This window comes from Abramis brama (assembly GCF_963993115.1).
Source record: "Abramis brama genome assembly, chromosome: 7".
NCBI lineage: Eukaryota > Metazoa > Chordata > Actinopteri > Cypriniformes > Leuciscidae > Abramis > Abramis brama.
The window spans coordinates 43,056,205-43,128,293 of NC_139969.1; the positions used below are offsets into that span (position 1 = coordinate 43,056,205).

The window sequence follows — 72,089 nt, forward strand, 5'->3', positions numbered from 1 at the left end:
TTATGAATGCAGGAGTTATGAATGCAGGAGCTGTTATGAATGCAGGAGTTATGAATGCAGGAGCTGTTATGAATGCAGGAGCTGTTATGAACGCAGGAGTTATGAATGCAGGAGCTGTTATGAATGCAGGAGCTGTTATGAATGCATGAGTTATGAATGCAGGAGTTATGAATGCAGGAGCTGTTATGAATGCAGGAGTTATGAATGCAGGAGCTGTTATGAATGCAGGAGTTATGAATGCATGAGCTGTTATGAATGCAGGAGCTGTTATGAATGCATGAGTTATGAACGCAGGAGTTATGAACGCAGGAGCTGTTATGAACGCAGGAGCTGTTATGAACGCAGGAGCTGTTATGAATGCAGGAGCTGTTATGAATGCAGGAGTTATGAATGCAGGAGCTGTTATGACTGCTGACCTCCAGAGCACACAGCAGGCTGCTGACGGCGTCCTCGCTCACGTTGTCCAGGCCCATCTCGAAGGCGCTGACCATCATGCGCGCCTCCATCTGTCCTCTAGTGGGCAGCAGCAGCGTCTGTGCGCTGAGCCGTAGCTCATCGTCCTCCGCCTCCCGAGGGCTGAACGCCTGCGCCGCCTGCAGGGGGTTCTGGGGCTGGAAGCGGTGCTGCGACACACACACACACACACACACACACACACACACACACACAGACCACGTTTACTACGACAACACTACTCTAGACCAGCAACAATTCTCGTCCTCATGACTATAACTAGAGATGCACCGATTACAGTTTTCTAGGCCGATACCGATTTTAGCCGATTCCGATTTCATTTTTTTCTAACCACTTTACAGCACACACAAATATTTATTTTCGATCTTTACTTTAACCCTTTCAAGTTTAAAATATTCTAACTGACACCCCCACCCCCAGAGTGAGTTTTTTCAAGGCCAACGTTCCCTTTAATGTTTCCATGGCGACGCGTCACGCGATACACCGCAGCCACAATAATACTGTATGACAGATGTGTCGCTTTTATTTCGCTTTTCCTTTTTTATTCAAAATATTCGCAAACTTACTTACCATGTCATCAACTAGCCTGTCTGATATTCCGAATCTCAAATTACGTTACGTGTAAGTGAGTGTGTTTGGTCGTTAAAAACCGGCGCCGCAACGTTGTCCTGTCAGTCGGATTAACAGCACATGAATTCATCAGTTTCTCCCGAAATAAATGCACGAAAGTGGCCGGTGAACTGAGAAGAATAGAGTAAACTTTATAGTTACTTCCTTCCACTATGTTTGTCTGATATGAATAACACATGTCGGCAAATTATATTTGAATAGACTGTTATTGCTGCTTCCACAGACATTAGTGTGTATTTTACAAACTCCTAATGTATTGTTTTAATCGTGTTTATGTGTATTTAAATATCTGAAACCTAAAATAAACATTATGAGGCTGAAAACACTGCTTAGTTGTGATATATGACAGTGCTGAACGCGTCCGACTCTGGCTCAGCGCCAGCCAACGCGCGAAAGCACAGTTTGAATCTGGCAGTGATGCGACGTCACTGAACACTCTAGATGTGGCGCCGTACTCTCAGGGACACAGCAGGAATAAAAATCCCATGAGACCGTACCGCTCAAAATGTGAATCATGCGGCGCCCGAGTGCATTTGACCGGCATACAATCGGCATATGTCAGACTGACCGGCCGGTCGCCGCTCCTGGCCGATCACGTGAAAATCGGCCAATTCTGGTCACCAGCCGATCAATCGGTGCATCTCTAACTATAACGCCAAAGCTCATCATGATACGTGTACAGTACAGTAATACACCACTGTAATAACACCTGCTGCTTTAAGACACACTTCAGTAATATCAGTTTGACTGCATCATCAAGAATCATCGAAAATAGGAGGAAATAAAAAGCCACATTACGTTCAGGCAGAAATTGGAGTAAATATGAGCTTAACTGTCATGAGAATAAACTCACATTGCACCAGATCATGAGGGTTCAACTCCTTTATGCACAATATCATTTCTTTAACTAAGTGAGAGCTATATGTGTGAATATGGTAATGATGTGACGTGAGTGAGAAAACAGGACTAACATCGAATTTCTGCCGAACGGAGGGAAACTTCTTCTTGCCTCGGTTGGGTTTGCCTGGTTTAGATGCGGATCCGCCAGTCCACTGCAGCGCCCCCGCGCCCTCTGCACACACACACACACACACACATCAGCCACACACACACACAGTAAACCCCTGCTGAGCCAGCAGACGAGCGAGTGCTGGAGTACCTGAGGTGGAGACGATGATCTGGCAGCGCGTGAGAATGGCCAGGAGGAAGTCATTGTGCACATGGACTGTGGAGGGAAACACACGAGCGTGAGCTGCGGTCGATGAGGTCAGCACGAGCCCTGCAGGCGTGACACACGCGTGACCTTACCGTGGTCCTGCGTGACCTTACCGTGGTCCTGGGCCAGCAGACGCCGGGCCTCCGTGTCAAACTCCTCCTTGCTGATCTTCTGCTTGAACCACAGCTTCAGATTGGCCCAGTAACTGTGAACGAGAGCAGCTCATGAACACACACACACGGAGAAACATCAGTGTGAACGGACGAACACACACACACACACACACACACACACACACACACATCAGCAGCAGCTGAACGCACATGATCACCACATGAGAAAATAACCAGGCTTCTATAATTCATAACTGTGACACGCGTCAAAAATATGACATTGTGGACAGTCATTTCGATATTTCAATCTCATAACTTTGCATGTCAATTTGAAATTTAGCATATTTCAACACTTTATCTCATAATTATGACTTGGACTATCATAATTTTAACTTTTTGTCAATTATGACATAGTGTGTCAATTTAAACTCTTTATCTCATAATCATTACTAGGAATTATTGTGTCTGTTTCTCTCATAATTATGACCTAAAAGTATATCATAAATTCAGCTTTTTCTCAATTATGACTGTCAAAACTTGTTTTAGCTTATAATTATGACTTGGTTAGAATATCATGATTTTCTCTTTTTATCTCATAATTTTGACTAGTATATTAAAAATTCAACTAGTCATAATTGAGTTAAGTCGCAATTTCAATGTGTTATATCTACATTTTTAATTAATTACTATTTGCCAAAGCATGATTTATTTATTGAACACATTAATAAAAGAATATACGTGAGGTATTGATGTTTTGATTGTATTATCCTGTGTGCTGTGACTCAAAGCCAGCTCTGCAATCACAGTCAGCGTGAAAGACTCAGAACTGATGATAATGAACATGTTTTTTTAAAAACGTTTTCAACTAGATTACCATCCAGTAAGCAGTGAAATTACATTTCCATTTAAGTTATATTAAAACCCAAACAATATACAGTCAAAGTGAGATTTACAGATTTTTTTTATTTGAAATGTCATAAAAGTGCTAAAATTATCTTCAAAACAAAGTTTGCAGCTCAATATTCTGCAAAAAATATAGCAGAAAAGCTCATTTTCTCCAAATATTCAAACGCTGTCATTAAAATAACTGTGAAGCATCTGAAGACACAAAAGAAAAGTGTTGTTATTAAAACTTAACAGTTACTCGATCAGTGTTTACAGTCATCGCTCCTTTTGAACAGCACACATGTCAGTATTGCTGAGCCAGTGACTGGAGGTTTGACCGCTCACAAACACTCACTGTTTGACATTATTTACCGCTCATAAACACTCACTGTTTGACATTATCTCCGATAGCATCGGTTAAATTCTTCTTGGCGATCTCTAGTTCACTCGCATGAGCGGCCATTGTTGCACCGGAAGCTGCGATGACGCGTTCTTCTTCTTCTGCTGTTCGTGTCTTGGCGCGTTACAGACCATCGCATGGTTCACACCGCCACCCACTGTATTCATGTGTGTAAAAGCATGGCTTTATTAATCCCATAGCTTTATTCTCCAGTTTCATGTAAACATTCAACGTAATGCCCTAATAACTTCCGACTGATTTCTTGTTTCTAGTATCTAGTCTTTAAAATCCCATTTCCTTCCAGTTTTGATAAACCACCCTTTAAGTTATTTTCTTTCTTCCCTAAATTTCCCCACGATTTATTAGTACATTTATAAATAGCATTATGTGTTTCTCCCATAGACGGTTTCTCCCCCTTCTCAGATTGATGGCATCGCTCATCTGTGCCAGCGGAGGGCGCACTGCACCTGACTGACTGGGCCGTGATGAGGGCTGTCTGAACAGAAATATCAACATGGTTGTTAATTAAAAATGAGTGTATCTGTGCACATATCTATCATTTCGGAAAGCAGAATGTGGGGTAAATCTGAGCTGTTCAGTATTGAAGCTCTAGTGCTGTAAAAACTGTGCTCAGTGGCCTCAGCTGAAGCATCTTTTAGGATTTTGTGATCTGGTGAAGTCTGTGTTAAAGAAGCTTCTGTGAGGTGAGCTAATCCTGAAGTTAATTTGCTGTGACACAGGAGCGTCGTTAGACATGGGCATCCGGGGCTTCAGCCCCGGATGTTTTTTTTATAGCCCCGGATCTCAAAAAATTGAATTTATTGATAATTATTATTATTTTTTAATAATTTTGTATTCATTTAAAAAAATTGACCGGGTCTTTTAATATATCCTTCGGAATCAATCATGTATTAAAGACGATTAAAATGTGTTCAAGCAGATCAAAGTTACTATGGTTACTCTCACACAGAGACGCACCACGTGAGCGATTTAGCTATCCAAGTTCATCTCCAGGATTTGCGCGCAGCAAACAATCTCACAGCAATTAAAATAAAATAAAAAAATAACGCAGTCAGCACCGCCGCACAGTCTTCTGTCAGACCAGATGTTGTCAGGCTATATGTCAGTAAAACTCAGAAAAACTAACTTACTGTCGTATCAGCCGTTTGCTCGCGGCGCGCACTCTTCAATCACTCGCAAATGCGGCGCGCCCTGTATCACGCAAAATAAACTACTAGCATGTAACGTCGTGTTCTGTCGTCAATTCAGTATTGAAATAACCAAAAGGGAGATTAAAGCTGCGTCAAAACTCTATGTCGGGGCTTTTGTATTCCTTTGTAGGCTACATAAGTTACACAGCAATATTCAATTTGAAATGTAATATGCAAAATGACAATGCATTTCTGATTTTAAATTTTAATTTCCCCATACATTTGTGCAATGTTTGGTGCGAAATGAAAATGAAAATTCAATTATATAATTTACATTTGCCATTTCATACACTAGTTTTAATATGTAAATTGAATACATTTTAACGCTTTATAAGTTGCAAAATTAAAATTAAAATGTATTACAGAAATGATTAGATATGTTTAACATGTTCAAGCAAAAACTGTGGCAAAATTGTAATTTAAATGTAATTTTTTCTTAATTGCATTTACACTCACAGTTAAGACACTTGCGATTGCATTTCCATTAAGTGTCACGCAATGAATGTAGCAAAATTGAATGTGCATTTTGAAAATGCATTCTGAGCCGATCACGTGCCCGTTACCTCGGCAACAGGTAAACACGCCGCTATGGTGCGTATTTAGAGGTGTTGGAAGGCAACAGGGCGGCGGCAGAGCTGATACGAGCGTTAAATTCACTAGCAGATGAAGTGGAGCATGGACAGAGAATGGTAGTGTTTCCGAAGATTATTACGCGTCTGCAGGTGATAGAACCAGTAGCCTACGATGTTGGACCGTCTGGGTCTGGGAGAGTGTTCTGCCTATCAAGCGTCGTCGACACCCATGTCAACATGCTGCGCTGCTGTTGTCTAAATCTGATGCTGGACTGTGTTGATGGTTTCGTTTTGTATAAAATATTGTAATTGTCTGATACATGCTTATCTTTATTCTTATTAGCCTACTATTAACTGTAATACCCAATAATGTTGGAGATCCTATAGTTTTTCCTTACAAATGCATAGGCCTATTACCCTGTGATCACATAATATGACAAAGCTCCATTGGTATTCGGTATTAATAGCTACCGAAAAATAAATGTGACCGCTCTTTATTTATTTATAACTGACTGTAATGTTCAATAAAGTGGCGAATGTGATGTGTGACCATCTCTGATTATTCAGCTGTATAATCATAAAGTATAAGGGCAGACATATGCGAGTCCCTTTCCATTTTATAAAGCATATTAATAAGGTACACATGGTCACGGAATCTGACGGGTCAAATTCATCGACCTATAGCCTTTTTTTGGGTGAATGTGGAGCAGGTTAAACAGCGAAGCAGCACACGAAACTTTAACCGGCACAAACAAGACTATTTTGGGTCAATGTGGAGCAGGTAGGGGGGCTGAGTGACCTCAGAATGACCAATAAATAATATTTTAATATTTAAGAAACCGAAGCAGCACAAAATAAACGTTTATCGGCGCAAATTAGAACAAACATGAGTCTATTTGGGGTGAATGTGGACTATTTTGCCGACGTTTTGCATTGGGTTGGGGGTGGGGCCAACTTCACGCAGTGATTGACAGGGCGGGGCGGGCACGTGATTGGCTCAGAATGCATTTTCAAATTGCACATTGAATTTTGCTACATTCATTGCGTGACACTTAATGGAAATGCAATCGCAAGTGTCTTAACTGAGTGTAAATGCAATTAAGAAAAAATTACATTTAAATTACAATTTTGCCACAGTTTTTGCTTGAACATGTTAAACATATCTAATCATTTCTGTAATACATTTTAATTTTAATTTTGCAACTTATAAAGCGTTAAATTATGTATTCAATTTACATATTAAAACTAGTGTATGAAATGGCAAATGTAAATTTTATAATTGAATTTTCATTTTCATTTTGCACCAAACGTTGCACAAATGATGGGAAAATTTAAATTTAAATACAGAAATGCATTGCCATTTTACATATTGCATTGTCATTTTGCATATTACATTTCAAATTGAATATTGCTACACATAAGCTTCGATACTACTCATTTTTCATTATTAATATTCTAATATTTTATCAATATTGCAAAGTCATCAAAACTGACTAAATATTTTGTGACCAAAAATGTGAAAAATAGGCCTACATCTAGCCTAAATGATCGTTCATGACATTCTTTTAACTATAAGCAACCCAATTTGTCTAGATCTGTATTATTTCATTTGTATAATGAGCTTAAATATAGCTGCGCAGTCATGTGATTTAGTCTGCTTGATTAACATTATTACAATGTATTCCTATTTAACTCTGATATGTAGCCTATATACTGTATAAGGTCCTCGAATGTGTTTGAATATTTCACCAGCATCAGCCTTTTCACAGTTTCTATCACTCCGCTTGTATGTGTTTGCGCAACTTGCATCATTAAGCCAGTAGGTGGTGACAAGTGACTGTCTTTATGAGTGAACAATTGAAATTTAATTGAACTGATTTAATAGTGCCAAAAACATTGATTAACTCAAGAAAGAAACAAGTTGCTGAAACCAATCTTTAATGCTAAAAAGTTTACATCTATGCAAAATAATCCTTGAAAGATTTCTCATTTCAGGCCATTCCTGTTTGGAATATGTGATTGTGTATTGTCAACTATAAGCAGAAACATTTTGCATTTCCATTTTCTAGTGTGGATCATTAATTTCAACATTTATCCTCATTCTCATGTTTAAGAATCTGTTATCTGCTTGACAAATAATTTCTGCTACTGCCCACTGACATGCTTTTAAAGCTATTGTTATCAAAAAATGTTGGCCTTCAAACACCTTAAAATGCACATATGTAGGTCCGAGAAATCCAAATTTTCTCGGGGGAGCATGACCCGAACCCCCCTAACTACCTCACATTTTAATGTGTGTGTCTGTCTGGTAATATGGGCTGGTGTGGCAACAGTGCCAGGACTGAATTTTTTAACCAGTCTGCCCCCTGCATATAGGCCTAAAATATACATTATTCTCTGTATCGAATTATGTTATCTTATTACCCACCCCAGCCCCTGATGTTTCAGGCTCAGCCCCTGATGTTTTTAAAACCTAGAAACGCCCCTGTGACATGAAGATTTTGTGGGAGGAATGATGCCAGACCAGGGTTATTATAGTTTTGCATTTTTCATTCGTTTTTATTTTGATTTCGTTTTGACTTTTTGTTTTCAAATTCAGTTTAGTTTTAATTAGTTTTTAAAGTGGGTTTGCTAGTTTAGTTTAGTTTTTATTTTTTGAAAATGTTTAGTTTAGTTTTTATTAGTTTTAGTGTTAGTTTTAGTCTTTTTTTGTAATTTGGGTTATTTGTCAGGGGAAAGATTCAAAAAGGTCAGAAAAAGTATTGTGTAATAATAACTCAACAAAAACATCATGCATTTTTAGAAAAAAAAATTCACACCCCATTGAAATTCCTTCACCTCTTAGAAAATCCACACGCCGTACCAAAAATCTACACATCTTCTATACAGAATTCACACCCTATACAAATACCACAGCTGTACAATTTCCACACCTTATACTAAATGTACCCTATACAGTCAATAGCCTACTCATCTGGATTGAAGCAGCAAACATTCAGTGTAAAAGTTAAAAAAAATGACATAACATTATTTAATATTTGAATCACAGCTTATATAGTGTTTTTACATCGACAACCACAACCAAAAAGTGCATTTTACCTCAAACTTGCGACTAGTTAACTTTCTAAAGAAGGCCCAATCGCTTCTCGGGTCGACATTAACACACTGACAAAATTATATTCAGAATTTAAAATATTTTTATACCACTTTTTAATGTGTGATTGTGTAAAGGTGTTCACGAGATAGAGATACCAACCTTTCGCGAACTTGCTTTCAACGTCGAACGAACACTCGTTCTCATGGAGACGCGGTGTGCACGGAGGGGAGGGGCTGGCTGTGTGTGTGTGTGTGTGTGTGTGAGAGACGCATGAGTGACAGAGAGACGGAGGGAGAGCAGGGAAAGGAAATGCAGCTGAACGAAAACGCTGCGTTAAAAAATGAAAGACCTTGACAAAGACGAAAACTAAGGATTTAGTCTATTATTTTATTTTATTTTAGTTAGTTTTGCCAAACACACATTATAGTTTTAGTTAGTTATCGTTTTTTTGTAATGCCTCGTTTTTATTTTTATTTCAGTTAACGACAATGTTTTTTCCCACCTAGTTTTCGTTTTTTCGTTCGTTTTCGTTAACGATTATAATTCCAGACACATGAGTTTGCAGAAAGTTCACTGTTTGCAGAAACCCACTAAGCACAATTATGTTCAAAAGACGTCTTTGTCACAAAAGCAGATGTCCACTGAGGAGCCAGAATGAACGTTTTTATGACATATTTTACGTGTTCTGCACGTCTGATATAGACGTTCATATGGAAGCTTGTTTCCGCCACAAAATAAAACATTTTAAAAGATAATTGCGACTTTTTATCTCACAATTGCGAGTTTACATCTCGCAATTCTGACTTTATTTCTCAGAATTGCGAGATATAAAGTCAGAATTGCGTGAAATAAAGTCAGAATTGCGAGATATAAAGTCAGAATTGCGTAAAATATAGTCAGAATTGCGTGAAATAAAGTCGCAATTGCGTATTATAAAGTCAGAATTGCGTGAAATAAAGTCGCAATTGCGTGTTATAAAGTCAGAATTGCGTGAAATAAAGTCGCAATTGCATGTTATAAAGTCAGAATTGCGAGATAAAGTCAGAATTGTGTGAAATAAAGTCGCAATTGCGAGATATAAAGTCAGAATTGCGTGAAATAAAGTCGCAATTGCGAGATATAAAGTCAGAATTGCGTGAAATAAAGTCGCAATTGCGAGATATAAAGTCAGAATTGCGTGAAATAAAGTCGCAATTGCATGTTATAAAGTCAGAATTGCGAGATAAAGTCAGAATTGCGTGAAATAAAGCCGCAATTGCGAGATATAAAGTCAGAATTGCGAGATAAAGTCAGAATTGTGTGAAATAAAGTCGCAATTGCGAGATATAAAGTCAGAATTGCGTGAAATAAAGTCGCAATTGCGAGATATAAAGTCAGAATTGCGTGAAATAAAGTCGCAATTGCGTGTTATAAAGTCAGAATTGCGTGAAATAAAGTCGCAATTGCATGTTATAAAGTCAGAATTGCGAGATAAAGTCAGAATTGCGTGAAATAAAGCCGCAATTGCGAGATATAAAGTCAGAATTGCGTGAAATAAAGTCGCAATTGCGTGTTATAAAGTCAGAATTGCGTGAAATAAAGTCGCAATTGCGAGATATAAAGTCAGAATTGCGTGAAATAAAGTCGCAATTGCGTGTTATAAAGTCAGAATTGCGTGAAATAAAGTCGCAATTGCATGTTATAAAGTCAGAATTGCGAGATAAAGTCAGAATTGCGTGAAATAAAGTCGCAATTGCGAGATATAAAGTCAGAATTGCGTGAAATAAAGTCGCAATTGCGTGTTATAAAGTCAGAATTGCGTGAAATAAAGTCGCAATTGCATGTTATAAAGTCAGAATTGCGAGATATAAAGTCAGAATTGCGTGAAATAAAGTCGCAATTGCGAGATATAAAGTCAGAATTGCGTGAAATAAAGCCGCAATTGCATATTATAAAGTCAGAATTGCGTGAAATAAAGTCGCAATTGCGTGATATAAAGTCAGAATTGCGTGAAATAAAGTTGCAATTGCGTGTTATAAAGTCAGAATTGCGTGAAATAAAGTCGCAATTGCGTGTTATAAAGTCAGAATTGCGTGAAATAAAGTCACAATTGCATGTTATAAAGTCAGAATTGCGAGATATAAAGTCAGAATTGCGTGAAATAAAGTTGCAATTGCATGATATAAAGTCAGAATTGCGTGAAATAAAGTTGCAATTGCGTGTTATAAAGTCAGAATTGCGTGTTATAAAGTCAGAATTGCGTGTTATAAAGTCAGAATTGCGTGTTAAGTCAGATTTGCGTGTTATAAAGTCAGATTTGCGTGTTATAAAGTCAGAATTCTGACTTTTTTTCTCGCAATTCTGACTTTATAACACATATTTGCGAGTTTATATCTCGCAATTCTTACATCTTTTCTCACAATTGTGAGATATAAAGTCCAATTCTAAAAAGTGAAAAGAAAGACAGACTTTTTTATTTATTTATTTATTTTTACCTCAGAATAGTTTATATCTCACAATTCTGACTTGATATATCGCAATTCTGAGAAAAAAAGTCAGAATTGTGAGATAAAAAGTCGCAATTATTATTATTTATTATTCAGTGGCGGAAACAAGCTTCCATACGTTCATGAAACCTCCATAGAAGGTTAAAAACTTTGGACAACTTAGCATCTGTTATTCACACATCTGTGGATCGTGAGAGAAACCAGATCTGAAGGAAAGACGTTCTGACTCAGACAGTGTTTCCCACTGAGCCACTCGTGCTGCTCTTAATCAAAGACATGAAATACAGATACTTTGACTATTTCAGTCAGATACAAAAGTTCTGTTGAGAATTAACAGAGGTTTAGATGTTGATCACCATTGTGGTGATCAGTGTTTGCTTTAGTTGGGATCTTGGTCCCTATACTTCTTGTGTTTGCTTTTCTTTGGCTGCTGTAACTGTGTGTTTGTAAAACACAATTGTTGTGGCAAAGAAAGCCAAGATCAAGTGAGATCAGGTGTTGTCAACTCTTTGTTGATGATGACGAAATCATCACAACAAGAGCATCAAATCTTGTGTTTTTATTTTTGTGATTATATTTGGAATTTATAGCTGCCAACCTTGTGAAACTGATCATTTTAATGCTATTAGTGCCAATACTGCACTTATCTGAAGGTGGATATAAAGTTTTGAGCAAGTGTACCATGTAGTCACACACAGACATCAAGATTTTGCATATAAATCACAACAACGGTGACAATCAAAACAGATGGGAAATACATTTAAATAAACGTGAGTTCTAATTTAACCCATCCTGAGAGTGTGTATTTGGTCCAGAAACAGTATAAATTGTCTAAATGAGACCTTAAATTACCCTGTAAATATGTCCACAATGACCACATTTGAACTAGTTTTTAACCTTGTATGGAGGCTCCATGAACGCCTATATTGACGTGCAGAACACGTCAAAAAAAAAGACTTCATAAAAACGTTCATTCTGGCCCCTCAGCGCACGCTTTTGTGACAAAGACAGTATTCGAAAAATATTGTAATTCCTAAGTGTACAAAATTGATTTAATAAAAAAAACACATTAATTCTCTAAATAAATGATCTAAATGGTCTGAAATATCAGGAAGAAAAAAAAAAGAAGCAGGATCATATTTAAGTTAATTGCAACTTTTTATCTCACAATTTGAGCGACTGAGGTGGAGCCAGTGGGAGTGAGGACTGAGGAGAAGCCGGAGAGACGACGATCCCCGGTGGAGCCGAAGGAGCGAGGAGCCAAAGTAGAGCCGACTGGAGGGGTAATGAGCTCTGAGGCGACGAAGGAGACTTGTAGGCCAGATAGAAGCAGTGGAGGAGGAAGGGTTTGGGAACAGGAGGAAATCAGAGAGTCCATTAATCTAGCTGGGGGAATACAGACCTCAGAGGTCAGAGGATGGTCCCACTGGGATGGACATTGGTACTGGCTCACACAGCTGTGGGCATTGACCCCGGGACGGACATGGCTTCAGGCTCTGGCTCTGTGTCTGCAGTCGGCTCATGCTCATGATCCATGGTGGGTTCAGGGAAGGGCTGGATTGGCACATGGGTAGACTGCAGACATTGGTGGATTTAGATCTTCCTCGCTCTCACCAATCTACGCTAATATTAGTCTCTCTGTTTATCCAGAGGATAACAGGTATGTAAAAACAAATAACAAAGTGTAATTGTCAAAACATTTGGTAACTAAATAGAATTTTATGAAGTTTAGTGACAACATGTTACAATGTTTACATTGTACAATGACTGGTATAGGATACAGTTTTTATTATTGCTTGACAAAAATTTCAAGATTTCAATGCCATTCTTGTGATTTGATTCCGATTTTGATTCAATATTGACTAATTTGGATACATGTTTATTTTAAATTTTATTTAAAAACATAATCTCACCTAATGCTGTAAACATAGAGGGCCTAATCTGCTGGTATTATTAAAAATAACATTAAATTAAATATAATGCAGTTTTTGTTATAATAACAATTATTTAATGACATAAGTAAAAATATAATAAATATATAATATAGTGCTCAGCAAAATCTCCTCTCTAGCTATTTTTTCTATTTAATTAACATGCTATGGTCATTAAATGGCTTTCCTGAGGTAAATGTAACGTTATGTGACATAATTGTTCTCCTGCTGTTATATTGACCTCTTTCCGTGGTTGAAAAACACTAATTGGTCGATATTATGTATACTTTCGGTAAGTTGTACTGCATCTTTAAATAAAAAAGTAACAGGTGATCGGTTCACGTGCACTTGAACTGAGGCGCTCAGCGATCTGTCACGTCACATTTACAAGCGCCAAACGTATTTTTGTCTGAATTTCGTAATAAAATTGACGGAATCTAAGAGCTGAGAATTAGTTTAATATTAAAAGTACCTCTTTGCTCCACAATTTTTCTGTGCGTGAGAAAATGGATGTGTGGCGTGAGAGCGTGTGAAAAGTGTCAATTGCGTGAGTCTCACGCTCAATGCGTGAGAGTTGGCAGCCCTGGACTGTCATTAATATCAGTCCGTCAGAAAAGCAGTTCTAGGCTTATTCTTGGCTGGATAACTCTTAGCTACAATAAGATACCGTTCATCAACAATACTTAATGCGTTATCTAACATCAACACATTGAGTGAACAATATATTTTTACAACATTAATTAATGTTTGTGAATGTTATTTAATACAAACACTTGATTGGTCATGTTTGTTCACTTCATTAATTGTGCATTAAATAATGTTAACAGAAATAATGTTAACTTTTGATTTTAAAAATGTATTTTTAAATTAACCCCAAGGAGAATAATTGCGACAGTATATAACTATTGTTTATTATTAGGTCATTTTATCTAATGTTATCTAACAAATGGAATCTTATTGTAAAGTGTTTTTAATACTACAGTTTCCATCTTTGTAACCGTGATATACACTTTAATATATGTAAATTTAATCTAAATTAAGCTTTGGTACCGAAACTGGTACCGAGAACCGTGGATTTTCACTGGTATTGGTACCGAATACTGAAATTGTGGTACCGTGACAACACTACCCTAAACCATACTCTGTGTCACGACTGGATCCATTTATTTAGTCTGAACTTTATTTCTTTACAGGTGACGTGATTGTGTTGACAAATGAATTCGGCTACAGGCCGCAGTTTGTGTTAAAAAAATAATCTTAAAGAGGAGTCGATTCCCCTTAATGGAATCGACTCTCAATTCCCAACACCTCGGAATAGATTCCCAGCCCTAATAGTACATCAGTTTCTTTCCCACTTTTGTGGGCAGGTTCTTGTCAGTGGTCTGATTTCACAGAGATGAGCCTCACACACACACACACACACACAATCACACACACACACACACACACACACACACAATCACACACACATACATCTATAGCAGGAGAGACTCCAGTAGTCGGAGGATCCTGACAGAAGGAACGCACAAACACACACACACACATAGAAAAACATGAACACACACACACACACACACACACACTCATCTACAGCAGGAGAGACTCCAGTAGACGGAGGATCCTGACAGAAGGAACGCACACACACACACACACACTCGTCTGCAGCAGGAGAGACTCCAGTAGACGGAGGATCCTGACAGAAGGAACGCACACACACACACACACACACACACACACACACACTCATCTACAGCAGGAGAGACTCCAGTAGACGGAGGATCCTGACAGAAGGAACGCACACACACACACACACACACACACACACTCGTCTGCAGCAGGAGAGACTCCAGTAGACGGAGGATCCTGACAGAAGGAACGCACACACACACACACACACACACACACACTCGTCTGCAGCAGGAGAGACTCCAGTAGACGGAGGATCCTGACAGAAGGAACGCACACACACACACACACACACACACACTCGTCTGCAGCAGGAGAGACTCCAGTAGACGGAGGATCCTGACAGAAGGAACGCACACACACACACACACACACACACACACACACTCGTCTGCAGCAGGAGAGACTCCAGTAGACGGAGGATCCTGACAGAAGGAACACACACACACACACACACACACACACACACACTCGTCTGCAGCAGGAGAGACTCCAGTAGACGGAGGATCCTGACAGAAGGAACGCACACACACACACACACACACACACACACACACTCGTCTGCAGCAGGAGAGACTCCAGTAGACGGAGGATCCTGAAAGAAGGAACACACACACACACACACACACACACTCGTCTGCAGCAGGAGAGACTCCAGTAGACGGAGGATCCTGACAGAAGGAACACACACACACACACACACACACTCGTCTGCAGCAGGAGAGACTCCAGTAGACGGAGAATCCTGAAAGAAGTAACACACACACACACACACACACACACACACACACTCGTCTGCAGCAGGAGAGACTCCAGTAGACGGAGGATCCTGAAAGAAGGAACACACACACACACACACACACACACACTCGTCTGCAGCAGGAGAGACTCCAGTAGACGGAGGATCCTGACAGAAGGAACACACACACACACACACACACACACACACTCGTCTGCAGCAGGAGAGACTCCAGTAGACGGAGGATCCTGACAGAAGGAACACACACACACACACACACACACTCGTCTGCAGCAGGAGAGACTCCAGTAGACGGAGGATCCTGACAGAAGGAACACACACACACACACACACACACACACTCGTCTGCAGCAGGAGAGACTCCAGTAGACGCAGGATCCTGACAGAAGGAACACACACACACACACACACACACACACACTCGTCTGCAGCAGGAGAGACTCCAGTAGACGGAGGATCCTGACAGAAGGAACGCACACACACACACACACACACACACACACACTCGTCTGCAGCAGGAGAGACTCCAGTAGACGGAGGATCCTGAAAGAAGGAACACACACACACACACACACACACACTCGTCTGCAGCAGGAGAGACTCCAGTAGACGGAGGATCCTGAAAGAAGGAACACACACACACACACACACTCGTCTGCAGCAGGAGAGACTCCAGTAGACGGAGGATCCTGACAGAAGGAACACACACACACACACACACACACACTCGTCTGCAGCAGGAGAGACTCCAGTAGACGGAGGATCCTGAAAGAAGTAACACACACACACACACACACACACACACACACACACACACACACACACTCGTCTGCAGCAGGAGAGACTCCAGTAGACGGAGGATCCTGAAAGAAGGAACACACACACACACACACACACACACACACACTCGTCTGCAGCAGGAGAGACTCCAGTAGATGGAGGATCCTGACAGAAGGAACACACACACACACACACACTCGTCTGCAGCAGGAGAGACTCCAGTAGACGGAGGATCCTGACAGAAGGAACACACACACACACACACACACACACACACTCGTCTGCAGCAGGAGAGACTCCAGTAGACGGAGGATCCTGACAGAAGGAACACACACACACACACACACACACTCGTCTGCAGCAGGAGAGACTCCAGTAGACGCAGGATCCTGACAGAAGGAACACACACACACACACACACACACACTCGTCTGCAGCAGGAGAGACTCCAGTAGACGCAGGATCCTGACAGAAGGAACACACACACACACACACACACACACACACACACTCGTCTGCAGCAGGAGAGACTCCAGTAGACGGAGGATCCTGACAGAAGGAACACACACACACACACACACACACACACACACACGTCTGCAGCAGGAGAGACTCCAGTAGACGCAGGATCCTGACAGAAGGAACACACACACACACACACACACACACACGTCTGCAGCAGGAGAGACTCCAGTAGACGGAGGATCCTGACAGAAGGAACACACACACACACACACACTCGTCTGCAGCAGGAGAGACTCCAGTAGACGCAGGATCCTGACAGAAGGAACACACACACACACACACACACACACACACTCGTCTGCAGCAGGAGAGACTCCAGTAGACGCAGGATCCTGACAGAAGGAACACACACACACACACACACTCGTCTGCAGCAGGAGAGACTCCAGTAGACGCAGGATCCTGACAGAAGGAACACACACACACACACACACACACACACTCGTCTGCAGCAGGAGAGACTCCAGTAGACGCAGGATCCTGACAGAAGGAACACACACACACACACACACACACTCGTCTGCAGCAGGAGAGACTCCAGTAGACGCAGGATCCTGACAGAAGGAACACACACACACACACACACACACACACTCGTCTGCAGCAGGAGAGACTCCAGTAGACGCAGGATCCTGACAGAAGGAACACACACACACACACACACACACACACACACACTCGTCTGCAGCAGGAGAGACTCCAGTAGACGGAGGATCCTGAAAGAAGGAACACACACACACACACACACACACACACTCGTCTGCAGCAGGAGAGACTCCAGTAGACGGAGGATCCTGACAGAAGGAACACACACACACACACACACACACACACACTCGTCTGCAGCAGGAGAGACTCCAGTAGACGGAGGATCCTGACAGAAGGAACACACACACACACACACACACACTCGTCTGCAGCAGGAGAGACTCCAGTAGACGGAGGATCCTGACAGAAGGAACACACACACACACACACACACACACACTCGTCTGCAGCAGGAGAGACTCCAGTAGACGCAGGATCCTGACAGAAGGAACACACACACACACACACACACACACACACTCGTCTGCAGCAGGAGAGACTCCAGTAGACGGAGGATCCTGACAGAAGGAACGCACACACACACACACACACACACACACACACTCGTCTGCAGCAGGAGAGACTCCAGTAGACGGAGGATCCTGAAAGAAGGAACACACACACACACACACACACACACTCGTCTGCAGCAGGAGAGACTCCAGTAGACGGAGGATCCTGAAAGAAGGAACACACACACACACACACACTCGTCTGCAGCAGGAGAGACTCCAGTAGACGGAGGATCCTGACAGAAGGAACACACACACACACACACACACACACTCGTCTGCAGCAGGAGAGACTCCAGTAGACGGAGGATCCTGAAAGAAGTAACACACACACACACACACACACACACACACACACACACACACACACACACACTCGTCTGCAGCAGGAGAGACTCCAGTAGACGGAGGATCCTGAAAGAAGGAACACACACACACACACACACACACACACACACTCGTCTGCAGCAGGAGAGACTCCAGTAGATGGAGGATCCTGACAGAAGGAACACACACACACACACACACTCGTCTGCAGCAGGAGAGACTCCAGTAGACGGAGGATCCTGACAGAAGGAACACACACACACACACACACACACACACACTCGTCTGCAGCAGGAGAGACTCCAGTAGACGGAGGATCCTGACAGAAGGAACACACACACACACACACACACACTCGTCTGCAGCAGGAGAGACTCCAGTAGACGCAGGATCCTGACAGAAGGAACACACACACACACACACACACACACTCGTCTGCAGCAGGAGAGACTCCAGTAGACGCAGGATCCTGACAGAAGGAACACACACACACACACACACACACACACACACACTCGTCTGCAGCAGGAGAGACTCCAGTAGACGGAGGATCCTGACAGAAGGAACACACACACACACACACACACACACACACACACGTCTGCAGCAGGAGAGACTCCAGTAGACGCAGGATCCTGACAGAAGGAACACACACACACACACACACACACACACGTCTGCAGCAGGAGAGACTCCAGTAGACGGAGGATCCTGACAGAAGGAACACACACACACACACACACTCGTCTGCAGCAGGAGAGACTCCAGTAGACGCAGGATCCTGACAGAAGGAACACACACACACACACACACACACACACTCGTCTGCAGCAGGAGAGACTCCAGTAGACGCAGGATCCTGACAGAAGGAACACACACACACACACACACACACTCGTCTGCAGCAGGAGAGACTCCAGTAGACGCAGGATCCTGACAGAAGGAACGCACACACACACACACACACACACACACTCGTCTGCAGCAGGAGAGACTCCAGTAGACGCAGGATCCTGACAGAAGGAACGCACACACACACACACACACACACACACTCGTCTGCAGCAGGAGAGACTCCAGTAGACGCAGGATCCTGACAGAAGGAACACACACACACACACACACACACACTCGTCTGCAGCAGGAGAGACTCCAGTAGACGCAGGATCCTGACAGAAGGAACACACACACACACACACACACACACACACTCGTCTGCAGCAGGAGAGACTCCAGTAGACGCAGGATCCTGACAGAAGGAACGCACACACACACACACACACACACACACTCGTCTGCAGCAGGAGAGACTCCAGTAGACGCAGGATCCTGACAGAAGGAACACACACACACACACACACACACACACACACACTCGTCTGCAGCAGGAGAGACTCCAGTAGACGGAGGATCCTGACAGAAGGAACGCACACACACACACACACACACACACACACTCGTCTGCAGCAGGAGAGACTCCAGTAGACGCAGGATCCTGACAGAAGGAACACACACACACACACACACACACACACACACTCGTCTGCAGCAGGAGAGACTCCAGTAGACGCAGGATCCTGACAGAAGGAACACACACACACACACACACACACACTCGTCTGCAGCAGGAGAGACTCCAGTAGACGGAGGATCCTGACAGAAGGAACGCACACACACACACACACACACACACACACTCGTCTGCAGCAGGAGAGACTCCAGTAGACGGAGGATCCTGACAGAAGGAACGCACACACACACACACACACACACACACACTCGTCTGCAGCAGGAGAGACTCCAGTAGACGCAGGATCATCTACACAGAGGTCAGTGACTGTGACTTGATTTCTGCTGCTTTACTCTCTAATCTTTACTCTGTTGATTCTTCTGTTGTCATAGACTAATAAATGGAAAACCTTATTACACACAGCTAAATATACACGCTTTTATTAATGTTGGATTGCATGACACAGTGAAGTCATGAATGATGGTTGATGACTGTAGTAACAGAATAACATTTATCTGCATAATAATCCACTGAATGCTCGATAATACACCCTATAAAGTCCAGTGTGTCTAGACTTGGAGGAGTGGATGTTGTGGAGCCGCCGTCATTCATCTCACGCCTCAGATATACATGTGAAGTGAAATGTTTGCACTGCTTGTCTATGGGTGTATCAGATGCATGTCAGCCTTTATGCAGAAGGACAAACTGTCCCTTCATCACGTGATCCTCAGAAACCAGAATGAAAGTCAGTATTAGTTCTTGTGTGAGTTTAAAGCAAGCCTTGATCCGGCTTCAGGCGGACGTAACTTCATCCGATCGGGGTTTTCCAGCGAGACCTCAAACACTGTTACTGTGAGTAACTTTTTCCACCCTGGTTTTGAGTCTGCTAGTGCATGAATACGCTTTACAGGTCGTACATGTTCATGTGCAGATGAAGATGCTTTATGGCTGTACATGTAGAGTAGCTCACTCCTGACAAATCTGCAAGTGTTTAAGCAGGATTTCAAGTGTTGTTGATGTTAACAAAAAGTGACATGCACAACTTCTGAATGTGTGTTTTTCTTGGTAAAATAACAGTTAATTTTCCATATTCTCCAGGTGTTTTTTATTATTATTCATACTCAACAAATGTAAACATACAAGTCTGAAAAGTGTCAGTGTTTTGCTCATTTCTGTGAATAATTGGGATCATAGTTTTATAATATCCAGCTGCACACAAGCCCAAACATCCCTTACGCTCCTCAAGTGCTTCTTTAATTCAGCAGCAATCGAGTTCCAGCGCATCTCAAAAAATGATTTATTATTTGACTTTTCCATCCCTATATGACAGGAGAGAGAACTACAAGTACTTTTTCTTTGACTTGGGATGAATCCTTCCCCTCCCTCGTTCTGTTTTCTGGACATTGTGAAAGAGCAGTGTTCGTGATGGAAAATCCTGAAGCAGCCAGTCCTGAGCGCCTCCACCAAACCGCTGGAATAATGTTCACATTACTGTGACTGAACTCATCGGCCGTGCCAGGCGCTATTTAAGGCTGCAGTTCTGCTCACAACAAACACATTTATATTTTCCTGTACAGACAATCCTTCAGACTCAATATGACAAACACACAGCCTACACTTACAGTAAAATCTCTTGTTTTAATGTCATGTTCTTCCTTTCTAAGTAAAGCTGCATTAAAGAAGCTAAAGCATCACTGACATTTAGAAAGCAAGTATAAATGAATCAGCACTGAAGCCTGAAGCCACTTTGAATGACAGCGATACGCTACCTATGCTGAAGGAGTCACTGGGTTTCTTATGAGAAACCAAACCTTTCATGAGCAGAGAAAAACTGGACCACTAATAAGATGGAAAGCAAACTCACCTGACCGTGAGCTGACGTGCGACGGCCAAACGCTCCTCACAGAAACTCAAACACTAATACTGCAGACTCACTGCCCCTGAATGTGTGATGCTGAAGGATTAGTTCACTTCGGAAGTAAAATCTCCTGATAATTTACTCTCCCCACGTCATCCAAGATGTTCATGTCTTTCTTTCTTCAGGCAAAAGGAAACTAAGGTTTTTAAGGAAAACATTCCAAATGTGAGTTTCAGTGCAGCTTCAAAGTCTCTAGATAAGACTCTTATTCCTCGGCTGGATCGTGTCGAGACTTTGAAGCTGCACTGAAACTCACATCTGGACCTTCGACCCGTTGGACCCCATTGAAGTCACTATATGGAGAAAAATCCTTAATTTGACTGAAGAAAGAAAGACATGAACATCTTGGATGACGTGGGGAGAGTAAATTATCAGGAGATTTTAATTCTGAAGTGAACTACTCCTTTAATCACGCTGATGCTTCTTATAACTGAATATGACACAGCAAATCTTTCATAGTGTTTCTGTTATTTCGGAAGTGTGTCACTGAATGGAAAACATGTTAACTGATGTGCAGCATCATCCAGTAAGTGCAGTGTGTGTGTCTCTGTGGTGTGTGTGTCTCAGGGTCGGTCTCCTGCTCCGCTGTGATGAGTCCTCATGCCTGGATCTTGTGCGCTGTTCTCTGGGTCCTCACCGGTGAACGGGGCCAGAGCGCTTCCAGGGGGCCCGTCCCGAGCCGAAAGAGGAGGCTCGCAGAAGACGGGGAGCCCAAAAAGTGCTCTTACACGTTCTTGGTCCCAGAGCAGAAGATCACAGGGCCAATCTGTGCCAGCCAGGGCCCGTCTCTGCCCGACGGAGAGCGCGTGACGCAGACGGACGTGGCCAACGTCCGCGAGATCTTGACCAAGCAGAGGCGTGAAATGGACACGCTGCGGTTGATCGTGGACGTGGATGGAAACATGGTCAACGAAATGAAGCTTTTGCGTAAAGAGTCGCGCAACATGAACTCGCGCGTCACCCAGCTGTACATGCAGCTGCTGCACGAGATCATCCGCAAGCGGGATAACTCCCTGGAGCTGGCGGCGCTGGAGGGCCGTGTCCTCAACGGCACGGCGGAGGCGCTGCGGGTGTCCGGCCTCTACCGGGAGCTGGAGCAGCGCTTCTCCACGCTGGCGGCGCTGGTCAACAACCAGTCTCTGCTGATCGCCGCTCTGGAGGATCGATGCCTGCAGGTGTACGGGAATCACCCACGGGAGCCGCCGCCTCTGCCGCTCCTGCAGGTCGTGCCGGAGAACCTCCCCGTGTACGTGCCCCGCCTCTCCAACGAGATCCAGAGGAGCCCCGGCGTGCCCGCTCCAGAGGACAGGACAACTCGTCAGGCCAACGCCAGTCTGGAGGGTAATCACTGATCAACTCATTACACAGCATAACACACACTCATCATTTCCATGACACCCATGACCAGACGCCATGACACACATGATAAAAGGTGTCTGTTATTTAATGTTAAAAGCATCTGATGTGAGTTTGAATATCATTTATAACCGTACTGAAAGAGACAATGAATAACTCAACTCAGATCCTCAAAATAAATTAAAGGAAGCGAGAACATTCAAACAAACAAGTGTAATCTATGATTGATTCAGTCACTCAGTATGTATTTTTTATAATGTTAAAATGGTGTAATATTTATGGATTTAAATATTTATCCATTTGGATGTGAGTGCAGTGCGCTTGCAGAGACTCCGCCCACACTCTCTTCTGATTGGCTGTGATTTTGGAGTGATTTGGTTGTGAGTGCAGTGCGCTTGCAGAGACTCCGCCCACACTCTCTTCTGATTGGCTGTGATTTTGGAGTGATTTGGTTGTGAGTGCAGTGCGCTTGCAGAGACTCCGCCCACACTCTTCTGATTGGCTGGGATTTAGATTTTAGATTTCGTTTAGATTTCTAAGACGTGCACAATAAATTGAGATTAATCATAAATAGTAGGTTGTGGCGCTTGCAACGCCAGTGTAGCCGTGTAGCTGAGCGTGTCTCAGAGAGGCGTATGCTAACATTAGAGATAAACAGCTGGATCTGGTTCATGTCCGTTTGTTGTGATTGCGCTCATGTGCGCTGCCGAGAGCAGTGAGATTGGAGCAAGGAATGTTAATGAGCGTCACCTGCGTGACACAGCGGTCTCGAGTCCTACGGAGGAGCTCTGGAAGGATAAAAGGAGGAGTGATGACAGTGGAAGACGACAGAGGACCAGGCCTGGACTTTATGTTGTTGTTTTGTTTTCGTTATGCGGCAGTCATCCGTAAGGGGCTCTCGCTTTACTTTCACTTTTGTTGTTTGTTTAGTTTGTGATTAAACATTCACCGCTTCCCTCCTCCTTCTTCCCTGAACCTTTTCCCCTTCTTTTCCCCGCCATTGACTGAATTTTCCGTCTTTCCGTGTTTTCACTGTGCTATTATGCATCTTCTGAAAGAGTACAGAATCTCCTGATCAAAACACAGGAGAAGAAGAAGCAGAAACAAGCGATATCATATGTAATCATATGCATATGTAAAATAACTCGATCATCTGTGGTGTTGTTGCTATGGTGTTCTAGGTTGGCGCAAGTGATATGATGTCACGAGAGGCAACATTGAAACGCCAGTGAGTTGTATGGATGCATAACGTTGCCTAAAGAAAGTAAAGAAACACGTTTATACAGTTCGAATCCAGAGTCATTATTCAAAAGACACGATATGCGCTGCAGTGCTAGGCTAAAGTATAAAGGCTTTACTGCTCCTTCCCTCCCCATCAGCACTCATTAGTGTGTTCTGGTGTCCCGAGGTCCGTTCCGGGACTGTGTGCAGGTGTTGCAGGCGGGACACAGCGCCAGCGGGGCGTACCTGCTGACGCCGGAGGGCTCGGAGACGCCTGTGCAGGCCTGGTGTGAGCATGACGTGGACCGAGGCGGCTGGACCCTCATCCAGAGGAGGAAGGACGGGTCCGTCAACTTCTTCAGGAACTGGGACAGCTATAAGGTATAGCGATGGCCAATGCATCAATGAAACGCTGAGTTAAATGATTCTGTAATGGATGAATTATCCAGGAATAAAACTAGAGGTGGAGGCCCCTCTGTGCTAACAACACTGGTAAATGATATTGAAGAGGTCATATTCTACTTTATTTCCCCCATCTTCATCTCTCTTTAGTGTGTAATGTTGCTGTTTGATCATGAAGAAGCTCCAGTTCTTCTCTATATCAGTGTCAGTGTTTCTGAACTCCTGAAACGCCTCCATTGTAGTCTTGAGTTTCTTCCGGGAACGAGCACGTCACAACATTCCTCATTTAAATAATTCATACGCAGAATAAAGGGGCGGGGCCTGGTTGAGTTAGTTAGTAGTGTGTTAAACTGGCGGTTATGGTAACGGGCGGGACAGTTCCGAAACACACTCGAAGCGCTCGACCAATCACAACACACTGCTCCAGCCGACCAATCAGAGCACAGTGTGCTTTTCAGAAGGAGGGGCTCCTGTATAACAGTCTTTTGGGTATTTTGGTAAAGCTATACAGAATATAATAATTGCTTTATCTGGATCAGAGGTCCTATTAGAGGCTTTCAGAGAATCACAGACACAGTTGCTGAGCGTGTCTCAGAGAGGCGTAAGCTAACATTAGAGATAAACAGCTGGCTCTGGTTCATGTCCGTTTGTTGTGATTGCGCTCATGTGTCAGCGGTCCTTTCGCCTCAGGCGCCACACACACACACACAGTGAAGTCTATTAACCTCACCGTAACACACATCCCAGTGTTGACGAGCCGCCTCGGGGGTGTTTGAGTTGTAACTAAACTCGTGCACTCGTTCACTCATGAAATAATAACACGCCGCAGTATGTGCTGAAGTCAGCAGGGTAAAGTCTGGTGATATCTGAAACATCCATCATCAGCTAAGCCCAGCTGATCAAAGAAGCCTTTCTAGTGTTTCAAAGGCCAGTGTGACGGTAAAGAAAACAGCATTTTCAACGGCTCTCTTTTCCTTTTCCTCCAGAAAGGCTTTGGCAGCGTGGACGGCGAACACTGGCTGGGTCTGGAGAACATCTATAACCTGGGCAAGCAGGACGACTACAAGCTGCTGGTGGAGCTGGAGGACTGGATGGGGAAGAAGGTTTACGCGGCGTACAGCAGCTTCCACCTGGAGCCGGAGAGACAGGCGTACCGTCTGCGTCTGGGCTCGTACCAGGGCAACGCTGGAGACTCACTGACCAGCAACAACGGCAAACCCTTCACCACGCTGGACCACGACCACGACGCCTTCTCAGGTGCTTTCACACTCCACACAGCTAGCGGTGTGTCGAACCAGATCCATGCTGTTCACACAGTTACACTCACTACACCTGAACACCCTGGGTTGAGGATTGTGAAGTCTTGTGTTCCAGTACAAATACTGGACCTGTTAGCAGGGTGTGGCCTTCGCTTGTACGTGTTCGTGAAGCCCATAAGGTCATTTTATGACTCAAAGCAAGACTAAAGCTCCTTGCACACTGAGTCTGACATTTTTGTATGCGTTTTTCGTATTTGTCATCCGAAAAATCTGTCCCGCACAGAAACCTTACACACCGAGGTCCGATGCCTATTAATTAATCAGTTGCGGGGAGAAAATCGCAAAACAATACAAAATGGAGTGAGGATGATTTTTGTGGTCCTCTCTCTTCTTAAAGAGAGGAAAAGAAAGAGGAAATCATCATCAAATCCTGAGATTGCGTCGAGAGGAAGGAGAGTTCGCTGCGGGATTATCCCGAGAGATTCAAAGCTTACTTCAGGATGTCAGTGGCTCAGTTTGATGCTTTGCTAGCGATACTGGAGACGCATATTAAAAACAAGACCACCAATCGTCCGCTTGTACGGTGGCTCTGAATTGTCAAAACACCTCTCAAAATGCTTGTTACGGATGCGGAAAAACACAGAAAATTGAACCCAATCCGATTTTTTTTTTTTATGACGAACGAAAGTTTCGGAGGCAGTGTGTAAACGTGATTGACACAACGTGAGATCGTATTTATTTTTTAACTTGTGAGAATTTCGGACTCAAGTGTTCAAGGACCGTAAGCACATTTATGAGTGAAATGCCCACACTGACATCTTCAGTCCATGTTTATCCACCAGTCGTTCAGACAGAGCTGATTACGGGTCTTATTCAGGGTCTGAAATGTACTTTTTCACTCACCGGCCAATTTGGCTACTAAATTTTTAAGTTACTGACCATTTAGAATTTCTGCTAGCCAAAAAAAAAAAAAAAATGAGCCAGATCATTATGTAACTATGTTACAGCTTATATATATATATATAGTTTTTTTTGGGGGGGGGGGGGGGGATTTCATACATTCATTTCTCATTCAAACTAAATCCTGTCATTACATCATCTCCTCTCTTCTTCTTTCAAACTTTCACCAAAAATGTGTTTAGATGGACAGATCAATACAGTACAAAGAACAACAACAAAATTTAGGATGTTGGAAAAATAAAAATGTATTTTCTGTGAACCGAACTCTTTTTAATCTCCGCTATTGCTTCAATGTAAATGAACAAGCTTGCGTTATTAGTTGTGTAGTGACGTGTGTGTTCAAGTAAGCCAGATATGAGCAGATTCTGCACAATACACTGTATTTAATATATCATGACAACTCAAGAGTATTTGCACTAAATCTGGCTTACATGAACTTCCCCAGCACAGTGAGTAAATATAATAGCGTGCCAAATTGGCCCGTGATTCGACAGCGTTTCCCGCCACAGCTGATTTTTATCCGCATTTGGCAGGTGTTGATGTGAAACCCTGTCGTCTTGTCTTCCAGGGAACTGTGCTCATTTCCACAAGGCCGGCTGGTGGTTCAGCGCCTGCGGTCAGACCAACCTGAACGGCGTGTGGTATTCAGGAGGAGTGTATCGCAGCAGGTTTCAGGACGGCATCTTCTGGGCCGATTATGGAGGGGGTTTTTACTCCATGAAGTCTGTGCGTATGATGATCAGGCCCGTTGACTGAAGCTCACACAGGTCGTACTTCATCTTCATCAGGGTCCAGCGGGAAACATCAGTGATGAATTCATCTGTCCTTGAGCCTCCGGTCTCAACCAGTCTGTATTAGTAATGTTTGAGGTTAACTTGAGATGAAAGATTGATGAAAGAAGAGTTTTTGTAATGAAACTGAAATAAAATAAAAGAGATCTCTAACATCTGTTACGACTATTATGAGCTTTCCATCCAGAAGAACAAGTAGGAAGACTTGGACTTCACATGGGAACCTTTCATGTAAGTTCTTATTGCGACAGTACACCTAAATATATCCCGCTGCTTATGAAGCATTCCCGGAAAACAGGGAACGTCTTCTGAGAGTTATGATCAAACACTCTTCCAGCAACATTAATAAAACGCTCATTCAAAGTTATCCGGTTTTTAATAATGCTCTCAAAACGTTAGGATAAAAACATTGTTGTTGGAACTTTTTTCTGAAAATTTGTTGTTGGATGTTCATCTAACGTTTTTTTTAAATGTAACTTGTTTCAGATTGAAGAATGATTCAATGGAATGTTCTCTTAACGATCATGTGAGCAAGAGAAAACATTTTTAAAACATTAATAAACTGGACGTTTTGAATGTTCAGAGAACGTTCAGAAAAAATACCTCAATGGGAACGTCAGCAAAATGTTCTTAAATTATAGTTTTGTAGGCTTGGTTACCCTTGATTTCTAAACACATCATAACTAATGTGTCTTGAGGTTCCTCTCTGCGTCAGCATTGTGTCAAGCTGATCACAGATTCAGGGAACGTCCAGATGTGTGCTTTAATACACATACAGGTGAAATACACATACAGCTTTAATACACATACAGCTTTAATACACATACAGGTGAAATACACATACAGCTTTAATACACATACAGCTTTAATACACATACAGGTGAAATAAAGCGTCGGTTTCTCCCGTCTGGAGGAGTTCAGAGGTTCTTCAGGTGAGCAGAAGAACAGATCAAGCACATTGAGAAACATATTGCTGAGACCCAGTCGGCGCAGGGGAGTGTGTGTGAGAGGAACTGCTGGCAGGGAAACGGGCCAGATGTCTGTGGTTGTTGTGTGTGTTTTCCTTCTGCTCCATCAGTCCAGGACTGGCTAAAGCACACGTTCCCTGCTTTACCTCACTTCATCAGCGCACCGGCAGCTCACTAACTCAGTGTCGGATCCATCGACCGCAGCCACCCAATAAAACACAGAAGAGGCAACTGCAACTTTTTATCTCACAATTCAGACTTTTTTCTCAGAATTGTGAGGGGGACATATAATTATTAATTAACATATAATTATTATATTTTTTACCATATTTTTCAAGCTTCCATACTTTGTAAATGCAGACAGTGCTGATAATGTTAGTGTATAGTCTAAAACCCCGTCCTGTTCCTGTCATGTGACCATCGCTACCGTATTAGCGTCTGTGCTTCCCAACCGCACACATTCACATGACGAGAGTTGGCTTGGTTTCACCGCTGCCATAATCACACGTTACAAGAGGCTTTTGATTAGATCTTGCCATTCTTTTTCATCCTCTGGCTCTCAGACACTCTTGATAGCTTGGCAGGAAAGCTGACGCAATGAAAAGTACTGAGGGATCCAGACTAGTGTTGTTCTCGGCGTGAAAAACACTGAAGGAGAAGGAGTCATACGTGCTGTCAGAGGGTTTCTCTCGTAGAAAGATGACCATCATCCCAGCGCCTCGCCTTACAATCACAGACCATGTGGGAAGAGTACAGACACTTTAAACTAAAGGAAACTTGAGCATTTTAACAGCTTCTTCTCACACTGACAATCAAAGAAACAGCCAAGAGACCAATAACACGCACCACGAAAGCTTCAACACGCCTTTACAGGGTGTTTATTGCAATATATATGGTGGAGAGAAATCCCACAATAGGGTTTATAGGTTATATTCTGTGTTTTTATTAAACTGGAGCTCTGGGTGCTTACTGTTTTCTTTTTCTTTTTTTTTATTCCTTACACACAAAATCCTCACTTGCCACACAATTTCTGAAACCTGACACTCAAACACCAGAACCACACACCAAATCTGCAAAACCACACACTAATTCTCAGCCTTCGACTTCGACTTCAATTTCATGAAACACTTTTTGCAAACCACAACACACACTTCTCTATGTAACACACAACAATCTAACGGGAAGTCTCTTGATTTCCTTTTTCAAACACAACCTATCAAAACACCACACTAATCAGAGCCTCTCACACACACACACACACACTCCTCACATGTGCAAACACTCATTGCTTTACTGAACACCGACCAATCATGACTTTAGAATAGGCCTATACATTATGTTTGGTTTCCGTCCAACTAAACATGGTTGATGTGTGTCTTTTCCTCCGGACTGTGTATTACTGTATTCACAACCACAGATGCTACAGTAAAAAAATAAATACTCTGGTTTCAATCTTGCTTTCGTTTTTACCAGGAATTTTTCAACATCCCTCTGCCAATTACCTTCAGTCTTGTACAGAAATGAACACAGGAGCTCATGAAAGAAGAGCTTTATGTTTTGAATAACTGTGTGTATATGATATATCCAAGAATATAATATTATGGCAAAGGTGTTTGCAACATAACACAAGTGTTTGCTTTTGAGATGTGTTTATATTTTGAATGCAGTGCTTCATTTTGCAAGAGTTGTGAGGCATTTTGCCTTTTGTGTGGGCAATTCTTGGATTTGTGTGTAACGTTTTGAAAAAAAGAGTCAAAGTTTTTAAAATGTGTGTAAGCAGTTGAAAAACTGTAATAAGCAGTGCCATGTGTGTGTCTGTGTGTGTTATTCCTGTGTGTCCGGAGTGAAAGAGTTGCTCCTGATCTTCTTCTGTGGCGTTTCTCTGCTGTTTCTCAGTTCCAGCCGGTGAAAGTGTTCGTCTGATCAACACACATGACCTGAGGACAACATCACACACTGTGTCTTCACTACTGTCCGCCTCAATGCTTCTCCTGTCTGTCCGCAGCACACGAGTGACGCTCGCAGTCATGCACACACACACCTGAGAGCCTCCGCATGCAGAAGTGCTAACCTCAAATTAGCATAGCCGTGTTGAGCCTCAGCACACAGTGAGATCCAGTGTGTCCGAGAGGAAAAGCCTCTTTCAGGAGAGCCGGTGGCAGACGCTGGACTCTCGGGAGCTGATGCTGCGAGCAAGGTGACATCTTTGGCCCGTATGCTGAGACCACACACACACACACACACACACACATACGCACGCTTCTGAACGGGCTGAAGAGAGCCTTTGTGTGTGTACGAGCTGAGAGATGCTGTGGAAACACTCGTGGTCTCTCTGGAGTCTGTGGAAGACGTGTGTTAACACACAGATGAGGAGATGATGATGAAGTCACTCTCTCCTGAGCTGATCACACAGCAGTTTATAACTGATGGACACAGTGTAGAGATCAGTCCAGTTCCTCCTCAACGTGATCATCACGGGATGAGAGTCAGTCACAGCTGCATCTGACACCTGTGTTACTGCTGTCAGTGGACTGATCCATCACACAATGTGGAGAGCGGGACGGGATTTATCATGAGGAATCAGTTCTAATTCATAAAAATTGTGCTTTATCTGAGTCACTTACAAGATAAAAATCCACAAACCTGTGGTGTGTGTGTGTGTGTGTGTGTTCCTTCTGTCAGGACTGATGATCCTCCGTCTACTGGAGTCTCTCCTGCTGTAGATGAGTGAGTGAGTGTGTGTGTGTGTGTGTGTGTGTGTGTGTGTGTGTGTGTGCGCATTAGGGATAGTGCATCATTGCATTAGGGTTGTATTTGAATAGCAAACTGTAAATGTAGAGTCATGCGGCACAATTTGTTTTTCTGGGCCTTGAACACACTGGACTTTAGAGACAAGTCAACAAATACGCCTAACCATTTTCCAGAGGTCTGATTGGCTGTTGTCATCCTGGTCATATGTGAGGGAGATATGAAGGTAAAAGAGCAAAACTCGAGAGCACATAGATGTGAATTTGAGAACTTGTACAATAAATATTCGTACGTGTACGCTACATTTTACACTCTCAGCTCCAGTGTGAAAACCTGTCAAATAAAGATCTGAAGTTGAATGTTGAAATTTGCACTCGCAGACAATAGTCGCAAACCTGTGTTCTGAATATGAAGCGGCAGACGGGTCGTCACAAATGTGTAAAATGTCATTCACAGAAATACAATGACAGACACAAACTTGAAATATATATTTGCCCTTATTCTTACATTCACATCCGCAGCACAACCTCAGTTAGGCACTTGCAACTTCTCAAATCTGTCACTTCAAATTTCGCGCCCTGACTTTTGCTACTCTTTTCACGATATATTAGATGCAAAACTCACTTGTGCACTTGCAGCTCAGTGGCGGCGAGAGAGAAGCCAATGGGCCTAGCCAATGAAATTTACTTGTATTGTACGCAATGATGTCACGAATGTCACGGCCCCCGCCCCCATCCTTCAAATTCACATGGACGTGCTCTCGAGCTTTGCTCCTCTTTTACCTTCATAGGGAGCTGGCTGGGCTTCATCTCAGTATTCTGATTACATGTTCAGTCTGCTGGTCGGGGGACATCTGAACTCTGTGTGAGCGATCACAGATCGAGAGGAATAATCATGGGCGGCTCATACTCACAAGAGGAATATGAGAGGACTGCTCTTTTGATTTATGAAGAAGTTATACGGCGTGGACCATGCTTCTTACCAGATATAGGCATAGATGAGTCTCTGCTGAAATATTCTGGCTCCGACTCTAACGCTGTGCTGCAGGCTTACTCTGAGGAGATGCTCATCACGGTGCCGGGTTACGTCGACCGTCTTGGATCTGTCATTGGCCCAGTGACTTCAGTCCCGAATGCTGTTGGACTTGGAGCTTTGGTGATTTCCTTGATCATAGATATCGCCATCAAGGCCGGCCCTCAGACAAGTGCTGACACATACAGCCTGATACGACGTGTGTTTGGGGAAGAGAAAGCTTCGAGTGTCCGGGACACAATGTCAGAGTATCTCAAACGCCATCAAGTGTACATGAACAATAACCAACGATTACGGGAGGAAATAAGGAGACTGGAACAGGAGCTGAGCTCCCGTCTCACCAGGCTCAGAAACTCCCTGCTGCATGACGGACAGATGAGCAGCCGTGGGCTCAAGATCTGGGTCAACGGAGCCGCCTTCCACGTGCAGATGCTGATCCACGAGGCTCGACTGGATATTCAGGCTGGTAAACCTGCATCAGACTGTGTTCATGAAATCAAAGCTGCAATCGATGTGTATTTACGGTACCTGGATCCTTTGCTGGAGAAATACAAGACCTACAAGATCAATTCAAATGTGTTTAGAACGGATTATTGCGGGACATTTTTATCTTGTATCTATAATTGTGATAAGACTTGTTATTTGGAAACTACTGAAATTGAAAGCTGTAGAGTGAGTGGCTGGGTTTGTATTCCTACCTCGTGTGGGAATCCAGAAGATAAGACGGCTTTTATGGATATTGTTTACTCAAAGTATGAACCGATCAAAGGATTAAAGAGTTATTTTTTAAATATCAAAAACAATCTCAGCTCTCGAATCCGTGAACGTGGTTCATTCCCTCTGCCGTCAGCTGCATGGTATCATTATTGAGCCAATAATAATGAACGTAGCTTTTCAAGAAACTAATGAAAATATAAATTGAAACTGTTCATTATTATTGGCTCAATAATGATACTTGATGTTCATTAATTATTAGTTTATTAGTTAATTATTGTTCAAATTATTATTGGCACAAGAATAACTCCATACAGCTGCAGGTTAGTTTAGATATGTGGTGTTGATAAGGGATGGCTCAGATGCTGGAGCGTGCGCTCATATGTAGAGGTGTACTCTTCAATACACCGGGCCTGGGTTTGACCCCGACCTTTGGCCCTTTGGTGCATGTCATCTCTCTATAAGTCATGTCATAGTAACTATAAGTACAAAAAAAAAAAAAAAGTGTTGATAAAACTTCCATTGTAATATTTTAATGTATTTACTCTCATCTTGTGATCTCAATGTATATTTGATCTGTGTTCTGTCATGATGCTCTCCTGACACACCTGCATGTTACACGTTTAAGACAATAATAAATATTTTATTCCTGTTTCCGGTTTAAAAATCCTTAAAATTACATCTGCTCCCTCTTCCTCGTTGAAGACTTCTGAATCTTTGAATAAGTGTGTGTTGATTATTATAAAAGTGGAAGTGCTGAACACGAGATGTCTCCTACTTCACTGTAAAGTTTGTTCTTAATGTTTGCTTTTGTGATGTTCTCTTTAACAATAAAGGAGCATGTGTGTTATTGTTCCACGTTTCTGTGTATTTTAACTTAAAGTGTTGCCAATATACTATACAGCAGGCTTCTGCTGTGCCATGACATTAATTTATTTGTGGAATTTTAATTCCTTTTATTGAATTTGGGGCAACTGCAGTCTACCCGTATTTATGTCTATTTTTATTTTATATATTTTATTCTGTTTTCGTTTTTAAATGTTTTTTTAATGTCTTTCTTTCAGGGTTTGAAATGTACTTTTTCGACCACCAGCCAAATGGCTAGTAAATGTTCAAATTTCACCAGCCACTCAATACATTACCATTGTTTTTACGGCTGCCGAGTGAAGCAAATCTAGCAGCCACTTTTGACTAGATGGTGCTAATTTTGAACCCTGTTTTCTTTGCCTTAGAGCACTTTGAATAGTCTGTGTGCTTAAAAGGTGCTTAACAAAAGGGAAAACAGAACCCCAGCTCAGGTGTAACCAATGGCTTACTGATCTTCTCCATGGCAACATGATATTTTGTGTGTGAGCATCCGGAAAGCGTTCCTCCTATAGGGAGATTCTGAGGCTAACAAGCCATCACCTTCCGTTAGCATTCCATTGACTGCCATTCATTTTGGCGTCACTTTGACAGCGAATAACTTTACATCTGAAGCGTTTAAAGACTTTATTTGTCCATTGTTTATTTCTAAAGAAACAAGACAATGCATAAAAAGCTCCATTACCTTTGTACCTCACGTTATGACTCCGTAGCAGACGTTTTTGTAAAGATATGCTAACGATTGTGTCATGACCACGCAACTCTCTGTCGCACAGTAGAGAGATTACCGTATAGTCAGGAGAAGCTCGCAGGCAATCGGGGGACGTGGAGGCATACAGTCAAGGGAGAAGCCCTTAGAAAGTCCATGAAAGCATCGGAACAAAATATTTCAGCAACGTTTTGATGGATTGGAAATACTTCGGTGAATTCATATGACATTTGGATTTCTCTTGGCAGCGCTACCGGATTGCCAGGGTAAAGGCTATGTGAGTACAGTGTCTAACACAGGGATGTGATTTTGCTGTATTTATACGGACTTCTGTATTTCTGAACTTAGAAGTATGAAATAATTGCTGTTTTTAAACCTGTGCTTAAAGGTTACAGCACTAGCACATGTGCTCTTCTCAGATCATGTTTTGGGGACCTCCCACCATTGCACATTTAACACCTGACCAGCTCATTAGTAGATTGCAAGACTTGAATTGGGTGTGTCTGATGAGGGAGACATACAAAATGTGCAGTGGTGGGGGTCCCAGGACAGGTTTGAGAAGCACTGCCTTATCTGACCCATGTATTTCTGGTCAGAGTCTCTACTAACGATTTTATTGCAGTTTTATGAAGACTTTTTCTGTTTTTAATTTTGAGTGATTTTTGTGAACATTTTTTCATTGTATTCTAAAGAGACGTAGAGTGATGTTGCCTTACAAGTACTTCCTGTAGTCCTTCCAACATCAGTGTACAAGACGTTTAAACCACCTTTCATTGAAACCCGGAAGGCCTTCATAGACATACAGCCTGTAAGTTAACAGCCATTGCTAAAACTACATGATTTAAGTATTTACAATATATTGTATGGACCCTTTTCACAGACTGACACATTTTAACAATTATCAACGTCACAAATCTAGTAATGTTTTTAATTTAATTTTTAATTTTTGAGTGAAAACATACAGTAGTGTCAACCAAAAATGAAAATTCTTTCATCAATTACTCACCTTCCTGTCGTTCCAAACCTTTAAGACTTTTGTTCATCTTCGGAATGGAATGACGATATTTCTAATGAAATATGAGAGCTTTCTGTCCCACTATGCAATTACCACTTTAATGCTACAAAAAGTTAGTAAAAAGATTGTAAAACTAATTCATATGAATCTAATGTATTCCAAATTTTCTGAAGAGACTTAATCGCTTTATATGATGAACAGATTTAATTTAATTTAAGTATTTATTTTTGGGTGTACTAACCCTTTAAGGCCATGACACACCAAGCCGACATAAAAAAAACTAGTGACATCAAACGGTAACTGTGTTGTTGCCATGAGTCATTTGCATCTGGGCCAAAAAGTTGGAACACACTGCAAAAGCTATGGCCAAGGGCCAACCCCTGCCAACAGGGGTCCGACTAGTGCTAACATTGGCCGATGATTGGCTTGGTGTGCCAATCATAGCCTTTACTGTTCCTAAAGGTATTTAAATTAGTTTTAATTTTTTGCGTTCTAAATTGATGCTAATTCTTTTTTTTCCCCCCTCTTCTTTTTTTTTTTGTCAGATTGAGACCAATATGGCTGAGTACCTGCGCTCAAAAGACTCTGAATTTCCACATTCTCATGCTTGGAGACAACCAGTGCTTTCAAGCCTTTGCCATTATAAACGGAGAGGCAGTCGAGCAAAATACATTGCTTGCTGCAGTTGATGTTTGCTTTAAGGAGTTCTACGTATTTGACATAGACTACCCGAAACAGTGTTCCACAGTGTGGCAGTTTTTACAGACTGTGGTGTATGGACTTTCTGGGGATGAAACACCAACAATGAGAGTTTTTGCTGACAGACAGAAGTTTTTGTTATTACTGTCTGTAACCTCGCCTCTGTTATGCTGTTTATTCTTTTTATATTTACTACTATTACTTCTAAACTATTACTTCTACTTGTACTTTTCTTCTACAGTACAATTACACTACAATGATTCTTACTGTGAGTATTTCTCTCACATGATGCTATGCTCAAGATGTTGATGTAAATGCTTTGAAATGTGTTAAGACTTCAAATTCATATTTTCTTCAAAATGTTAATTTTTCTGACTCATTTTTTGCTGACAAACAGGTTATTACTGTCTGCGACCTTGCCTCTTTTATGCTGTTGTTCTTTTTATATTTACTATTACTGAGTATTTCTCTCACATGATATCTTATGCTCAAGATCTTGATGTAAATGTTGTGAAATGGTTTTAGATTTCACTTCATATTTTCTTCAAGAAGTTATTTCAAGTCTTTCTGTGATATGGTTTCATGCATTTTCATTGAATTGTGTCAATGGGGAGGGAGTGATGGGAAATTTAAAAAAAAAATTTATTCACAAATGGACAATTTTACTTGATAAAACAAAAATAAATTTTCATATTTTGATTACTGAAGTCTGTATTGCTGTAGATGGGTTATTTTAGTAATTTTATTTACAAAAATTTCTAGTTTAAAATTCCAACCCATTTTGGGTTACATAAACCCAGCACTGTAGTAATTTTTAACCCATAATTGGGTTAAAATGACAACCCAGCATGCTGGGTCAAACATTTAACCCAACTAGTTGGGTTAAAACAACCCAGCGCTGGGTACGTCCCTTTTTGACCCAGCGCTGGGTTGCCAAAATAACCCAAATTGGGTTGTTTTTAACCCAGCATTTTTTAGAGTGTAGAAAGAAAGAAAAGTTAGAAAAAAGAAAGAAAGAAAGAAAGAAAGAAAGAAAGAAAGAAAGAAAGAAAGAAAGAAAGAAAGAGATTCGTTAGAAAGAAAGAAAGAAAGAAAGAAAGAAAGAAAGAAAGAAAGAAAGAAAGAAAGATTAGGTAGAAAGAAAGAAAGAAAGAAAGAAAGAAAGAAAGAAAAGATTAGGTAAAAAGAAAGAAAGAAAAGATTAGAAAGAAAGAAAGAAAGAAAGAAAGAAAGAAAGAAAGAAAGAAAGAAAGAATGGTGGATTAGTTATTTAGAAAGAAAGAAAGATTGATTAGTTAGAAAGAAAGAAAGATGGATTAGTTAAAAAGAAAGAAAAATAGATTAGTTAGAATGAAAGAAAGAAAAATCGATTAGTTAGAAAGAAAGAAAGAAAGAAAGAAAGAAAGAAAGAAAGATTAGCTAGAAAAAAGATAGAAAGAAAGATAGATTAGCTAGAATGAAAGAAAGAATGAACGAACGGTGGATTAGTAAGAAAGAAAGATGGATTAGTTAGTTAAAAATAAAGAAAGATGGATTAGTTAGAAATAAAGAAAGATGGATTAGTTAGAAATAAAGAAAGATGGATTAGTTAGAAAGAAAGAAAGAAAGAAAGAAAGAAAGATGGATTAGTTAGTTAAAAATAAAGAAAGATGGATTAGTTAGAAAGAAAGATGGATTAGTTAATGGGCTTTCTCAACTTAATAAAATACAAGATCAGACAAATAGATAAATGAATACCACAAACATTTAAAGTTTAAGTTCAGTATACCTTATGTGCAGACGTTACCTTTTTTTACAGAGTTAAGCAGAGAGATAGCAGAGGGTACAAAGGAGAATTTATATCTATTTGTTTTGGCGGATGGCTGACTAAAGCGGGAACCAGAAGGTCATGATGGATTCAGCCTTTTTAAGTACATGTCTATTGTACAGTTCGGTTAGTGTTCTCTGCTGAATCCCCATGATTTTGCTGCTAACTTTATTTACCATTGCTAATGTGTTTTTCCGTTTTAAACTAAGAGAAGCATACCAGCAAATACATGAAAAAGTAAAAACGGACTCAATAAAAGATTTATAAAACAATATCATCAGGGATCTGCCCACTTGAAACTTAGCTAGCTTTCTCAGACAGAAGAGACGTTGCTGACTTTTCTTATCCAGCATGTCTGTGTTTAGTTCAAAGGTCAACTTGTTGTCAATGATGATTCCCAGATACCTGTTTCAGTGGTGTCCATTAAACCTACTATGACTGTGTCATCTGCAAACTTTACAATATAGTTGGTCAGTTCACTCCGGCAGTCATTAGTGTACATAATGTACAGAAGAGGAGAGAGTAGTACTGAGAACAGGCGGGCTGAACTCCCAAACCGTTTATGGGTGCGAGTTACAGTATAAAAAATTATCAAATAAAGATGAAAAACCGCACTCTCTAGTTATATCTCATATATGTGTCCACACAGAAGAGGAGAGAGAACACAGCCTTGAGGGGAGCCGGTTGATGTCACTGAAATTCCAGAAAGATGTTCATTTACTCTCACTCTCTGTGTCCTGTTAGTGAGAAAGTCCAAAATCCAGCCCACCAGGTTGCAGTCCAACCCGAAATTTTGCATGAGCTTCTGCACCAATAAATGGGTCTGGATAGTGTTGAAGGCAGACGAGAAGTCCACAAACAGCAGTCTGACATGGTTTTTATTTCCCTCTAAGTGCTTGTATATGGCAATGACAATGGCAATTTATTTATATAGCACAATTAAATACAATTTACATTCAATGTGCTTTACAGTATTAATAAAAATCATAAAAACTAACAACAATAAAACAACAGTACAAATATAGATTTGAATAGAATACCATAAAATAAGTGCTTCACCAATTTAAAATAATAATGAGATACAATGGAACGGTGCGTCAGCATGTGTTAAATGCCTTATCAAACAAAATTGTTTTTAACTTGGATTTAAAAACATATAACGATCAGTTAGGCCACTCTAATTGAAATGGGCAAGTCATTCCATAATCTAGGGGCAACTACAGAGAAGGTTTTGACTTCGGGATAGACAGGAGTCTCTGATTTGATGACCGGCGTGATCTAGCTGGATGATGCTCAGTCAATAGAGCAGACTAGTAGGGTGGAGCCAGACCATTTAAAGATTTGTAAACAAAAAGTAAAAGTTTAAACTCCACTCTATAATGCACTGGCAACCAGTGTAAAGAGCGTAAAACTGGCGTGATATGATTCCGTTTTTTATATGAGGTTGAGCAGAGTTATTGTAGCATCCTGCACCCCCCCTGTTGGCTCTATATGCAAACTGCAAGGGGTCGAGGAGGTGTTCACTTCTACCCAGCAGTTCTTTCTTTATCATTTTTTCAAAGGACTTCATAACTAAGGAAGTTAGAACCACAGGTCTGTAGTCATTCAGAATTTTTGGGTGGTTGCTTTTTGCGATGGGAATAATTATTGATTGTTTCCATAAGTTTGGGACTCTATGTTGACACAAAGACCAGTTAAAACAGTGATAAAAAATGAAGCCTAATTGATCCGCACAAAGGGTCAGCATGCGGCTGCTAATGTTGTCGGGGCCAGGGCTTGTACAAGCCTTGCTGTATTTAAAAGTATTCACAACATTTCGTTCAGAAAAAAAGGAGTAGGAAGACCAGAGTTAATTAGACTGTCCCTTAATGCACCCGTTTGTTTACTATAATCGTGGACATCAAACCTAGAATAAAACTTGTTAAACTCCTGTGCCAGGGTAGAGTCTGCCATAAAACCTTCTAAAAATTTATTTTTCCTTGATTTGTCATTAAGTCCAACAATATTCTTGACACTGTCCCAGACTGAGCCCAAATTATTATTACTTAGTTGTCTTTCTACTTTATCTTTGTAACCCAGTTTGCACCTTTTTATTTCCCGTTTGATCTCTTTTTGCATAGAGTTAAGTTCAGTAACACTGCCCTGTTTAAAAGCATGTTTTTTCTTATTTAGGACTTTAAGATGTTTGCTCACCCAAGGTTTACTGTTGGGGTAGATCTTTACCTCTCTACTACTATCTTCGCAGTATGAGATCCAGGAACTGACAACATCTGTGAGCTCATCCAGGTCCCTAGATGATGTTATGAACTCCTCCCACACGGTGCAGTCCAGGCAGCCTTGCAGTTCTTGTACAGCATCCTCAGACCAGAGTTTCACCCTTTTGGTGACAACTTTCTCCCTCTGTAAACATGTGCGATAAGCAGGAATAAGATGTACACAATTATGGTCTGCTGTACCTAGTGGAGGGAGCGGTATGGATTTATAGCCTCCTTTAATTGAACCATAACATTGATCAAGTGTCTTGCCATATCTGGTAGGGCAGGATATATATTTATAAAAGCCTTTTCAAGTTTTGTTTAGTGAGCAATGATTAAAATCTCCCAGAATTACATTGGGGGCATCAGGAGACAGAGACTAACTTCTGTACAGTCTGCAGAATCAATTCTGAATCAATACAATCACACACCCCCACCTCGCGACTTGCCGGTGATTGCAGCCTCTCGGTCCGTACGCAGCGGCGCGCCAAACCCGTCTATTGCCATCTCGCTGTCCAGGTCCTTCTCCCCAAACCATGTTTCCGTCAGCGCCAGGATGCAAGCTTCCTTAAACTCGTGCTTAAACAGGCATGGGCCTGGAGATTGTCGATCTTGTTGCGGAGGGACATTGGCCAGGATGATGGAAGGCAGGGCGATGCGAGCCAGGGGTTGCCGTCTCGCTCGAACCCGGATTCCTCCCCTCCGGCCCCGCTTCCTCGCTTTGCGGAGAGGTGCGCCAGCGTGACCTCTCTTCCCCGAACCTCGATCTAACTCCTCCAGGTTAGGGAAGACCAAGTCAGAAGGTGGCTTGATGTTTGTAGGGTTGTTAAACCCAAGCAGAAAGTCTCTGATGTACTGGATCTTATTTATTGGAGGGTCGCCGTCCCAACCTTGGACCAGGTCGGACGCCGACAGTAACAACACGAGTGCCAGCCACTCCATGCCAGTAGTAGGTAGCATGATTTCGGTGGCTTGTGAAGACCAGTCCACCAAGTGTGACACAAAGGCTACAGATAAGTTGCGGGTCTGCTTAACATAAACTGTAAAATATAAAGGCTACTGAACCAAAAAACAAAAAAAAACAATCAAACAAATGCCACACTACTACTGCTACTGCTGCCGGTCGCTGCGTGCGCATGCGCCCTGGTTATATTTCGCCTTTCTTTTTTATGAAAAACTGTTAAACTTTATAGAGCTAATGAAGTCCTGAAGGGTTATATATATTATTATCAGATATATACAGTATATATATCTTTAAAGTAGCGGCGCTGACACAGACCCAGACAGCCGGGTCGCCTCTTTGATGAAACCACAGCGGTGCATACTGGAGAGAAACTGAAACTAAAGTATCCATCTCATTACACTGGTATTGATCAATATCAACACCAACATTGGTATCGATATTATTGATATTTGGATCGATCCGCCCACCACAGCAGCTTTTATAAACATCTTTGTCTTTCCATTTTGTTTAGTACTGTATCCAATATTAGGGCTACATATGGTTTTAGTCTCTTTTTTATAAAATGTTAGTTTTTAGGCTAAGGCCTCCCATACACAAAAGAAATATATTTGAAATATATTTTCAGAATATATTTTGGAATATATGCAAATATTTGAAATTGGCCCAATAAATATATTTCACACTTAACATCATATATTTTTGTTATATTTCAGAATATATTTCAATGTATTTGGAATATATGCCACATATATTTTTGACACTTTTGAGGACCCATACAGAAAAAAATACATTGAAATATATTCTGAAATATAACAAAAATATATGATGTTAAGTGTGAAATATATTTATTGGGCCAATTTCAAATATTTGCATATATTCCAAAATATATTCTGAAAATTTCAAATATATTTCTTTTGTGTATGGGGCTGCTAAGGTTTAATTATTTAAAGCGTAACTCTCGCCAAAATGCAACCTAATGTCTTTTTGTGAATGTACCCAAGTCAAACTTTCGTTTAATAGCATAATTAGGACGCAAGCGCCACTTTTGAGATTGACCGTATTTTCGTTTTCGGTCAAATGGCGTTTCGAAGGGGAGTGCTGGGGCACTACTATGATCGCATCAAAATCACTATTTTTAAAACACTAAGAAGGCTCAACACAACATGAAACTTTGCTCCAACTATCACCAGGGCCTCTACACATTAACGCAAGCGTTGAGAACATTGTTTGTGTACACAGACACTTTTTGACTGGCAAGATGGCGGCGAGCGGAAAAAACAACTGCTAAAGTGAGTCGTTTAAAACTCTGTGTACACAATGTTCTCAATGCTTGCGTTAATGTGTAGAGCCCCTGGTGAGTTGCAGCACAACCCCCACAACTTCTCAAATAAACTAGAGAAAATGCTGGGATTTATGACATGAATGAAGTTTCAGTGCATTTTGAATGTGAAATGAACTGCTGTCAAGCTGAAAGTTGGTTAGGAGAACTGAGTGAAGAGTTTTGAATATGTACCTAAATATTGAGAAATGTGTCCTAGTGATTGTAAAAACCTGTAATTTGATTTAATTTGGCAGGGTAAATCCCAGCGTTTTCTCTAGTGTATTTGAGAAGTTGCACAGATTCTTGGACATTGGTAACAGTACTGTGAGGGTTGTGAGGTCTTTGGCCTGTTCTCACCTGACACACACTGCCTTTCAGGCCTTCCTGCATTGATATGTAAATTGCCTGTGGGGGGGAAGTGCAGCAACTCAATCCACACACTAGAGTCTTACACACACACATGAAATTACCTATGTTAGAATATCAAGGATAGTAATGAGTTATGGTCAGATCATTCAATAATTTATACCACAGTCTTAGATGATGTCTTAAATGATATCTTAAAAGAGTTTATTTGACGTATTAGGGTTTTAGTTCTGTCTCTGTGACTTTCTCACTGCACCCAAACCTTGAAGATCTTTTTCAAAAAATATCTGTGGTATTGTGTGTCTGCTATTTCATAAAGAAACATTTCTGCCATTTTGCAGCGCTGTAAGGTGGTTACCATACATTGTTTTTGTTTTTAACATCAGTTGAGCATTTAATGAGTAAAATTTCAATTGTGGGTGAAATATCCTGGTGTGATGTGGGGAACACATTATCATTCTGTGTCTTCAGTCCCTCATTATGATGGTGTGGACGACCCTAGAGAGACAGCGATCTACATGTGTTTGTGTAAATGTGTTTAACACTAATTCTGAGTGATAAATTAGGCTCTATGTACAGCTGCGATTACAGTTTTGTTTGTTTTGGGTTGATTTCTTTACAGTCACTAGGACACATTTCTCAATACTTTGGTAATTTTTTCAAAACTCTTCACTTTCAATACTCATAACCAACCTTAAACTTCACTGCAGTTAATTTCACATTCAAAACACACTAAAACAATCAAAACACTTCATGTCTAAAATCAACTCATTCTTAAAAAAAACACAAATAACAGGAGCATTATAAAATATTTCTGCTGTTTTCTGTTTTATGCGGTTCAGAATTCACAGCATTTTGTGTTACTTGGTCAAGGTTTACATTACACATTTTCCCCTCAGTTGCCCATTTTGTATAGATGGTGATGAAACTGAAAGATGAACTCCTGTGTAGGTGTTCAACAAATGAAATTTGAAGCTGAAAGTTGGTTAAGACAACTGAGTGAAGAGTTTTGAAAGAAAGTGATAAGTTATTGAGAAATACATAAGTGGCGAAGGAGCGGTATTACAGGTAGAAAGAATTTCGACTACGCCACCCGGGGAATTTCGCCCCAGGAAATATGGACAACTCAAGTTATTATTACTAGGTCACTCAGGTTCGATTCTCTAATAATCGTAGGCAGAGACGTGGATATGAAAATGTACAAAAATTTGATTAATACAAGTTTATTTTAAAGCAGAAGGATAGTCACATTAAAGGCAATCAGGAGCTATACTGGCCAGGTTGAGTTACAAACACATTCAAGTAAACAAAAACACATCTGAATAAACACACACCTTTTCTGTACTAATACACTGATTACAAAGACACACAAAAAAAAAAAAACATAGACTAACGGGGCTGAGGTAAACCATGGGAGGAGGGATCACTAAACTTAATTCACCGAAAGCACACTCTCACACACACAGCAAAGACTTCAAAGTGTCACAGCAAACGTTCGGGAAAAGCACCACCACCAGAGATCCTCCACCCGTGGCACCTCAGCACCTGAAAGGAAATCACACACACACAAAAAAAAAAAAAAAAAAAAAAAAAATGTATAACCCAACTTCAAAATACTAACTGCAATAAAGCCCAGTTGGATGATGTTTAGGGTACGGTCATGAGCAGATAGTAATCACAATTAGGCTAGTAGACAATCACAAATAACATACAAAGGTGTAAACAAATACCATAAGTAAATAAATAACTCAATTCCGCAATTCACAAGCGTAGTTTGGGGTTCCGTTGTTAACACTATAAGCGTCAGCCTCAAAAGATCAGTAAACAAAGAAACATTAAATCAACAAATCATCAGACAGAAAAACCAGACAGCAACGATCCCCTTCATCAGTGGGGTGACGATCTTCACAGATGGCAACGAGTTTGTATTGCACACGGCAGCGACAGCAGAGCAGGAAAACACGATGCTCTCTTAATCCGGCAGCAAGGAATCGACGGGGCTATAATAGCTTCTTACAGCACCAGCAGGAAAAACAATCGCCCGGACGAGAGGGAAAATCCTAAGCCAAATACAAAGACACACTAAGATTTAGGCCTCGATTGCTATATTTTCAGCTCGTAACTACAGTTATATGCACAATAACACTTCCCGGAAGTAGACAATGCATTCGCACAATGTGCTTGTCCTTTCACAGGCACGGATACTCAAATCATGCAATCCACTGTTCAGCTGGACTACAGGGACACTGCACATAACTCAACACAATCAGCCGATCCTGAACCCCCGAATGAAAACAAACACGCTTTCCACCAACAGTTCACAGTCACACATACTTGAAAGGCGAGCAGCCAGCAAGTGCACCCACCGCGACAAGCCGAGGGAAACCGGAGAAGAAAGACAGGCTAAACACAACACTAATAATTAGTCCCGTACATACAAGAAACTAAAAAAACAGAAGTTGTTATATGCTAACGCACACACCTACAGCCACTGTAAACAACGGAAGGAGGCGGAGTCGAACGTGACGCATCCCAGGCCACAGCCAACCAGCTCTTAAATAGGAGGGATTCCCTGCTGATAGGTGCTCACTAATGTCAATCATCTCATTCATTCGGTTACACATAGATTCTAATTTAATTTAATTAGAATATAACATTCTAATCTTGTCGGTTAACGGATTATGATCGGGTTACAAGCATCACCTGTAAGTCAGGGAAGAAAAATTAATGATGTAAAAAAAAATCTGGTTAATTTAAGCCTTAAGGGAAACAATGTTTTTTTTTAACTGATATTGGCCAATGTCTGAGAAACCATAAGATTGGTCTTTCATTACAGAAAAGAGGATCTCCACTGTGTTGCTAAAGTGAAAAATGTGTAATTGCTGCTAATATACAGTATCAAATCATGTTATATCATTTTATAATTGTATTAAAATGTATACCTTTTTTAAAAAAAAACTGCAACATGTTCAAAATTGAAACCAAAGGAAGAAATATAAGCATTCCCCTGACTTACTGCTGCGGTCGCATTTCATTTATCTAGAGTCTAGATCATTGTGTATATTGTATATTAATCATTGCTAAGAATAATAAATCAATAAAAACTCGAGTGATTTTTGTGAGCAGCAGGTTGGTGCTATATTTTGAAACTTTTTAGTGTCATTATGAACATTGTCATTACATTCAGAGATAGGCGAGTCTTTGTTTAGCAAAATCACTTTCACGCTCATGCCTATTGCTGCTGAAACTGCTACCATTACATTTAGCAATATTTCACATTCAGACTATCTCTGAATGTAATGGCAATGTTCATAATAACACTTAAACACCATTGTCATAAAAGTACACTGTTAAAATATTTAAGGCCAAAACTCAATTTTATGTTGATTGTTGCATTTAAAATCTTTAGTTGGTTCAACTAAAGTGCCAGTGTTAAAATACATTGAGTTCATAGTAGGGATGCCTATGACTAACCGGTTAATTGTAAAAGTTTTGATCTATTATTACTATCAGTAAACAGTTCAAAAGATAATTTCAGTAATTTTCAAACTAAAGTAATACACTACACATGTAATACACTGACGGAAGTCGTGGGATTTCATGTTGTTGCATGATATCTCTGCGCCCAAGTAGCAGTGCTTCGCCTGTGCTTCCCCATAATATAGTCCCAAGTCAATATCTGCCTAGGAAATCACCTAGTGTTAATCTGCATCGCTATTTGTACTTGTTGTGAATACGCAGGCCACAAGAAGTAATTACGTGTTTTTTTTATTGTTTTTTTGATCACTTTTACTCAGGCCATGCTAGCTGGCAACAAAGGATTCCATTCATTATGCTAAGCTAAGCTAGCGCCGACCCTGTCAAACTAAAACAATGCATGCACTGAGACAAAAATCCATTTACCCACCTATCTAAATGTAGGAAAGAAGGTGAATAAGCCCTATTTCAAAAAACGGTGGAGTGTTCCTTTAAGGCGAGGTTTTAAAACATGAGATTTAAAAACAAGACTTTCACTGTTCCATATACCTATACACTTTATTATAAAGTCTTTCTGAAATATTTGACATGATACACTGGAATAAGCAGGAATCTGCTGTCCTGTAGCCGGTTGTGTCCCAGTAAACGTGCATTTACTTCAGCGTTTCAGCTGAACGTTCAAACACAGAGAGGCCTGAGGAAATGAGAAATGATCTTATTCAGACGGTCAATCTATCATCAGACATGGAGTTAACCGTAGATCTGAGCAGATTCATGACGCTCCAGATCATGGCACTGGCAAACACTGAATCAGTGATGTTATGAGGATCGTTGTGCACATTTACAGCTGTAAAGAGTGAATGAAAGTGTAAGAACGAGACAAACTGCATTTCTATTATCCCTGAAATATGAAGTACACACTATATGTAAGCTTGTTTCTGCCAAAGAATAAAAATAAAAAGGGTAATTTTGACTTTCATCTTGCATTTCCGAGTTTATATCTTGCAATTCTGAGAGATTATTATTTCTTACTTCCAGAAATCATGTTGCTGCTGTATTTTGCTCAGGCTAAATGTCCCAAAAAAAACTGGTTGTTTAATAAAGACCTGACTGTAAAAGCTCTGAACACCACAGCACTCTCAAATCAAAGTACATGTGTAGGAGGAGAAAGTACGAGTAAAGTGTAGGCTACTGTTTTTTGCTTCTAAAATGTGAGTAAAAGTACTATTATTCAGTCTAAATTTCACTTGATTAAAGTACAAATCCCGTAAAGTAATATTAAATTAGGCTACAGTAATCAAGTATTTCACACTGCTTAACTCACACTTGTGCTTCTAATGTTGGGTAATATATATATATGAAAGCATATTGAATCATCTGAATCCCCGCTTGAAGCAAGCATCGGACTGATGATATATCTGATATCTTCTTGTATTTAGTTTACTGTTGTTTGTACTTTTGTTGAACTGTTATTGTTCTGAACAGAACTGAAAGATGGCCTTAATCAGCAGCGAGTGTTGCTCTGCTGCCCTCTTGTGTTCACAATCATTCAGCTCCAATACTTCCATCATGTGTCCAGATTTAAAGTAATTAGCTGATGAGAAAAGCATTGTTTTACCTGGAGAGATGCAAGAAAAGAAAGCCAGAAAAGCTTTGGTTCAAGGCATCAGATGACAGGCGATCTGAAGAGGAGTGTGTATGATGGAGAACTATATCAAGCTGCTGTGTGTGGAAACACTATTAATTCATACTTAATGCACAGATAATCATGAAAAACATAATTTTTATTTGAGAGCTGTGTTCTGTTTTGGCTTCTTGGTTCATTTTATGATTCTGTATGATGTACATCACTTTGGTCAAAATCTGTTGTTTTAACCCTTAAAATACCTTATAAATCTCTCGTTATGCTACATCATCACCAAATATTGGATTCAATCTTTTTGTCGACTTGTTTTCTTTCAATTAGAATGGACTCTGTATTTATTTTTGGAAGTGATAAATCATAGGCCTTATTTATTTATTTTAATTATAGCTTACATACCTCAGTGTTTGAGTGAAAAAAGCGTTATTTGTGAACAATTTTGTCAATTTTACATAAAAAAATGGGAAAAAATAAAAAAATGTTTATAATATTATATATATATTATTATATAACTATTATGCATGCAGTAGTTCAGATACTAAATTTTCTTTCTTAACACACCAGCTCAAAATTCAGTATGGACTCATATAGTCATCCTAATGGTGCACAGGTTATTAAGCAATCATGATCTATTTGTTTATTTATTTAGCACGTGTGCATTAAAAGCACCATTTCGGCAACCAGAATGTTTCTGAGCCAAATGGAGATAAAGATGCGTTCTGTAGACTGGCGTGTTTACTGAACCAATCAGATAAGAGTAAACCTAGAGTCAGCGAGAAGCTCATCTGATTGGCTACATGAAGAAGGTGGACCCGCCCTCCTCTTCACCTTGCAAAACTCAGTGAGTGAGAGAACCCTGCCAAAACTGGAAGCGCAGGTAAAAGAAAGACGCAACTGTACAAATCGAGTTATTCTGGGATCTTTTTTGCCTCATGTACACAACAAGTCATTTAGACATTTGCAACAGTTTTAATTTTAAGCAATGAATCTGTTTTGCAGTTCCTGACTCTGTTGTTTTCGGTCGCAAATTGCTGTTCACAGGCCTGCAATGCTTTTGGCCGTATTTGTGCGCTAAAACCGTGCCAGAAGTGTAAGCGTGGAAAAATGGAAGTCAGGAGAATACAGATCCTATTTATTTTGCATTAGCATGAAGCTGCAGCTTCACAGTACATGAATTACACTTACAAATAACAGTTAAATGCTGCAAATATTTTTCTCTTACACTTGAAAGGCGATTTACACTTTCACAAATCTTACCCTGCGCATGCAATTCTTTATGGCATCATTTTACCTTCATAGGTTTTGTATTTATTTTTTAAACTGAGCCTCACTGATTTGAGAATAAGGTTAATCTCTGTGAAAAAGGAAGCCTGTAATACTCAAAACAGTTTGTTTGTGCACATGAACCTGTCTGTGTGTGTGTGTGCGTGCGTGTGTGTGTGTCTCAGGTCCGAGGCCTTTATTTACACAAGCCCACATGAACATGAAGATGAACATGATGAACACTAAATGTTCTTCTGATTTTCAACATCTCCATTCATTCATTTTCAATGGGCGGTTGTTTCTGATCAATATAAGCTCATATAAATGAGGTCTACAATCAGTCAGTTTCAAAAAAGAATCCAAATCCTGTCGTAATTTAAAGAAAACAAGTTGACAGGAAGATTAAATCCAATATTTGGTGATAAAATAGCGCAACAAGTGAATTTATTTATTTATTTATTTATTTTTTTTTGCAGGTTATTTTTTGACCAGGAACATCACACGTGTGACTTTGTGCAATTTTGTACAAAATAAAAGCATTTTAAAACAAACTTCCTGGTAAAACATCAAAGCACACAAGTGTGATAAACAGTGCAAATTTTTCATATTTAATGTCAAATTGACCAAATTATCCACAAATAACTTTTTCACTCAATTGAGGTATGTAAGATCGAATAAATAAGGCCTACAATCGATCAATTCCAAAAAGAAATTTCTAAATGAAAGAAAACAAGTTGACAAAATATTACTGAATCCAATATTTGGTGAGGATGTCACCAAATATAATTTGTGATGATGACAATGTGGGAAGAAAAAAAACACACACACAAAAAAAATAATACAAATAGTACCCTGTATAAATTAATCATGTGTCTTGTAATATTCATTAAAAAAATAAGGTGATAATTAAAAATATTGTGTATATTTTATTAAGAAAATTGTGGTTCAGTGTTGTATAGAAAATATTGACAACATTTCACTAATAAAACCAAGAGATACACAGTTTCCTATTTTTTTAAGTAAACACACATTTGTGGGGCTTGAATTGAGGAATCAATTAAGCTGATAAAATGAAGGGAAAAGGGCTACCTATTAATTTTAAGAGAATTAGCTCAATTATGCAGTTTGATTTAGGGACACCATTGTTAGTTCCCGGCATGCTTTGCACATGGCTGGAAATGGAAATACAGGAATTAAGTGTTTTTGAGTAAAGGGAAACATCTGTTAATGTTTAATGTTCAGTTATGTTTTACATTTTAAAAGGTTTCTATTACGTTAAAGCAACACTATGTAACTTTTCAACCTTCATAATATTTTTCCAAGACCCTTGTGATGGTACATCGACTTACAATAGGTTGAATGACACGTCTGCCATAGCCTGATGGGGTCTGTATCGCTTTTACTGGCACTATGTAACTTCGGGGTTCGGGTAGTAACTCGAGCACAAAAAGAACTACAAAATTCGACTGCTTTACGGCATACGTCACTTCCCCCACCACTTCCTCAAATTTGGACGCGAGAGGCCAACCAGCGTTTGTTTTTGGCTTTCGTGCGTATGTTTTTGTCATGGGGGCTGTTTACACCTGGCCACTTCATGCGTTTTCTCAGATGGGATAGCTATCCGATCGTGAAAAGTCCAGGTGTAAATGCCCTCCGAAACGCATTCGAGACGGATTTGAATCCGATCCCTCAAACCACTTCAGGAGGAGGTCTGAGACGCATTCCAGACGAAACTGGACAAGTGTAAATGCATATGGTTGTTGAAAGAAACCACATATGTAAATTGTACTCGTAAAAAAAAATAAAAACGTGTGAGAGCGTGTTATAGTCTATATGTTATATCCAGATATGACGACGCGCTGGAACACGCATCACCGCAGATGAGCAACTGCATCAAGCCAACGTGCAAACTATCGCAAATCAAAGTGAAAGTAAGTCACAGACTTTTAACACACAATCTTCATCATTAAAAGTAAAGAAACTAAATGATCTTACCAGGGCTGTTGCTGCTCTCTCTTATTGCGGTCTTTCATTTTGAAATTTTAGCTGATGATCAATAAAATGCAGCTCATATCTGTTGCTTTCAGTGACGTGCACTCCATTAAATCTGCATACGACAGTGCAAGTATTCCACAGCGACTCTAGGGGTCGCTGTTTGACAAAAACACAATTTCTACTTAGTGTGGCTTTAAAGTTTTGATTGTTATCATTTATCAGAAGAGTAGGGCTTATGGTTAGGTTGTGAATAACTGTATTGATACTCTGAAGCATGTTGCTTTGTTCACTGATCAATACTTTTGCTATAATGCCAGCGCAGTTACAAATTTGATTCTGTGCTGAACACAACCACTGATAAACATAATCGGTTTTGATAAGAAAAAAAAAACTATATGAGTGCGGATTAGAACCCAGAACCTTCGGACACGCTTGGCAAAAGTTCTGCCCCTGGACCATTTAAATACACACCTTAAGTAGTCGGATCAACATATAATATCATTGGTATCAGGATTGGTAGTTCGGTGGCAGCGGACAGAGGCTGGAAGTACGCATCAGGTATGGCGTAGGGATCACACCCTAATGGTATTATTTTTTTCATGGCAGTCAAGGTGCGAAATGTTGTCTTTCGTAGCCATTTCGAAGCTGTAAATAGTAGCAAGCTAGCTAGCTAATGCTTATCAGTGCCATAGACGGTACTCAGTAGGTACTCAAGATGGCGGCAGTCAACTGGAAAAAGAGCGGATGACGTAAGAGGTCACGTGACTGATATTCATGTATAGGCCAGAGATTATCCTTGTTAGAGTCTGATGGTGTCTGTAATGTTTTGATTCACCAAAAGCCAAGGTATGGCGAACTCAGATGGCGTCATCAAATCTTATTCCCTTGACGAGACGACAGGCGTGTGTGTGTGTGTGTGTGTGTGTGTGTGTGTGTGTGTATGTGTGTGTGTGTGTGGTGAGTCCAAAGATGAATCACATGGGACTATATTTCTGATCATGATCCAGCAAATTAGACGGTTACAGACCACTGTTAAGAATGAAGGACTTCACACAACCTTTACCAGCACTTCAAAGCTCAAAAGTTTGAATATTATTCCATTTAAATGTTACTTTTAATATGATGACCAAAAACGTTTTTTGTTCATCTTTCAAAAATTGTCCCCATTTGTAAAAATAAAAGTTTCATGATGCAGGAAAACTAACATTTTGGAGGAAAACAAACACTTATTTAAAAATTTAAAAAAGACATGAAATTACCAATATTACCAGTAGATAATTAAATATCTATTATATATATATATATATATATATATATATATATATATATATATATATATATATATATATATTAACTCTATTAAGCAGCAGGGGAGCACTTACTGGCTCATTAGACATTTCCACTCCGTAATGTATGTATTTTTTTATTATTTTTATTATTATATGCGTACAATGCATGCAATTCTTTCAAAACTTGTTTTCATTGTAGTTATGCTTTTTTATGCATAATCCACAATGTAATGTAATGTAATTGAAACATTTGTTTTAATATCATAATTATTTTATAAAATGTATTACTCATAACAATCAGTGTAATAAATATGAAACGCATGTTATTGTGTTTTAGGTTCACTTATCAGTGAAAGATGTGCTTGAGCTGTTGTAGCTGGTATTGTCAGCTTTTTTATATTTTGCTGATATTTTTTTGTCAAATTAAAAATTAATGGATAATTTTATCACTTTTTTTATTTTTTATTCTAATCCTCTTTCAGAAGAAGAATGCTCTGCACTCCCTGAAACCTATGGGAAGAAAACAACTGAACTTGCATATGAAACTAAGAACTTTGATATGAAACAAAATATGCTGGGTTTCAAATTATGTAACTATAATATTGGTCAGCTGATTTTAAATTATGTTATTTTAGCAGACCAAACTCCAGTTGTGCCCTCTGTTTTTAGCAAGGTATGCATAATCAATTTTAATGATGATTTAAAATGTGTATCATAGAACAATTTTAATCCACTTATATTTTCCTTTAAGGATGAGCTGTTAAAAGACGATGACCCTCCATCATGCTTCATCTTCAAGGTAGTTGAATAATGTTATATAATGTGCTTTTTAACATTTTTTTTAACGGCCTGTGCTAACTGTTGCTATCTTTTCAGTTATCAGGAGCGTTGCTGAAGAACATACTTCTTGAAGTTATTCTTCAAGAAGGAGATGCTGCCCCTGTCATTGACCTGCTCAGGGTTCAGGGACATTGGGGATGACAATTTTAAGAATCAGGCACACCTCTTATGGCTAGAAAGCAAATATTGACATTAAAAAATAAAACGCATAACAAGAACATCATTGATAATGTTAAATGTTATGTTCATTTTTTTTTCACCTCAGGTGTTGCATGCTGGAAAAATGTACATGATTTTATTCATTGAAAAAAAAAATTTTATCCACCCTGAGATTTAAATGTAACACGTTCAGAAGAACATTAGTCTGCTATTTAAAAAAATTATGCAGTAAAGATGAATGGTAACTTTTTTTTTTTTTTACATTAGCCAAATGTTTTTCATGTATTTACACATTCACTTCACCGAGTCCAATTGCATCACATTTTAATATGTTAATTTACTTGATACTGTAGAATTGTAGAATATGTGGCTAATATTCAGAAATATGCTTGAATAAGGCCTACAGCCTAATGAATTTAAAACACCATCCCTTTAAGTATGGTAAAAGGTGTAAAGACGTGACTTCATCATTGACAGTGAGTGGTATTGGACACACACAATAATACCAAAGCTGTAAGAAATCAGAGCATGATGAGGAACGTAATATTTGATCGATTATTTTCAATACTGTCGCTACTTCCTGCCATACTCATTCACCGCTGTCCTCGGCAATGACAGCTTGGGGATTTCCGCATAAGCTCCTCCTACTTGCGGCGTAAGCTCCTCCCACCTGCAGGTCTCCGGGCTGCAGCGATACATACATGGCCTGGGCAGAGTCTGCAGCTTTACAGCAGGTCCGTGAGCTAGTGAGCCAGTTCCAGACACTGTCAGCAATCTTTACATCTTGTCATGGTCACATACAAATAGTTTAATCAGCTAATATATCTCCTATATGTTTGTTTAATGTCACAGTCTCAGATCAACTCCAGCAGTATCAGCAGCAGTAACAACAACAGCAAACTCACTTAAGGACTTTAGTAAGATTGTACCAGAACAGGTATCCCATTAATGTTAAAAATCTTGTAAAGTATTAATTGCTGTATTTTTTCTGTTTGCTTTGTTTTTATTTTCATTGTATAAATGTAACTCTTGTATTTTTGTAAATCAGTTTATGCCATGAAAGTAGCCACAGATGCTGACATGGCATTAAATAAAACTATACTGTACGAAACATGGGCCACGTTGTTTTTATCCTACACAGTTTACTATAACAGCTGTTCTTTATTATTCTGTATAACAGAGAAGAAAAAGCCATCAGGTTGGGACAACTTAAGATATTTCTGTTTCGAATGCCAAAGTTATTAATAGGTGCACATAAATTATTTTGTTAACTTTTAAACTTAAAACGTGTCTTTTCTGTTCTGTTTCTTTTTCAAAACTGCATCAATGCATTTGCCGCCGTATCGATACAGAATCATCCGTATTGATATATTGCTGTATTGATATTTTGAGCACAGCCCTAATTAAAGCCTTGTTTCATGTGCCCCCTTTTATACTTTGAGCACCTGCCCCTCCAGAGGTCTCTGCACGGCCCCGGTATTTACTGTTTGAATTTCATAATAAAATTGACAGAATCCGAGAGATGAAATTATTTTCTATCATAAGTAGCCTGCGCTGTCTAGTCTGTGTCCTCTTTGCTTCGCGATTTTTCTGTGCGTGAGAAAATGGATGCGTGGCGTGTGAAAAGTGTCAGTTGCGTGAGTCTCCAGCTCTGGACTCGTGCAACCTTTTCTGTCGACAATTTCATCATCTTTCAATAATAACTCAAGGTGAGTTTCACTTTCGCCACTGCTTCCACACATTTTGTGTCGTCCTAGTGTTGAGTTTGCTTTGCAAAGTGCAGTAGGAAATGCGCATTAAAAGCTGCACGCTGATTGGCTGTTGTAGCATATTTCTGCGGAGAGATTGGCTCTTAGATTAATCCATATCGAGTAAAAATGTCCAGAGCTTATCATCGTTATCAACATAAATTTTATCGCGATTCGATATGATATTGTTTATCGTCCCAGCCCTAGTTATAACTATAAAGTTTACTATATTTGTCTCCCAGTTTACCAGCCACTCATAGTAATGTATTTTGAGAGAAATAGATGAATTTGCATGTTGTCCTCAACAGTGATGCAGTGTAACTATCACTCCCATAGTGCGATCAACTAACATGTTCATTATAAAGGTAGCCTGTTTAAAACACAAGATGCATAGTCTTGCACATATTTGAAAATCAGAGTATCATTTATTTCAAAGTATAGTTATAAAGTTAGTATAGAAAGAAAACCGAGAGGCTTGAAGATTGAATTGCATAGCCAAAGTCCTGATAAGGTGTACTTTGTGCTAATGTTGTGTTTACTGAGCACTACATTTCTTCCTTTGTTAAAAGTAAACACAACCAAAAAGTACCTAACTGCACTTTTCATACTGACATGACAAAACTACACAACATTTCTATCATATTTTTCCTATAAGCCAGGAAAAGGGTTCCCTTTCGAAGGGAACTCAACAATACGTCATAACGACGCTATGGGGAACGCCTCAGGTGTGACAGGTGTCTGAAATCAAATATCAACTCACAGCAATCATGTTGACCGGCGACAGCCCGTGAATCATCAGCTTGATTGATTAACGTGCGACCTGGATGTATAAAGGGGAGCCTTGCACACATGACAACATCTTTTCGTCTTCAGGGACTGTTTGTCTTTGGAGAATATCGTTGAAACGCGCAGAGAAGAAGGAGAATTTTCGCAAGTGTGCAGACCCATGCCCAAGATATTTGACATCGGGTGAAACACACACGAACTGTGCATTTTTTGCTTGGGAGAAGAGCACGCACGGGAGGCTCTCGAGAGAGCCTCTCGTGCAAACTGTGAGCGTTTTTTCATTTGAAGACGCTCCGCTCTCGTCGGACCCTTTTCTTGAGGGAGGAGGGTTCAGCATCTGAGCCACGTGGTGCAAGCGATCTGTGAAATAATACTGTTTGGGTGAGAGGCATTCACAGTCAGCTCCTGAGGGTGCTGCAGTGTTCATTGAGAAATATCTCGGTGCGCGTGCATCCGTGCGCTGTCGGATGTTTCAACCTCGCACCTGTTGTCTTTCTTCTCGAGGGATGAAAGCCAAATATATTTTAAACGGCTCGAATCTCGCGTTTGCCGAGGCAGTGTGTAGATTACGAGAACGTATAGATAAATATTAAAACTGTATTGTCTGGTGATTATGGCTGCATTTTAATTCTATGGAATTAAAATGATGTAATATTATCTGACTTTAAGAAGTTAGATATGTTAATTCAGCCTACCATCCAGACCGTGTTTCACTTATCCAGTGTTTTTTAAAGGGAAGGAAAAACTGCTTTTAATTCTGAAGAAATAAAAAAACATATGTGGTGTTCAGGTCATAGGCCTCACTAGGCCTTCCTGAGTATGAGCTCCCACATACTGTGGTTATCAGGTTTTAGGCCTCACCAGGCCTTCCTGAAAATGAGCTCCCACATACTGTGGTTATCAGGTCAGAGGCCTCGTCTGGCCTTCCTGATCATGGGTTCCCACATGCTGTGGTCGTCAGGTCACAGGCCTCACCGGCCTTCCTGAGGATGAGCTCCCACTTACTGTGGTCGTCAGGTCACAGGCCTCACTAGGCCTTCCTGGATATAGAGTGATGAAGTACATGCACCTTTACTTCATCTATTTTTCTTTTTGGTATGTACGCTCCGTACCTTCTTAAACCCATAGATATGGTAAGTCACACAAATGAACGTCTTGTGTACTTTCTAAAATCCATTTTTTATGGTAAGGGTCATGCGCTTTGCGCTTCGGTCCCTTCCTATGTGGCTCAGACCCAGGTCTTTCATCTCGGGTCCCACTCTAGATGCGTCCTGTTGTCGAAGTATGCTACGACAGACGCCTTTCTCTAGCTAACTTCCACATTCTGATGAGTTCACCAGGTCACCAGGTCACCAGGTTACAGGCCTCACTGGCCTTCCTGAGTATCAAATCAAATAAAATCAAATCAAGTATATTTGTGTAGCGCTTTTCACAATACAGATTGTATCAAAGCAGCTTCACAGTATTAAATTAAAATAAAATAATACAACAAGGTTTGTTTCTAGTGGAATTTATTGATTGATAGAATAAAATTAATATGGGAGTATGAGCTCCCACATGCTGTGGTCGCCAGGTTAGAGGCCTCACCAGGCCTTCCTGGATTCAGAATGGTTAAGTACATGCACTTTCGTTTTTGTGCACTTTCTAAAATCCATATTTATGGTAAGGGTTATGCGCTGTACGCTTCGTTCCCTTTTTTATGCGGTTCAGACTCCGGTTCTTCACCTTGGGTCCCACTCTAGATCTGTCTTGCTGTCGCAATGTATTACGACAGACACTTCCCTCTTGAGCTATCTCCCACATTCAGGTGTTATCAGGCTACAGGCTTCATTAGGCCTTTCTGAAAGTATCCCCCACATGGTGTGGTTGTCAGGTTACAGACCTTACCAGGCCTTCCTGAAAGTAAACTCCCACAGGTTGTGGTCGCCAGGTTTCAGGCCTCACCGGCCTTCCTGAGTATGAGCTCCCACATGCTGTGGTCGCCAGGTTAGAGGCCTCACCAGGCCTTCCTGGATTCGGACTGGCATAAGTACACGCACTTTCGTTTCGTGTACTTTCTAAAATCCATATTTATGGTAAGGGTTATGCGCTTCCGCTTCGTTCCCTTTTTTACTTGGCTCAGACTCCGGTTCTTCACTTTGGGTCCCACTCTAGATGCGTCTTCTGTCGCAATGTTTTACGACAGGCGCCTCCCTTTCAAGCTATCTCCCACATTTTGTGGTAACAGGCCTCGTTAGGCCTTTCTGAAGGTAGCCCCACATTGTGTGGCTGTCAGGTTACAGGCCTCTCCGGCCTTCCTGAATACGAGCTCCCACTTACTGTGGTCGCCAGGTTTCAGGCCTCACAGGCCTTCCTGAGTATGAGCTCCCACATATTGTGGTCGCCAGGTTACAGGCCTCATCCGGCTTTCCTGATATGAGCCCTCATGTACTGGAGCTCCTCACATGAGGGGGTCATCAGGTCTTAGGTCTCAGTAGACCTTCCTGATTTTGAACCCTCTCTTACTTCCCCAGTGTTCCAGAAAAAAAAAAAAGCGAGCACTGGGTAGACCCGTGGATTGAGTAGATGACTTCCGTCGTTTCTTGAGGTTGAGTCACACTCTCCGGGAGATCCCGTCTCTGTGATCCGGAACTGAATGGTTCTGCCAGCTTCGCAGGCCTTCGGTTTCTGAATACCTTATCCAAGGCAACTTCCAGAGGCTCTGTCTCGGACAGACAGGCAATGGCCAAACTGTGTGTCTTAGTATAGATCACCAGGCCAGCCTGGTGGTATTTCAGGAGGCATGCTCCCCTGAATAGTGACTGGCTGGGAGTCCCTTGGGTCCCCTAGCCACACTCCCTAGAAGTGACCCCTTCTATTGGAAGTTGTGGTCCTAAGCCTTTGAGCTGGCCCAGATATACCCCTCATTAATTATGTTCTGGCGGTTTCTTAGTTCATTAGCTTGGGCTATGACCGGTAGGGAGTGCTGTCACTGACAGCCCAGTGTGACCTAAGGGTGGAGTGGTTCCAGTGTTTTCTGAATTCTGGTTCTGACAGTTGTCAGCGTCGTTATGACGTATTGTCTCGTTCCCTGTTCTCAGGGAACATAGGTTACATTCGTAACCTGAGACGTTTTGATACAAGAACATTATGATATTATTTTAAAATTGCAATGATAGCATAACTATTACCTATGAATACTACTGAAATGTACCTGGATTCAACTCAAATCCTGTTAAATTGTACAACATGAATATGTTGTAAAACCTTCACACTTACAAAGTGTTTTGTGTAGAAAATTCACCTTGCTTTGTAAGAACATAATATTGTCACGTTTAAATCAAGAAACATAAACGAGGACTCAAATGCAGAGAAACAAAGGTAAGATTTTAATTAACAAACCAAACAAAAGTACAAAGAATAAACAAAACTCCCACGTGGGGGAAAACACTAGAACAAATACTAAACAGGTTTAAACACTAGGAACAAAACACAAGAACATAAGACAACGTAACAGCACAAGACTACAGACACAAGGAGACTAAATAGGGGAGCAAACAAAGGAGGGTAACGAACACAACAGGTGGGACAAATTAACCAATAACTAGATAACAAGATGGGAGGGGCTAGACAATGGACACGAGCACATGGCTCAAAACAACAAAACACCCAAGTGCAAAACAAGACAGGACAAGCTTGTGACATAACCCCCTCCTAAAGGAGCGGCTACCAGACGCTCCACTAGGACAGGAGGGACGGACCAGGGCGGGACGGGAGGGACGGACCAGGGCGGGACGGGAGGGACGGACCAGGGCGGGACGGGAGGGACGGACCAGGGCGGGACGGGAGGGACGGACCAGGGCGGGACGGGAGGGACGGACCAGGGCAGAGACAGTCCAACGGGCGGCCAGGGCGGGGACGACAGTCCAACGGACGACCAGGGCGGAGACGACAGTTCATCGGGTGGCCTGGACAGAGGCGGCGACCCCAGGGCGGGACGGGAGGGACAGACCAGGGCAGAGACAGTCCAACGGACGACCAGGGCGGAGACGACAGTTCATCGGGTGGCCTGGACAGAGGCGGCGACCCCTCGGGCGGCGTAACTGGCACCGGCGACCCCTCGGGCGGCGTAACTGGCACCGGCGACCCCTCGGGCGGCGTAACTGGCGCCGGCGACCCCTCGGGCGGCGTAACTGGCGCCGGCTACCCCTCGGGCGGCGTAACTGGCACCGGCGACCCCTCGGGCGGCGTAACTGGCACCGGCGACCCCTCGGGCGGCGTAACTGGCACCGGCGACCCCTCGGGCGGCGTAACTGGCACCGGCGACCCCTCGGGCGGCGTAACTGGCACCGGCGACCCCTCGGGCGGCGTAACTGGCACCGGCGACCCCTCGGGCGGCGTAACAGGAACAGACGCGGCCTCCGGCTCAGGAACAGACGCGGCCTCCGGCTCAGGAACAGACGCGGCCTCCGGCTCAGGAACAGACGCGGCCTCCGGCTCAGGAACAGACGCGGCCTCCGGCTCAGGAACAGACATTCTTGTGAAATAATCTACTTGTCTCCATCCAAATTCCAGAACGAAACAACTGAACTGGTGAAGTAATGCTTTGTATTATCTTCTCTTCCACTGAGTATTGTTGTGGAGTATTCCTCATTGAAGGCTCTTGTTAATCCTCTCTTTTTCTCTGAAATTACAAGTCTCGGGAAAAAAACGTATGGCTGCGGAAAAGTCCGAACTATTATACCTACTGACTGAGCTCTGAAGAGGTACAACCTCGCTGGTAAAGCCGCCTATTGAGTCTCTCGCGAATGTCTGGTGAAAGTGTTTGATGCTGGGAGGATGATCCTGAAGACTGCAGCAACGCTGTGAAAGGATCTGCTGTTGAGAGAGGATACATTACCTGTTCCTTACCGTCTGAGTCCTGCAGATGTGCAGCAACGCTGTGAAGTGAGTTTTAAAGTCACAATTTCCCCTTCATGTCCTGATAAGAGAATCTGCTGTTGAGAGAAGAAACATTACCTGTCCCTTACCGTCTGAGTCCTGCAGATGTGCAGCAACGTTGTGAAGTAAGCTTTTAGAGTCACTGTCCCACCATTGTGCCCGACGACGTATCTGATACTGAGGAGAATACATTACCTGTTACTTACTGTCTCCAGTCAAATAGCCCTAGAAGAAAAGAGTTGCTTATTCTTTTCCCAAGTTGATTGTTATTCAATAAAGATTGTTACTTTGAACTCAATTACTTGCCTCTTTTGTCCATTTGTTGCGTGCCTGTGGTGTCGGCTCCTCACGGTGGTGTCTGGAGTCAGGGGCGGCTGGTCATCCGAGTCCGCCCCGGCCTGCACCGGTGACACTGTCATTAAGTTGAAGTTATCACATTGTAAAGTACAGTCCTCGCTCCAGCCCTGCTCACTCGCTCTGTTTGGTTTCATTACAGTGTGCTCCTGGGAGCTCCCTCTGCTGTCCATAAGGTGCCTCTGCGCACCAGCCATTTCAAACCCAGCCTCCAGTATTTGGGCCACGCCTCCTTATTTGCATACACTCCTCAATCCTGAATCCCCAAATTCCCAATCCTAAATGGCTAAATGATAAAATGCCCAATCCTAAATACCAAATTCCCAATCCTAAATCCCTAAATGCCCAATCCTAAATCCTAAATGACCAAATGCCCAATCCTAAATGACCAAATGCCCAATCCTAAATACCAAATGCCCAATCCTAAATCCTAAATGACCAAATGCCCAATCCTAAATGACCAAATGCCCAATCCTAAATACCAAATGCCCAATCCTAAATACCAAATTCATTTTCGACTTAGACTTTTAGTTTTCGACTTAGACTTTTAGTTTCAAATTTAGACTTTTAGTTTTCGTTTAAGACTTTTAGTTTTAGACTTTTAGTTTTAAATCTGACCCAATAATCCCTCCATACACATCAACGCTGTGGGAAAAAAATGCATGAAAACACATTGCCAGGACTTTCCCCCCAAAATTCAAAGGCCTGTTTAAATGATTTAAACTAGAGGTATATCCTAATATTAAGATTATTTTTTTTTATCATGTAAACTATCTAGATTGTAACTGCCAAAAGATGCATAGTCTTGCACATATTTGAAAATCAGAATATAATTTATTTCACAGTATAGTTAACAAATTTGTGAATATATTGCAAAGAAAGAAAACATAGAGAGGCTTAAAAATAAGGTTTGGAGATTTTGCATATCCAAAGTCTTGATAAGGCAATGTTGTGTACTTTGTTCTCATGTTGTGTTTACTGAGCGCTACATTTCTTACTTAAACACAACCAAAAAGTACCTAACTGCACAAATGAAAGAGTACTGTTTACATTAAGCACACATACTTTTCATACTGACATGACAAAACTACACAACATCCGTATCATGTTTTTCCTATAAGCCAGGAAAAGTGTTTTGATAGAAGAACATAAAAATTCCAGTGATATCATTACTATTATTACATTGATCTGTGAATACTACAAAAATTTGCCTGGATTCAACTCAAATCCTGTTAAATTGTACAGCATGTAGTTTTTTTGTATAGAAAATGCACCTTGCTTTGTAATATAATGTGTAGGAAATGCATGAATGTAACTGGAGGATGTTTTGAGTTTAGCATCCCAATCCTATCTCCCCACCCTCACTTTCAGGGTTTTGAACTGCTGTTAACACACCCTGTTGCACCAAAGCAGCTTGAATTACGTCCCGCGCTTCTTTTTTACGAGCTGATTTTACTACAGAAATTTCATAATAATCAGCAATCAAATACAAATCCGCTTTACGACACAATTCTAATCCTTCACACAAAGGCTTTTGTCGAAAGGCCTCAATACTAAATTCCATTTCTCTATACCCCTTTCCCAGGGGCGGAGCTAGACTCTCAGTACAGTGGGGGCGGAGCTTCATCATGGGGCCCTCTACTAAGTTTTAAAATTAAAACTGTTAAAAAAACATAAAATATCTGATTAATGCATAAAATAATGTAGCCTGCAGTACAACTGTATATATACATACATATTATTTATATATTTTTTAAGTGGTATGTTTATTGTTTTTAATCATTTGAAAATTAATTCGAGAATTAACTTGAATGTGCAGCAATTTGTACAAATAGAGAGTATGTAGGCCTACTATATTTGTTGTAGCCATTAAATAAGAGCATTTATTTTCATATTTGTTCAAATATTATAATGTTATTTTTTCCATCTATGTTGATTATAAAAAGTGAACACCATGATAGGATGCATCGGGAGACATGGAGTCGGTCAGACATAATTTTGTTAATGGGTCAGACATGATTAAACTTAATTTTCTTCATTAAGTTTTGTAGAAAACCTTTATTTAAAGTGAATTTCGTTTTGTATAAATTGTATCTTAATTTTAATACATTTTTCATCAACCAATTGCCTGGATTTAATAAGAAGCAAATAAAGCAGACAATATCATGGAGGCGCGGGCGCGCCGCGGTCACTTGCATTGCACATGAACAGGTGCGCATCTCATCATTAATTAACCGAAACTCAGACATGAGAAATATAGCCTATCTAAAGAAAGCTTTAAATGTCTTTAAAAGAAACAATTCAAAATGAAAAGAAATAGGCTAGCCTACTCTCTGATTATGTAATCCAAGATGTGCATTTCTCTCTATAGGCACGTTATACGGAGAAGGCGATCGTCAACTTCATCTTTGCAGCAGACACGGACAGAAAAGACTAGTTTATTAATAAAAATCAATGCACCGGATTTACAAATGCAAAAAAAAAAAAAAAAGAAAGAAATTGCATCCCAATAAATCACAATACGTGTATTGTGATTGTCAATAACATTTTAGTAGTTAAACTGAGTTACAGTGTTTACATGGTACAATTTCTGGTAAGCTACACTTTTTTATTATTTCATTTCAATTCAATTCAATTATTGTGATTTGATTTAATAGTGACTCATTTGGATAAATATTAGGTACACAAGATAATCTCAAGAAAAACACAACTCACCTAATACTGTAAACATAGAGAGAGCCCTATCAGCTGGGAGTATTATTTAAGGTTAAAAATAACTCAAATATAAATATAATGCGTTTTTTATTTTTATTAAAATAACAACTTTATTTAATGATATAAGTAAAAATATAATAAATATGTAATATGGTACACATATTTAGCAAAATACTCTCCATAGCTCTTTTTTTCTAGCCAACTAATGTGCTATAGCCTATTATGGTCATTAAATGGCTTTCCTGAGGTAAATGTTATGTGACATAATTGTTCTACAGCTGTTTTATTGACCCCTTTGTTTGATTGATTGGTCGATATTATGTATGAGGAATACAGCCTACATTTCGGTAAGTTGTACTGTTTCTTTAAACAGTGTTCATTCATGTTTATTTAGGCTACTAGCTAGTAGAGATGATCAGCTCACGTAGCCTACCGTTGTTAGGGATCTGTCGCGTCACATTTACAAGCGCCAAAACGGTATTTATTGTTTGAATTTCGTAATAAAATTGACAGAATCTGAGAGCTGAGATTTTTTTTCTATCAACCTGCTCTGTCTAGTCCGCCGGTCTCTGTGTCCTCTTTGCTTCGCGATTTTTCTGTGCGTGAGAAAATGGATGTGTGGTGTGAGAGCGTGTGAAAAGAGTAAATTGCGTTTGTCTCACGGGGTCCCCGTTCCTGTCCAGTGACGCAAGATCGGCGGCGTTTGAGGGGCCCCTAATTGGCACGGGGCCCTGGGGCGGCCGCACCCATACACCCACGCTATCTCCGTTACAGCCCTTTCCCCGATTCACAAAAAAAAAAAAACTGCCAATAAAACGTCTGCAAAAGCAAAAGTAGAAAAAAAGAGATACATACCATTGGACGAACTTGTTACTATAACGTGTCCCAATTCGTTACGATAGGAGGAGCCCCCATTTGTTACGTCCCGTATTATAAGGACGGGTTTGGCAAGCGATTTTTATGTTGGTTAAAGGAAACCAGCCCCAGCCGACAGATCACCAACGACACAAAACTAAATTCCACAAAAGTATAATTTATTTATTTATAAGTGGAAAGAATAGATAAATTAAGGAGCAATGGCTTCAGGGTGCCCCAAGGCCAAAGTAATAAACAAAATAAACTTATAAACAAATATATCTAAATTACCTAATCAGGGAATAAACAAAATTACAAAGTAACTTCCCTAACTCCCTATAAATAAACAAATCACAAACACAGTCAAAATAAATGGCAGGACACCCCTATGCTCCTAAAACAGAACCAAATTAAATCATCATAAACAAATGAACACAATAAACTGAAGGTTTTGGGATCTGCCGACGGGAGGAGGAATCCGGAGCTCTTCACGCCAACAAGCCAACGCCAGAATGAGCTCGCCATCTTCTGTAAGCACCGTCCTTTTAAAAGCGGCAAATCAGTAAATCCACCAATCAGACTCCACCGATGACAGCCAATCCCTGCACACATATACAAAACAACACCCACACAAAACAGATACCCAGGATCATAACACATGCAGAGCATGCTGGGAAGTCCACTGTCCAGTTTCAGCTTATAACAAAAATGGTTCAGGTTATCCCAACTCAAAAACCCCATAAATTAATTTATATTTTACAATTTTAATTGAATCATAGTTCGGCAATATAATGTTGATGTCGCTACAATAGCAGACCGGCGTGCATCTAATAAATGATTTATTCAAGAACGTTGTGCAAGTTTACTGCAACGGTGGAGCCGCGAACTTCACACACTTTTTAAAATCCAGCATTTAGTTGATCCTGGTTAGCGCTCAATGTCACAGTTGTAAACACAAGGCTTTCTTCCACGAGGGGTTTTGGCGTCACACATTTGTTTCCAGGCGGACCGTTAAAGGACGCGACACACACATCTAATGGACATCCTGTAGAATTCAACCAATACTGGCCCACCCGGACTTGGTTTTTGAATCCACCCTCCCTGGTGGATTCCTCTGAGAAGGACTTGCTTTCTCAGGGATTGGGCACCATATGGCATCCCCGTCCAGATCTCTGGAACTTCCATGTGTGGCTTCTTGATGGGACGCGGCAGTCTTAGGCTGAATCCCAATTCTCTGTCTTACCCCTTCCCCTTACCCCTTCCCCTTAGTTTTGCACGTTCACGTGAGAGTAAGGGCTATCCCAATTCTCATTTTGATCTAGGGGTAGGGCTAAGGGGAAGGGGTAGATACCCCTTAAAACCAAGAATTTTCGCGAGCTTACTTGAAACCAAGGGGTACCCAGAATGCACTGCGCAACCGGCAACAATGGCGGACATGCCATCAAGAGAGTCCCATAAATGTAAGTATTTTCGGCTTAAATGATTGATTGAAAAATTATGACAGGCTTGTTTTGTGCTCTACACAGTCATGTACATATATATTTGCAACCATGTTGTTAATTGAAATGTTTTTAAACGTTTTTTAAAAATCGCTAGTCTGCTACGCTAGGCTATACTAACGATACATTGCTGGTTTGCAATTAATAAACTAGTGTTTTATGTGTCAGTCAAAGATGTTGACAATGCTGACTCGTCATCTTCGCAGATATTGTAAACGTGCCTGTAGAGAGAAATGCACACTTCATTTGGATTACATAAGAGAGTTGTCTGTTTCTTTTCGTTTTTAATTGTTTTGTTTAAAAGTGGACATTTCAAGCTTTCTAGATACATTTCTGAGTTTCGGTTCATTTATGAGATGAGCTCAGTTCACGAGCAATGCAAGTTATATCGCGCCGGTGCCTCCATTTCCTGATTAAATCGTCTTAAATGCGTCTCGTGTGGACAGAAACCAATAATCTTCCTGATTTAATCACGTAAAACACAAGTCTAAACACAAGCACCACTCTTCTGAATGATGGTAACCACAAACCTCCAAGAGTTTGTAAACCAATTGTTTGTAAAACATATTTAATACTTTACTTACAAATTCAAAAAAAAAAAAAAATCATTTTTTTACAGTGTATAAATAAAACGAGATGAAGGAAGTTATTTCCAAAATGTAATTAATTGCACAGTCTTTGTTTTAGCTGCTTGTTTTAGCTGCTACCAATTGACACAGAGTCAAGAAATTACAAACCACCCACCTCCCGGGTCTGCCGATTCTTTGTCAACCCCCAATGCTAATCGATCTCCTCTCAGGGAATCAAAAGAAAACCGTTTTTTCCTGTTTTCACCAGCGCGTGGGTGGGGTTTTAATCCCTTGCAGTTCCTTGTTTAAATGCTATTTAAGCAAATCTACTATACATACGCTTTAAGTTATTTCAAATTAATGTTTATAACTTAATTTGTTGATATCGCGTAACTTAATTTGATATAAAATATCGTGTATAATTTTGATATAACCAACTGACATTGTAGCCTAGTAGATTAGATTGCATGCCAGGAAGAGGCTTATGCTTTGTTTTAAGTAATGAGCATTTACTATAATATAGCCGCACTCAAGCGCACGACCGCACGCATAAAGCTTGCCACAAAGATCCGGTAAAAGTAATGATTATGAATGCGTCTAAATGTGTATAAATACACTGTGAATGTGAATGTGTATTATACGCCGAGTTTCGGTTCATTTATGAGACAAACTCCAGTTCACTCGCCGGCGCCTCCAATGACGTGATTGTCTGCTAGGCCTATATTTACTCCTTAAATCCAGGCAATTGGTTCACGAAACATTGATTAAAATTAAGATATAATCAAACGAAATTCAATTTAAAGAAAGGCAGCTGTTCTGTTTGAGGTCTCTGTGAAAGTTTTAAAGCAGTCTTTTAGTGCCGCTTTCAGAGCGCTCACGTCCGTAAACGAGAACTGACACGTTGTTTTTTCCCCCATAAATGCGAACACGAAAAATAAAATAAAATTAATATTATAATGTTTTTTTTTTGTTGGGTCAGACAATGATTACCAAATTTCTCTCTCATATTGCTCCTCATAACCACTGAAAACGGTAAAAAAAATCGAACCAAAAGTCAAATTAATATGGACGGAAGTTAAAAGTGGTGGGTACAAAATGACTCATGACGAAATCTGGTGGGTGCGTACCCACCGTCCCCACCGAAATCGACGCCTATAAGGGAAACATGATAATATAAAAAAGTACTGTACAGTAATGCAGAAAAGCGCATTACAACCATGTTAAAGCTATTTAAAATGTTAAGATGCAAAAAGGAACTAAATGTAAAATTAGATAATGATATTGGGCAAATGCTCTCGGTCTCTTCAAAGGTCTTCGCAAATTATTGTGTTATAAGACTCAGTTATCATACATCACGTCTCTTCTACTGTAAGTACTCAGAAAAAAATAAATAAGACAAATGATGCGCATTACAAGTTTTTGTGTTGTAATCAACGCATGGTTGGGTTGTAAGTGGTTTATTAAGAAAAACACCATGATTGTTATTGTAACCAATTTCTTAAGAAAGTGCTTTATAAAAAATAAAAAAAAATTATTAAAACACACTTAATGTTTTAAGCATTTATTGAAAAAAGGAGGAAACATGTATTAGAAAGAGCTTTGCTGGAGAAAGAAGAACAATGTGTGGGCGGCAGTGGCTCAGTGGTTCATGTAGATTGTCTACAAACTGAAAGGTTGGTGGTTCAATCCCCGGTTGCACCTGACCAAGTGTCTAGGTGTCCATGAGCAAGACACCTAACCCCAGCTGGATGGTGCCTTGCATGGCTGACACCACCGTCGGGGTGTGTGAATGGGTGAATGTGAGGCTATATGTAAAGCACTTTGGTGGCCATAGGTCTGTGAAAGCACTATATAAATGCAGTCCATTTACCATTTACCAATGCAAGCATCACCGTCGGATGAGATGCACATGATGCAACAGAGAAGAAAAGACGAAAGGCTTTATATAGACGTGTCCGAAAAGAATTCCCAGAATTCATGACACCTCAAGACTTCGTATTAGATAAATTATCTGTAAGAGACTGATAAATAATTAGGGGAATTTTTAGTATTGATGTACTGATTAGGATCTGATTGATTGCCTGTAAAAGACTAATAAATAATAAGGGGATTCCCAAAGATGATGACCTGAAGAATGCAGATGGTCTGTAAAAGGCTGAAAGTAGAAGATGCTGATTCTCAGGAACAGTCTCTCCGGTGTTAGATGCTCTCGCCATTGATGCCTCTGACAGACAACGCTTGTAAATGATTTGGTTTTGATGCTGTTTTGTCTTGATTTTTTATATATTAGTACTTTATATGTAAACTAGTTAACCTGTAAATAATAAAACTATATTTAATTGAAACTAAGAAGCTTGCCTGCCAAAAGTCTTGGATTTCTACAAAAGTGAGTTGAACAGACCACGGAGAAGTATTAGAATTCAGATGCTTATGATTTAGAATAGATTTGACTTACTCTGCCTAACCTGAGAATAATCAAAATAAGGTAAAAGGTGTTTAGAAATATGCACCATTAAACAGTTTACATAGTGTAAAATACAATATATTGCTATTTAAACAGTGCAAATACTTAGTGAAACTAGTTTCTATTTACACTGTGTTATATTTGCTGAGATCCACATGGTTCTTCCTTGTTAAACGAGATGGTAAACACAACCAAAAAGTACCTAACTGGACAAATGGAAATGAACTGTTTACACTGAGCACACTCTTTTTATATTGATATGGGAAATCTACAAAACAACATATTAATCATGTTTTTGTCTTGTATGCCAGGAAAAGGGTTTCAATTGTTTGTTTGTTTTTAAATTCCAAACGATACTGTAGCACATTATTATACTGATCAGTAAATACTGTTGAAACGTACCTGAATACAACTCAGATCCTATTACAGTTTTTCTCGATTGCTTAAACACTATAACCAGGCTTTTGAACTAAAATTTCAAAACCATAACGCCATTTATCAAAAAGCACACCCATTTCACTAAACTATAAACACTATTCCCTGTTTTGACACATGAGTCAGATTTGTTGAACTGTCACTGCAAAACTCTACACACAAATCCCTTCATTTCTCATTGCTTAGACCATGTTGTCATTTAGAAAGCACTAGCATTCAATATTGTTCACTCAAGTCAGCACAGCTTCAGCTCAGCTCAAACAATCGAGAAAAACTGTAATTCCCCCCCCCATTATATATATATAATTCCTTTCCTTTGTGAAAACATAGAGAGGGTTTGACTATAGAGAATCATGATGTGATCATCTCTGTTTAACCAAGACTAATATTGTAGGAGGACATGTGAAGGTTAGGTACAGCTTCTTAAAATGAAGACTCTTTTGTAATGGAGCCATTTGATGTTTATTTTACAGATATCAGATTAATTTATTTGGTTGGGAGGGCCTTAATTCAATAATAAATAGAGCATCATTTCTGAGCTCAATATTATTCAACTAGACCATTTTCAGACTGCTGGTTCGTATCAATATTCATATCTATGTTTAATGGCACGTTTTTGGTTTGAAATGTTTTGACGGCATAATATTTCTCATGGATAATATATTGGATAAAAAATAAATATCTAAATATAGCAATTGTTTATAAAAAAATATTAATAATGCTATTTGTTGTTTATTTAAAAACTTAATATTTTGTTTAAAAGTAGATAACTGCTGAATCGTGAAGGTCTTCTGTGAGGTTGACGGATTCCAGGTGAGTTGAAGGTTTATGCACTCTCTACACTGGGATAACATTATAATTGGAATCCATTAGTTTTCTTATTATTATTTTTCCATAATGGGAATCAATGTCAGCCATATGAACTGTAATTAGGAAAATTATGAAATATGGCACACTTGTAGTGATGGTAAAGAAAAGCAAAAAATTGTTAAAAATGTTACATTCAAACGGTTGTAATTTTTTAACCATTTGATCTAGAAAAATAAAACGTAATACATCTGATGCTGATCACATTAACCATCTTACATCAAGACTCCACCAATTACAGTAGCGGCAATTTTGAAAAGTACAGTATTCAGTTTTTTCACCACTCCTTCAAATTTTGTCCAAAATCTGATAAGATGATGTTTGGACCGAGCCGCACAGAAATGACTGAACAGTTTTTTTTTAAATGTATATTTGTTCAAAAGTGTACTCAACGAGGTCGACCCAAAATTGGTTCAGAGGCTGTCTCTCGGCCGAACTTTGATAAATCGAAATGAAAACTGGTACGTTTAACCGGAACCACGATCTGAAAACGAATCTGAGGAATCTGAAAGGAGGAAGTTAATTATTATACAGCGATGATTTAAGCACAACAAAATAACAATACAGCTCCAAAAGAAAGAAGAAGAAAGTTTTAGTTAACTATAATAACACTGTAAAGTTTACTAAATTGTCTTAATATCATGGGCGTAGAAGATGAAATACATTAAAAATAGAGCAAACTCAACAAAGCAGCAGGAGAAATTGAAAATGATTCCTTCATATGCTGATATGAGATGTGTTATGTCTTATATCAGGATGGCCATGCGTGTGATTTTGTTTCTAACACTTTTTACTGGGATATGCGTCGCTGATTCCCAAGGTACGTTTAGAATAATACTAGTAAAAATCTCTAACCATTGTGTATTATATTTTGATCAGATTGATTTATTAAAATTATACCCTGATATATGGTAATTGAAAATGTGTTTTATTTATATTTATTTGTCATGCTTTGAACCTGTCTTATCCTTTTTTTTTAATTTCATATCATCTTGAACAGGGAATCTAGCTCTTAATGGCATGGCTGTGCAGTCCTCCTTAGGCCACCCACAGGGAGATGCTCAACATGCAGTCGATGGAAACAGAGACTCAGATTACAAGAGGGAGTCATGCACTTTCACTAAAACTGAGTTTAATCCA

The 72,089-nt window shown here is 40.4% G+C and overlaps 4 protein-coding genes and 2 long non-coding RNA genes across 10 annotated transcripts in view; 3 read left to right on the top strand and 3 right to left on the bottom strand.

The window, feature by feature from the left end:
* Positions 1-3,870, bottom strand: part of tada1 (transcriptional adaptor 1) — a 10,212-nt gene extending 6,342 nt beyond the window's left edge. The window contains exons 1-5 of the mRNA XM_084120667.1: positions 3,708-3,870; positions 2,434-2,525; positions 2,264-2,329; positions 2,076-2,176; positions 417-623 (exon numbers count right to left, since the gene is read on the bottom strand). Coding sequence (XP_083976793.1) covers positions 417-623; positions 2,076-2,176; positions 2,264-2,329; positions 2,434-2,525; positions 3,708-3,781 — 540 coding nt within the window. The 5' untranslated portion in view covers positions 3,782-3,870. The remainder of the gene's footprint in view (positions 1-416; positions 624-2,075; positions 2,177-2,263; positions 2,330-2,433; positions 2,526-3,707) is intronic.
* Positions 3,871-19,510: 15,640 nt separating this feature from the next.
* On the top strand, positions 19,511-27,763 carry angptl1b (angiopoietin-like 1b). 2 transcript variants are annotated; one of them, XM_084120655.1, is made up of 5 exons: positions 19,511-20,022; positions 22,189-22,962; positions 24,386-24,579; positions 25,587-25,857; positions 27,388-27,763. In XM_084120655.1, the coding sequence occupies exons 2-5, from the start codon at positions 22,212-22,214 to the stop codon at positions 27,573-27,575; spliced, it is 1,404 nt and encodes a 467-aa protein (XP_083976781.1). In that variant the 5' UTR covers positions 19,511-20,022; positions 22,189-22,211; the 3' UTR covers positions 27,576-27,763. The 2 variants fall into 2 exon arrangements, with proteins under 2 accessions (XP_083976781.1, XP_083976782.1); XM_084120656.1 differs by lacking the exon at positions 19,511-20,022 and adding an exon at positions 20,295-20,555.
* A 6,874-nt stretch (positions 27,764-34,637) lies between these two features.
* Positions 34,638-37,274, top strand: LOC311087391. Its single transcript, XR_014607261.1, has 3 exons — positions 34,638-34,922; positions 35,338-35,453; positions 36,206-37,274. It is a non-coding gene; the product is annotated as an uncharacterized lncRNA (long non-coding RNA).
* An 811-nt stretch (positions 37,275-38,085) lies between these two features.
* Positions 38,086-42,003, bottom strand: LOC311087346 (uncharacterized protein). Its single transcript, XM_084120689.1, has 2 exons — positions 40,859-42,003; positions 38,086-40,566 (listed from the first exon to the last, which is right to left on the bottom strand). The coding sequence occupies exons 1-2, from the start codon at positions 41,379-41,381 to the stop codon at positions 40,526-40,528; spliced, it is 564 nt and encodes a 187-aa protein (XP_083976815.1). The 5' UTR covers positions 41,382-42,003; the 3' UTR covers positions 38,086-40,525.
* Positions 42,004-44,261: 2,258 nt separating this feature from the next.
* On the bottom strand, positions 44,262-45,558 carry LOC311087370. Its single transcript, XR_014607237.1, has 2 exons — positions 45,407-45,558; positions 44,262-45,132 (listed from the first exon to the last, which is right to left on the bottom strand). It is a non-coding gene; the product is annotated as an uncharacterized lncRNA (long non-coding RNA).
* A 24,852-nt stretch (positions 45,559-70,410) lies between these two features.
* The window catches only part of LOC311087334 (pentraxin fusion protein-like), a 4,073-nt gene continuing 2,394 nt past the window's right edge, over positions 70,411-72,089 (top strand). The window contains exons 1-4 of one of the 4 annotated variants that reach the window (XM_084120671.1): positions 70,411-70,658; positions 70,849-70,895; positions 71,705-71,769; positions 71,950-72,089. The exon at positions 71,950-72,089 is cut by the window's right edge and continues 143 nt beyond it. In XM_084120671.1, coding sequence (XP_083976797.1) covers positions 71,706-71,769; positions 71,950-72,089 — 204 coding nt within the window. In that variant the 5' untranslated portion in view covers positions 70,411-70,658; positions 70,849-70,895; position 71,705. Of the gene's footprint in view, positions 70,659-70,848; positions 70,896-70,978; positions 71,770-71,949 lie in introns of those variants that run through there. The other 3 variants (XM_084120673.1, XM_084120672.1, XM_084120674.1) reach the window with 3 other exon arrangements.

Bases quoted from the DNA above. Each gene is read 5' to 3' on its own strand.
- angptl1b (XM_084120655.1), top strand. From the start codon at position 22,212: ATGAGTCCTCATGCCTGGATCTTGTGCGCTGTTCTCTGGGTCCTCACC. The intron at 22,963-24,385 runs GTAATCACTGAT...TGGTGTCCCGAG, and splicing joins GGCCAACGCCAGTCTGGAGG to GTCCGTTCCGGGACTGTGTG. The intron at 24,580-25,586 runs GTATAGCGATGG...CTTTTCCTCCAG, and splicing joins GGAACTGGGACAGCTATAAG to AAAGGCTTTGGCAGCGTGGA.
- LOC311087346 (XM_084120689.1), bottom strand. From the start codon at position 41,381: ATGCTACCTACTACTGGCATGGAGTGGCTGGCACTCGTGTTGTTACTG. The intron at 40,567-40,858 runs GTGGGGGTGTGT...ACATGTTTACAG, and splicing joins AATCACCGGCAAGTCGCGAG to AGGGAGAAAGTTGTCACCAA.